Below are 72,089 nucleotides of genomic sequence, written 5' to 3'. Positions count from 1 at the left end.
TGGTTTCTGGCGAGTGATTTTTATTTTTGACGAGTGATTTTCCTTCACGCACGATGGCTTCTCCTCATAATGGGGGCCTTACAAATGTGCGTTTTTGCCACAAAAAATTACAAGGGGTAAATCAGGCTCCATACTTAGCAAATTTTACGAGTTTTAATTCAATTGTGGGAACCTCAGCTATCCTCTAAGTCTTGTGTCTTGGTGGGACCACTAGTGTTGGAGCTTGAATCTCCACCCAACCCTCTTGTTTTCTTTTCTATGGATCTAGCAAAGCCTGGGCTATTTGGATCATCTTTTGACACATCCCCAGCCTTTTCTTTTCCAACTCAGCACGTATGGGTATGTTATCCATCTTTGTTCCTGGGCCTGGTTATCTTTTAACAATGCCTCATAAGCTTTCAAAAGTGTGTCTAGAGGTTCATTCACTTTTTCAACTAGTACATATCCTCCCAAACTTGCACTTTTTGGTTTTTTCATCCTTCTTAGGCTCTGCCTCAGGGGTTTCCTTTTCATTGTTGGTTTCCCCTTGTAGTTTCCTCATTTTTTTCTTGGTTTTTTTTTAAAATCATCTTTCTCAATGAGGAAAGGACCAAGAAGTTAGGGTGTATGCCAATGAAGATGAGTATTTTCCTATCTTGGAACAAGTGCAAGTAAGTCTTCTAGGATGCAATTTCTCTCATGAAACCACAACTAAGGCTATATTGATGGTAGGCATCTGGTGGCCAACATTGTTTGCTAATGCAAAAGAATTTGTTCATTGATGTGATTCATGTTAGTGACCAAAGATGTCGACAAGAATTGATAGTATGCGATTGCGCCCTATGATGGGAGCACGCACATTTGCTAAGTGAGGTATAGACTTTGTGCGCCCAATACAACCTTTGGCATACAAAATTAAGGCGCAATATATTATTGTGGTCACATATTACGTAACAAATGGGATGAGGCAAGATCCACTAGGAAGAGCGATGTTAAAACCACCACTGCATTCTTGTAGAATGCATAGTCACTAGGTATGGACTTCCTATTGAGCTTGTAAGTGATAGAGGTTTGCATTTCCTCAATGAAGTGATAGAACATTTGTTGAGTGAGTTTATGGTAATACATAACAAATCATCACCCTATCATCCTCAAGCAAACGGTCAAGCAGAACATAGAAACAAGATTCATAGCTCTATGCTTACCAAGATTTTTAGTTTGGGTAGAAGGGATTGGGAGATGCATCTTCATTCCACTTTATGACCGTATTGAGTTTTATTCAGAACAACCTTGAACACAACTCCTTTTAACTTGGTCTATGGATTAGACACAAGTCTACCCATGGAATTTTTATTATCCACTCTCAGAGTTGCACACGAGTTGAAATGGAGAAGGCACAAGTTGTGAGAATGACTCAAGGACTTAGAAAGTCTAGATTAACAAGGATTGGTAGCCATTGATCTTATATATGCACAAAAACAAAAACAATTTTTTGACTCACATTTGCTGACAAAAATTTTTTGAACAAGGGAATTTGGTTCTAGTTTACTCCTTGAAACAACATATACCCAAATTCAAGAAAAAGGGACACGGTCCTTTTGTCATTGAGGAAGTTTCACCGAGTGGTGCTATCAAACTAGCGACATTAGATAGAGAGATCATGGAAAACTCGATTAGTGCAAATATCATCTACCTTTGATTAATGACCTTTTGCAAAGAATCCATGCAGTGAAGGAATGAAATCTTAAATGGAATTAGATGATTGAAGAAGCCCAAGAGGAAGTACGCATTTGAGTTTTGAAGCGGAAAGCAACAATAAAACCAGTCCCTCAAGATCTACCCTTCAAATTCAACCCCTAGTAGATGATGAGGTAGAGACCAATGGAGAATGGCAAGTCAAAGCACTAGCTAATATAGGTGCATGGCTTAATGCGATCAATTACACAACTTACAAAAAAGCAACAATCCAGCCGCTCGAGCACAAGTCAAAGGCTGCCATAAAGAGCTCACACCAACATTGGATCTGATCAATTTTAACATTTTTGTCTATGGATTTGTATGCTCGCATACCTTCATCTGTATTCCAAATGTGCACATAAATGAAGATATTGTGCTGGGAGTTCCTTGGATACGCACCTACAAAGCTGTCCAAGACTAGGATGACAAGGTTCTCAAATTAACCCTCAAGGGTGGCAAACTAAGAGTACCATTTTCTTATAGTAGAGAAAGAGTGGAAAGCCACTCTCAAATCTTTGATAACCAGGGAAAACTCATACCAGTGCCCATTGCGCATTACATAATTCATCCACACAAAACAAGCATGCAAGGAACAAAGAAATTTTGGGTACCCAAAACCCAACTTGCTACCAATCCTAAACAAATTTGGGTGCCTAAAAAAGTGATGTACACTAAGAACAAGCCTACCATTGCACCATCCTACCAATTGCAACAAAGGAAACACCAATCACAAACAACAAGATGGGTCCAAAAAATGAGGAATCTCAAAGCTCGAGTGAGATTTTCCAAGCAATCCCTAAAATGAGCGAGATAGGGCAAGGCACATATACAAAAAAAAAACCAAACATGATCTCTTAGGTGACTTCAAGCACAACGTCAACAAAAAATTAATTCAAGATTGCACCTATTTTTAATGGTAAATCAACCACAATTTTTTGACCGACAAAACCCTTTAAGAGAAATTTAGTGGAAAGACCTTCTCTTAAATTTTCCATGTTTATATGAGCACTGCTCGAAGTTCGTAGACTGCTTGGGATTCCTAGTATGCTGAATTTTCCATCATGCCTCAACCCAGATTACTAACCCAATGTGCGATGCCCTTATGGTAAAAGAATTTCTTGGCAACTTCTAACTCTAACTATAACAATGGAGAGAGGCACCTCTTGAAACTGCCACATGGAAAAACAACAAGTGGGTCCGTGTCTACGATTCTCTCTATTTTCTTCACGAGCATTTAGAGATACCAAACATCGACTTTGAACTGAGCCTGCCCTTGATGAGAATGGCACCCTCCTCATCTGTGCTACACAAGAATGGACAGGCATCATTTTCTCTCTCTCTCTCTCTCTCTCTCTCTCTCTCTCTCTCTCTCTCTCTCTCTCTCTCTCTCTCTCTCTCTCTCTCTCCCCCTCCTTTCTTTTGGAGGGATGCCCCCATGGGAAAATGGGGTATGCCCATTCTCTGTGGCCCAAGAGAAAAGGGAGTCATGGAGAAGGTGAAGCATGGCATGTTGCAGCCATTGCAAATGTAGCTCCAGGTGAGCCAACGTGGCCATGTCCACCAAGTGACCGAGTCAATTAATGGCCCTCAGCAAGAGCCCATCATTGACACCGGCCAATCAAGGCGCAAACAACAGGGTGATGCCCAGGTTGAAGGTTGAAAAGATATCTTGAAGAAGCTGAAGCCGACCACCTAGGGGCTCAGAGTCTTACTCCTAACTATTAATAACATGCAAGGCCAATATTGACCGCCTCATGAGCACAATTTGCATTGCCAGATGGCAATAACATCAACACGGGTAAGAAAAAGCTGGAGAGCTACTCCAAGGTCGTGTCCTGGAGGTTAGTAACTTTTACCTACTAGAATGTATTGGGTTGCCAACACCATCTCCATAGGCTGTTTGATAGAGTAGCCCTCCATGTTCTCTCTCTCTCTCTCTCTCTCTCTCTCTCTCTCTCTCTTCGAAGGGCAGGTGGATAGACTAGTACACCTTAACAAAAAGGAGGATACATCACAAACGAACCTTACTCGCATGGATCGAGGCACATCATTGCGATCAAAAAGCGATAGGTTGAGGAGGTTGGGCCAAAGGGAGGGTAGTACTTGAATGAAAAGCATTGGGAGGTAGCACAACAGGTGGCAAATGGAGTATCAACAACATCACCATCTTCATTACTAACAAGCATGAAGAATTGGGAACATGTTGGACCAAGCAAGGCAGGGGAGGGAGAGCAAGCGTTCCTGGGAGTCGAAAGTCCATAGTTGCTGGTGGGGACTGGCAGAGGGCAGTGATGGAGACTGGCTTAGATCTCTCTGTGTGTGTGTGTGTGTGTGTGTGTGTGTGTGTGTGTGTGTGTGTGTGTGTAAAAGTCAGCATTTTGGCATAGTTACCGAAAGAGTTGCGTAGCTGCATGTAAGACAAATAACTAGTATACATGCAACCATGCATGAGGCACAATTGTTTTAAAAAGTAACTGATAAATATGACCCATGTCTGTCTCAAAAAACAACTCTACAAAGATACAAAGAATACATAGGTGTGTTATTTCCATGGCAATAGATACCACCTACTCATGCAAACTAATCAAGAGCACCCAACACTCCTGATGCAGTAAAGCTTGTAGGAAGACCACAAAGGGGTGACTCATCTATGATAGGCTTAGACAAGACACAGATTGGCAATCGATACATAACTTATTTTTCCTTTTTTCTGACAAAGCAAGATGCACATTGACGGCCACTATACCATTTCCTTTTTACATTTTTTCTGATGAAGCAAGCAACAACAACAACTAGCACATTAAATAAGGAGCTAGGTTTGTTAGAGCTTGCTTATAACAGGCACATTTCTGGTGGAGGATTTCACTTGGTGTCTCTTAGGGATAGTGATGGTTAGCACACCAGCTTCAATTATAGCTTTCACATCATCCAATTTGACATTATCAAGCAGTTGAAATTGTCGAACAAAACGGCCAAGCGATATCTCTGCAACATACCATGTCACGGGTCCTTTCTCTTCCACATTCTTGAACACCTCAATGATTTCCAAGGTACCATATTCATGCACATGCACTTGCAGATCCAATTTGAAGATGTGGGCGCTCGAAGTCCTCTTTAAAATCGTAGGGACGTGCTGGCAATAAAATGCATTAGTTTGATAGATTCCTAGTACATTCAGAGAGCCCTCCAAGCCCACGATAGCGCTCTCATCTGCTTCTTTGCGTGCGTATGGCTGGTCCTTCCCCAAATCCCAACCCACACTCTCTCTCTCTCTCTCTCTCTCTCTCTCTCTCTCTCTCTCTCTCTCTGACGCCCGCCTTCCTCCTCCCCTTACTAGAAATCGCATCGCATTTGCAGGCCAACGTCTTGCAGGCTTTCCATACTTTCACGATAAGGCCAAAGATGAATCGGGAGAGGGAGCTTTCATGGATGAGATATCAACCAAACGAAGCACAAACTTTCATCCGCAAAGCGTACTAAAATGCTTGTAACGCCATGCAATCGGCCTATGCTTTATCTTCCATGACACAGGAACCACTGAGGGATGCTTATTTAGGACTTGTGCTACCATGTCGCAATTGCGTACTATTACTACTGCGTACTATTGCTACTGCGTACTCTTTCAATTTTAAAAAAAACTCTCTGAAAGAGCACGCGTCGGCGCGCGCTCTTTGAGAGGATTTTTTTAAAACTCTCTCTCTCTCTCTCTCTCTCTCCTGCTTCTGCTTCTGCTTGCACTGTTGCCTTTTGTTTCTTCTCTCGCTGCAGTTGACAGCTTCTGAGCACGCTGCCCTTGATCCCCTCTGTGTTTCGTGCTGCTGATGGGGTCTCTGCGCACGTGAGGGTACTCTTTTAGTTTTAAAAAAAACTCTCTGAAAGAGCGCACGCCGGTGCGCGCTCTTTTAGAGAGTTTTTTTTTTAACTCTCTCTCTCTCTCTCTCTCTCTCTCTCTCCTGCTTCTGCTTGCACTGCTGCTTTCTGTTTCGCTGCTGCCGACAACTTTTGAGCACGCTGCCCCTGATCCCCTCTGTATTTTGCGCTGCTGATGGGGTCTTTGCGCACGTGAGGGAGGATTGTTGTTGCCTGCGTCAGTGGTTTACAGCAGGTGCTTCTTCTTGTGTTTACAGAGCAGGTTCGTTCCAAGTGTTTCTTCTTGTGCGCGTGAGGCTGCGAGTGTGTATGGTCGCGTGAACTTCAGCCCGAGTGCTGCCTCTACGCACACTTAACCTTGCATGAATAGCAGCAGCTCAACGTCCTTAAGCCTACATGCCTTGCACACTCTCGGTAACGGTTGGCTCTGAGTTAAGTAGCTTCCTCTGAGACACACACACACACACACAGAGTTTTTAAAAAAACGTTCTTGCCGGCGCGCAAAGTTTTTTTTTTAGGAAAATTACCAAAATACCCCTCTAATTTGTGGAAATTCCCAATATACCCCTCAAATTTCAAAAATTCCCAATATACCCTTGTATCTATTTTTGTTGGATCTTCAAGATTTTCTAATCTTTATTCTTGTTTGACAATTGAGATCGGTTTTTGAGTGCTTAGCATGTAATTTTTTGCAAATCACCTCCCAAAAAAGGCAATTATGTCTAAAAATAATGAAGGAATTTATCTTCAAAGCCTACAAAACCAGCTCAAAATTTAGTTTTAGCATCCTATATGGTAGACAATCACTCTTCTTATGAAAAGCTACAAGTTTTTTTGTTTTTCAAGAAATTTACTCTCACAACCTTGGGTATTTTGGGAATTTTGGAAAATTGGAAGGGCATTTTGGGAATTTCTGAAATTTGAGGGGTATTTTGGGAATTTCCACAAATTAGAGGGGTATTTTGGTAATTTTCCCTTTTTTTTAAATTGAGAGAGAGAGAGAGAGAGAGAGAGAGAGAGAGAGAGAGAGCGAGCGCTAAGCTAGCCTCCGTCGTTCTTTTTTTGCCAAAGAGAAATTACACGGAAGCACGCACAGATGAGAGAGAGAGAGAGAGAGAGAGAGAGAGAGGTACTCGCCTCCTCTCTCCTACCAAGCCGACGGTGTGTGTGAGAGTCGACAGTGTGTGTGAGAGAGAGGGGGAAAGATGGGGGAAGAGAGGGGCAGTTGAGGCCTGCAAGAAGATATTATGTGTGTGTATTTAGGGCGTATCTTCTTGACGTAGGACTCCCTCTATATTTTGCGCACGGCCTGACGCACAATATCCGCCATGTTGATGCCTCCGCTCACGATCCGTATCCCCCTCACCTGACATTTGAGGCCTCCGCTAGAGGCGACGATGCTACACATAATAAAATTGAAGCTGCTCGCATCATTTGAGATTCTCTTTTTTTTTAAAAAGCTGGTACCCCCTACTCGGTTCAACTGTATAGGAAAAACCATTTTTTCAAACATACAAATTCCTTTCGTTGAAATTGCCTGGAGAAATTTTAAGAAGACTAAGCTTATTTTTTGGTGCTTTACACTATTTTTCTCTATATTGGGGTGGAATTTTTTCTTTTACGCTTAGCTTCAACTGGCCTACTACTCGGTTCAACATACTAATAGGTTCATTATTATATTTGTTGCAATCTTGCCGTGATTCCAACGGGTGCAACATTAGCCCTTTGCAAGTTGTCCGAAACCAAAAACTTAGTAAGCTGGACTCGAACTCTCGCTGCTTCACACGCACATCTTCAAGTCAATTGCGCTAACAATGTAGGAGGATGCATATGCTGCGCGGCATAGTGCAACGTATTACTAAAAAAATATAACCAAGCCCCCCCAAAACCTGCCTGGCCACGATATCGTCAATGACTATGTGTCATTGACCCCACGCTATTGCTCGTGCCAACGTGCTATAGTAGATGACTCCATGCCCTTCCTTTGTTAGCTCCATCCTTTGTCTTTGCAACAGGAATCTCTTAAAATTCGTGTCGTACTTTTTATTCCCAAAAATTATTGGGACATACTGGCATTTTTGAAATTGAAAAGGACACGATATTAAGCTGAGACACATTTTTTCCAAATACCTAGGAATCAATGGAAAAAAGGAGAGCATTGAAAATCACCACATAAAATTTTGGATTTTTTGAGGGTTAACACTTTAATCTGCCAAAATCTAACCGGTTTCCTTCAAGACGACCCCTCAAAACTAACCGAGAATTTTTAAATTTCTTGCTTTAAAAATACACTAAATACCGGTTTAATATGACGTTTTTGTTGAAAATAAATTGCTAATTAATGTGCACTTGATAGTGATAATATTTCTCATTTTTGAGAGAGAGAGAGAGAGAGAGAGAGAGAGAGAGAGATCTAAGCATCTTCTCTCACTTAGCGTCATTCTTTCTGGTGGACAGACATGATCAATCGCAAAACAATGCGTTGTCAATACAATGCAGCTCTTTCCCTCATCCAGCTAGTAAGATTTCCACACAACCTTATCTTGAGCAGATACAAGCTTAAAAAAGATTGCATTTTTTCGCAAAAAAAATAGTATGCAAAGTCAGTAGAGCGGCTTCTCCTCTTGTTGAAACTATCATTCTAGATGTGAAGAAGGCTTCAATACTACCTTTTAGAGTAGGGCATGGCTTTTATCTTCATAGATTGAAGCAAAATTTACCTCTTATAATTGGTGGTGACATTAATATTTCACATGAGCAAGGATGTAAATCATATTCCAATTATAATGTGCTTGTACATTGAGTCATGGATGTTATGGCCTTCCTAATATCTGACATCTATCTGCCATACTTTTTCAAAAAATGATTCAAAATAGAAAGGAGTAGCATCTTCAATATTTTGTGAAAGAAGCTCTAACTCGCGCCCCTAAGTTTTGAGGTTGCCACATTGTATGGTAAAAAGATCCTAATTATTTTATCTATTTACAACTACCTTTTTTCAATTATGACGAGGCTTTCTAGCAAATTTTAGGCATATAACTCTATAAATTTTGGTTGTTGTTTTTGTAAATTGATTTAAAAATTCCTTGATTGGTCAATTAAGGAAAAACATGATTTTCTTGTAACAAAAGAAGTCTTTCATAATTAATGGTGTTTGTCGGTGATGTGTCATGTAAGAAGGGTGTCTTTGTATCAAGATCACAACCTAGTAGTATAGATAGGGCAAGACAACATGGAAAAGGCGATTGGTGTATAAATGAACTAATGAGGTGCATTAAATTGCTATCAAATTGATGCGTCTAAGATGCGGGAGGATGCACATGCTCTCAAGTATAAATGACAATCAAGAACCAAAGTACTAGACAGAAGAGCACTACAAATGACCTTACAAAAATAAATTTACGATGACTTTAGCATTAAGTAAAGGGCTAGTCTAGAGCTCTTATTAGTCTATTAATCTTACTTTATGCTCAAAACATGTAAAGCCCATGCGAGCCTAAGAGATAAGATAATAATTTCAAATATTGTGTTTATTTTCTTAAAAGTAAACTTTGATCTTTTGGAATTTAGGAGCTAGTCTATCCATTGATAACCATTTTTGTTGTGGTGCATGAATATATAACAAACGATAAATATTATGTTGACAATAAAATTTACTATATTGTGTACAAACACTTGCTTGGGTTTGTCCTTTCTCGGAAAAAGTCACTCGATGCATGGTAACACTCCCAAAAACCTAAGCAAGAATCTCAAGCTAAACCCAGGACACCAACTATTCACAAATGACAAATCAAGGCCCAGCCATCGAAAGCTATATATTGGTGGGTACCAAGGACTTCACCAGTACCATCAATACTACCCACAACAAGGTCAACCGTTGTAATGACACGTGCACATGGCACCATCACAAAGAACGGGTGCAACTACTGTAGGATTTTCTCTTCAATAGAGTTAATCAATAGGATGCTTCACCATTGGAAAACCTTGAGTACACTACTTAAGACCCACCTCTTGCATCACAAAGTGTTTTCAAATGCATTGACATCAATAGCATGATAGGGCCAATCTCGGCCATGCATAGATGCAATTGTTTCACCTATGTACTGCACAACCCAAGCTATACTCTATCATCACAGAGGACTTAGGCGGGGAGGGGGGAGGCATTCTCAATGCAGACTTGAAAACTTAAAACAAATATGAATAAGGGCAACGATCTGAAGTGTTTAAAATGTTAACGTGCAAACTCTTGTTACTGTAGAGTAAAATGAACTTAAAATCAATTGAAATAGGGATATGTAATATGATAACCCCTAGGTGTGCATGTAAATAGTGTAAATACTGCCAAAAAACCAAAAAATATTGCAATGTTTGCATGTTTTATGGCCAAAAAGTGATTAAAAACGGAGCAATCCACAAAAAATATGGCCAAGTATTATATACTTGGTGTGATTTTTTATTTTTGAGCGTGGAATGAAATTTTTTTAGTGGTTTAGATCATTTTGTTCGATTTTTGTTAATAAAAGCTAATAAAATTTCAAAATAAATAAATCAATAAGCACAAATGTTAGAATTGGAATCCAAATTCAAATGCCAAATCTTGAAGCTCAATAGAATGGCCAAAAAAATTATTGGGCAACTTTGATCAAATTGTTCAACAGCCACTCTGCTTCACTAACCACATGGGACAAACTTTGGCAGAAAGATCCTCAGGTATCTATTTTCAAAAAAAAAATCAAGGGTACATTGTGAGGGCTACTGGCTCAATGGGTAGATACAGGATGGGGGGGTGTCAAAAAATTCCAGGTATGCATACGTCTTTAGGACATTTCTACTCTCATTTGCATTCTAGTCCTTTGAGGGAGAGATCCAGCTAGTGGTTTTTGGCACTCTTTTGCGAGCTTCTACGCACGGTCTGTCGATCCTTCATTTCTCCAGCCCCATGAGGGGTAAATTCCTAACTATAACAAGAAGCATTTTGATACCACTTTGTCCATCACCAAGGTCGTGGCAACACAGGGAAATTGGAGCATTTTCAGGAACAATAATGTGTGCATCGGCCGCATCAGGCATCTAAATGAGACCAAACTTGGACCATAGGCTCATCTCAAGTAAGAGAACAGTGGGCTTCAGAGTGTAAAATTTGACCAAAAAACTAACCTAGTATCGCTGGCATGCCGAAGATAAAAGGCTCAATTGGAGACTAGTTTTGACCTACTTGTAGATGCCATCAAGAAAAAGACATGTAGAGGTTTGAGGGTGCATTAGAGTCCATCTCATCAAGTTAGAGAAAAATGACCATATCTCGACTGCAAAGTGATATTTTGCACTTCCGTGTAAAGTATTGATCCGTTTAACCTCAAACTAGATAGGTGCTCCATAAACTATACCTAACTTCTATTAACCTCTCGAGGGGGCACAATCACAATCTGGTAGCCTCAAATCAAACTATACTCAGGAGGAGACAACCAACTTCATTGGGATCACCACCAAGTGCAAGATACAAAACCAGGGCCACAACTTACCTTAACTAATCCCTATGTTTCACATTACCTCCAAGAAAACACTAAAGGGTGCACACAAAAGACTTATGGCCTACCACTTGAGTTCAAACTTCACCAAGAACCTAGTTGGTACCGCATAGAAGTACCGAAGAGGTAAAAAGCCGAAAAAGACCCAATTCTACACAAATTTATCTTTGGTGTGCCAAAGATAGATCTGTGGCCAATGGACCCTATCTCATCAAATTTTGTCATAGATATGTTTATAAGGCTCAAATGAAGCACCATGCCAAGTCTCATCAAGATTGAGAAATCCCAACCCCTTCAAGCACAACAAGCTATAGTAGTAAAAAAGCGGACATGGAATTGTCCATAACTCCCTCCATAGCGGTCAGAAAGCCATCATACTTTATGTACATCACCTACATCACATGCAAGCATTGTACATCCATTTTGGCACCAAGTTGCATTCCCAGGCACACTTGCATCTTAGATGCACCAAAGATAAATTTTGCCAAAATTTGTGTTTTTTGCACCTCAGTTGCTGTATAAGCCTTTCTACTTGTTAGTAAGAGAAACAAGTCTGACAACATATTCTGATGCTTTTTTATCAGAATCTCTCTCATCTACCTCAGGAGCTCCGAAGAAGAAAACCATGAAGGCTAAGCTGGCAAAGCTTCCCCCTTACCAGTAAGAACAAGAATCTCTCAAGGAAGCAAATTTTACCTGGTTGGCCAAAGAACAGCTAGAATGTTAGCATGTCACAGGGTGTATTCAAAAGTGCACAAGGATTAAGAGTAGAAGTGTAGATGTTGCCCAAAGAAGCTCAAGACCTAGCAAGGGAAGATGTTGTTAGACCACTGTGGGAGAATATAGGACTTATAGACTATATTCAGTTAGCATTTCCATTTTGTCTAGAAGAGGCCATCTCATTACACATGCCCTAATCATGTAGTGGCATCTACCTTCACACAAGCATCAAAGAAAGAAGGGGCTAGAGAGGTCACCCATGCCCAATATATCCATACTACCCTAACAAATGTAAAGAAACCAAAGCACATATCTTTCTTGGAGGTCCCAAAAGTTCTCACTATGAAGCATATCATGATATCAGCCAAGCAGAACACCTATTGCTAGCCCCTGAGAAAATTTATGGCTAGCAGGAAATTGAATGGAGAAGAAGAGGTAGAGACCAAAGCACCTCCAATGAACACAAGGCTAATAAGAAGACTTTCCAAGTCTCTGAAGCGGAGACAAAATTAGAAGTGATCATCCCATTGGTGGCACCTGAAAGCGACAAGGATCAAGATGACAAGGAAGAAACACCCCTAGAAAGAAAAGCAAGAGAGTTAGAAAAGGCTAAAGTGGATGAGGTGCTTCCTAGGAAACGACCATGCCCCACCACCCAAGTCAAAGAGACAACCCAAAGAGAGGCAAGAATAGAAAGAGAAACGGCCGCATTCAAGCTTGAAAGAGGGCTAAATTGTGATTTTGAAGGACAGTGGCAACCTAGTCTTCAAAGATTCAAGATCCGCACCAAGAACCCACTATACCAACACAACTTCAACAGCTTGGAAAGCTTGAAATCCCTTTACGATGAAGAAGAAAATAAGAGAGAGCAAGCCAAGACATAGGAAGCTAAAATGACACCGCCAAGAGAAGACAAGCTCGAACAAGAGCTAGAGAAAAAAGAGGAAGTTCTGTACACTACTCCCCAACCAAGTAGCCTCGACAAGATATTGATGCTCACAATGTGGAAAGTTTTGAAGAACAAATAGATATTTGAGAGATGTTTGAACAACAACTACCTGAAAGGCCAAGTGGAGAGATCCCAATAGAAATTAAAATGTAGCATCACATCAACATCAAGCAGGATTGGAAACTTCAAGGACAAGAAATCAGCAACAAGAGCACCTGCTGAAGGAGGTAACCATTGCAACGCCACCTCAATTTTCTCAATGGTTGTAAGTCTCATTTGATATGCAAATGCTTAGCTAGCACAACCAGAGTCCCATTTCCAAGAACAACATCAGTTACTCAATTAGCTTAGACTCAGCACGGATGAGGCTTACAAATCTCTCGAGCAACGGATCAAAGAGCTTGAGCTGGAGGTAAAACTAGACCAATTGAAGCACAGAGAACTCTCAATTGGATTCATGCAAAAAGAAGGCTACAAAAAGGATATTTCACACCTTCAAGAGGATCTTAGCAACGCTCAAGATGCTGCTAAATCTCAAGCCTCCAGATTAGGGGAAGATCAACCTATATTGCCAATGGGAGATACTGCCCTACAATTTATGAGTTTTGAAGAAACAATCACTACAGAAGAAAATATCCTTGAGCTTGTGATCCCTTAAGAGGAGTCGGCCCCTCTGCACCAACAAAAAGCTTGACTTCAAACGAAGAAGCCTTACTTAAGAAGTAGGTAGAAGATGAAACATAGCAATACTGGAAAGAGGCCATGTAGTGGGAGGAAAGTATTCTACACTGTAATATTGAGATGATTTTTACTCTTTTCTTGAAATTCCTTGTCAGAAAGGTGTGAATTTGTGCAAGTTTGACTTCCAAAATTTGTTGTGCTCACAGGTGCAATGTGTATACATCAAAGGGCACCTGGGGTAGAAACAGAATTTCAATATGATCAAATAGACATCATCCTAGAGGCCAGATTTGGATCCAAAGGACACATTTGTGTGCACCCTTGGGATCTAGATGTAACTATACAAAATTCCATTGAAATTGAAGCATTTTTGGGCTTGTAAAGGCCAAGAGACAGATCTAGGCAAAGTGAATGCTTGAATTGATCATATCTAGCTCAAAAAGTGTTGAAATTGCGTTTTGAAAGCTTCTTTAAATTTCTTGTGAGGTGGGAGACCTCAGGAGTGAGTTTCACTTCAATTTGACCAGCTAGACATCATACGTATATGATGTTTGAAGGGCATTTTTAGAGACCACAACTGACATCATAGCAAACCAAGGTGTTTAGCACCACAAAATAAGCTTAGAGACCAAGTTGTTACCATATACATGTGGTAGTGGTGTGTGTGAACACACTAGGACCGTCGGGGCATTTTTCCCTCTTTAGGAGGTTTTTTCCCCGTGATTGTATATACGCCCATCACTCTAGGGCTATCTATCTTTCCATTGCACACTAAGTACAAATTCTCTATTGTGTGTCTTGAGATTCCTTCATCTTCTCCAAGCTGTGTGTGTTTCTCTGCAGCCCTAATTCCAACAATTGGTACAAGAGCAGGTTGTGTCCTCTCGGGCTTAGCCGCCAATAGCTCCAGCACACGCCTGCTCATTTTCTTCGATTTCAGTGAGCTTTGGTGAGCGTTCTCAGGTTGACCAAAATTTTGAGATACCTCGTAGAGCTTGGTCTACTCAGATTTCTGATTTGGGCTCATTTCGGCCTCCTTTTCCACTACAGCAGTATTGCACAGGCTATTTTGTCATTTTGTGCAAAATTTTGTCAGTGCCATTTTTTGCATAACAAGTGCCTTACAGTCTTCTACGGTTTGTGCTATATAGCACATGTTGTTCCCGCTTTGTTTCTCCTCTTTTGGGTAGTTTTCACATCAGGTGCAGCATTTAGCATGGCTGACAACAACACAGATGTGTTCAAGATGTTTGCTGTCGAGGAGAGATTGGATGGGGACAATTACCCTATGTGGGCTTACATGATGCAACATGTCCTTATGTCAAAGGGCGTCTAGAATATTGTGAAGGGCATTGATGTACGTCCTGGTTTCGTGCTGGTGTCAAGGATATCAATGAGCAACTTATTTCTGCAAGTGAAGTCATTTCAGATAGTTCCCTTGTGCAGACTGTTCTTGATGCCTTAACAGATTCTTACCAGACTTTTGCTAGTACTTGGAGACTTATGACCTAAGGAAATCTTGAAGTTTTCAAGTTTGATTTATTATGCACATTGTTGTTGCAAGAGTCACTTTCCTGAAAAAAAAAGACTAGATAGTTGCAGTTGAACAGGCTTTTATTGCTTCTCAAAGAAAGGGTGGTAACAAAAATGTAGTCACTTCTTATGGTTCTGCTGTGGGTGGAAAAAATTCTGTTCCTAATGCTTCTACTGGCAGCAATTCGTCTGGAAAATTTTGGTGATAAGGTAAAAAAGAAGATGCATTGCCATTATTGTAAAGCTAATGATCACTTGATCAGGCAGTGTCCTAAGTTGAAGGCCAAAGAGGCTAAGAAGAAAGAGGGTGGTTCCACTGCAAATGCTGGTTTTCCTACAAATGTAGCCATTGTTGAGTCTTCTGTGAAAGGAGACTATGATGATGATGTGGATGCAGAATGGGCTTTTAGTGCAGAGTGCACTTACAATCCTTCTGTCCATGATGCATGGATGTCAGTTGTTGCAGATTCACATGTGTGGTATTTCGACAGTGGTGCTACAAAGCACATTACCTCACATCGTGAATTGTTCACCTCTCTTGAGTCTGTCCCTCATGGGAATTCAGTCACTTGTGCCAACAATGCCTCTTATCCGGTTCAGGGAGTTGGAAAGATTGTGCTTACTATTGCAAATGGTAGTTCTTTTACACTTGATGATGCACTTTATTACCTGGGATCAAGAAGAATCTTTTATCTGTATCTGCACTTGCTCGACTTGGACTTGTAGACAAATTTGTGGATGATAGATGTACAGTTCATGATCTCAGCTTTGGTGATAAAACTGTTGCATCTGGCCTTTTGTGTCGTGGGCTGTATAAGCTCACTTTGTATGATAAGTGAGGACAAAATTTTGCAAATGCAGTTGCAGATTCAAGGGCTATTTCAGATGCAAAACTCTGGTATGCACATTTTGATCATTTGCATTTTGCCAGTTTGTTGTGTTTGTAAAAATCTGATATGATTGCTTCTTTGCCGCCTCTTGAAGCACCTGTCAAACATGTTTGTGAAGGCTGTATTTTGGGTAAAATGCATCGTTCTAAGTTTCCAAAGGATGGTTCAATTAGTTCTAAGTTTCCAAAGGATGGTTCAATTAGGGCCACATGCAGGTTGCAGCTTGTGCATAGTGATGTTTGTGGGCCCATGCAAACTCCGTCCTTGGGCAATTACCTGTACTTCATGACTTTCATTAATGATTACTCCAAGCATGCATGGGTATAGCGAAGTCCAAAGTTTTTATGTGCTTCAAACAATTTCTAGCTATGGCTGAAAATGTCTCAAAACGTATTATGGGCACCCTCCATTCCGATCGAGGGGGGGAGTATATGTCTCATGAATTTTATGTATTTCTGGCTAGTCGTGGGATAAAACACCAATGTACAGTGCCTTATACACCTCAGAAAAATGGTGTTGCTGAGAGGAAAAACATGTCACTTACGAAAATGGCACAGTGTATGGTCAAAAGGAAAGCTTTGCCACATTCCTTTTGGCTTGAGGCCATCATGTGTGCCACTTATGTACTAAACAGGTGTCCTACAAAAGCTTTACAGTCTATTACTCCATATGAAGCATGGCATGATAGAAAGCCTTCTATTGGGCACATGCATGTTTTTGGCTGTTTAGCATATGCTTTGGCGCCACAAATACAGTGAAGAAAATTGAATGATAAGGCTGTCAAATGTATTTTTGTTGGTTATAGTGCTGAAAGCAAAGGTTACAGGTTGTATCATCCGCACACAAAACGTATTCCGGTTTCACGGGATGTAGTGTTTGTTGAAGATTTTGTTCAGCCCTTGCTGTCATGTACTAGAGACAATAATGTAAGCTCACAGGACATTTATGACACTTTGTTGCCTCTTTTCAGTGGTGGAAGTTTGAATGTAAATTCCAATGAGAAAAATATACGGCCTATGGGGGTTTTTGAAAATGTTACTGATCAGCCTATTACTGATGCAGATGTACAGGATGTACTTGATGAGGAAAGAGCTGAAAATGAGCAGGCAAGAGGTATGCCAAAATGGCTAGTGCATACATTGCATGACAATAAATTGGAAGCACCTTTCTCTAGTCATACTCCTTCAAGCTCTCGCCATGCATCTTATGCATCAGATTGTTATGCTTTGGCTGTGTCTAGCTTACATGATGTTGAGGAACCTCTGTCTTTTGATGAAGCACATAATTCAAAAAATTGGATGGCTGCCATGCAATCAGAATATGGTGCACTTATAGAAAATGACACATGAACTTTATGTGATTTGCCTCCTGGCAAAAAGTCCATTGGTACAAAGTGGGTTTATAAGTTGAAACGCAAGCCGGATGGTGAGATCCATTGCCATAAGGCTCGACTTGTTGCAAAGGGTTATGCACAGCAAAAAGGCATAGATTATGAAGAGACTTTTGCTCCCACCTATCGTATGACTACTGTGCATTTTCTATGTGTATTGGCAGCTCATTTTGGTTGGGATGTACACCAATCAGACATTGTTACTGCTTTCTTGAATGGTGACATATTTGAGGAAGTTTATGTAACGTAGCCTCGCGATTTTGTCAAGAAAGGACAAGAGGACAAAATGTGCAGATGTAAGAAGGATTTGTATGGGTTGAAGCAATCTCCTCGTGCTTGATATGAGAAAGTTGACACGTTCAAACAAGGCTTTCATAACAATCCAATAGAAAGCACATTGTATGTAAAGCGTGAGGGTGATGTACTTCTCATTGTGGTTCTTTATGTGGATGATTTGCTGATCACTGGACCAAATGAGAGACATATTGCTGATGAATTCAAGGCTGATTTGAATGCTACTTTCAAGATGAAAGATTTGGGATTGTTGCATCATTACTTGGGTATACAATTTAAGCAGTGTGATGGTGGTATTGCCTTGTGTTAGAAAAGTTACATAGAGACATTGCTATGTAAGTTTAGACTTGAGGATTGCAAACGGATTGCCACTCCCATGGAAACAGGTATGAAATTGAGTCTTCATGATACTGGTGATCCTGCAGGTGTCACTCTTTACCAAACTGTTGTTGGATGCCTCATTCATGTATGCAACACGAGGCCTGATATTCAGTTTGCAGTCTCACATGTCAGCAATTTTATGCATAGTCCAGGGTCTAAGCATTGGCAGGCTATCAAGAGGATTTTCCACTACCTTAGTGGCACTTTACATCTTGGCTTGTTTTATCCCAAGCGGGGATCATTGTCGCCAGACTTACATGCTTTTTTGGGCTCAAGTTGGGCTGGTTGTTTTGACACGCGAGTGTCCACAAGTAGTTTTTGTTTCATGCTAGGCAGTTCATGTATATCATTGTTGAGCAAGAAGCGACCTACTCTGGCCACTTCGAGTTGTGAGGCTGAGTACGGGGCAATCTTCATAGCTACAGTTGAGTGTGTATGGCTCAGACGCGTTATGGCTGATTTGGGTGTTGGACAAGACACTGCCAACACTATCTACACTAACAGTCAGAGTGCATTGGCACCTGCAAGCAACCCAGTTTTTCATGCTCGCACAAAGCACATTGAGGTGCATTACCACTATGTCAGGGAGAGGCTCTCAGTAGGAGAGATCAACTTGGCTTATGTGCTAATACAGGACAACCTTGCAGATCTTTTCACAAAGGCATTGTCTCGTGAGAAGCTCGAAGCTTACTGCAAAGCTTTGGGCTTACTCCCCTTTGTGGACTGATCATGTCCTCAGGGCATGGCACTTAGGCTTTACTCATGTGCCATCTCTCGTTCACCACATCACTCCAGCAGGGAATTTGTTACCATATACATGTGGTAGTGATGTGTGTGAACACACTAGGACCGTCGGGGCATTTTTTCCCTCTTTAGGAGGTTTTTCCCCCATGCACTGTATATACGCCCATCTCTCTAGGGCTATCTATATTTCCATTGCACACTAAGTAAAACACTCTCTATTGTGTTTCTTGAGCTTCCTTCATCTTCTCCAAGTTGTGTGCGTTTCTCTGCAACCCTAATTCCAACACAAGTTTCATCCAATTTGGATCATCCTTGACTCAGAATACCTAAGATAGAATTAGGGGAGATTGACATGCCTACAAGTGTCTGAATCATAAAGCAAAACTTGGGGTCAATAGAACACATCAAAGAGAGTCTAAATTTCAAGTTTGGACCCCGGTTTGGACTAATTTTGAGCACTTAGACATCATACATGTATGAAGTTTGGAAGCTCATTTTAGGGCTCAAGTAGTGATTTTGACTAACCAAGAACCTTCCTTGTGACCCTAGGATCCTGTCTGTCTCCTTAGATCAGTGTATAGAGCGCTCATAGGTAATCAAGTTCTTATATACAATTGTTTGGTTGGGATTAACCCTCTACTTATACCGATCAACATGGTAGGGTACTTAAGTGAGAATCACTATTTTGACCAAGAATTGCAGAGCTAAAAGTTTTGTGCAAATAGCTAGAACCAAGGATCTCGCAAGTTGGTGATCATTTTGGAGTGCAAATTACTTTACAAGTTGAGAAAGCTGAAAGCCAAGTAAGAGGAAGGAGTATCCGCAATCATACTTCTAAGATAAGAGGTTTGGGTTGACAGTTGTTCGTGTGAAAGATTTCATGAATTTGAGATCTAGTAGGTGTCTTTATAGAGACCGAAGGGTGGGGGGAGATCAAGTTAGCTTAGTGTCGACAGAAGAGAGTGTAAACCAAGCAAGGATATATCCACTAGCACCAATCATAGAAGAGGGCAATGATACTGACACCTCTTTTGACAAATCATATCAGTGGATGGATAACCAACAACTTGGAGGTTTCCAAAAGCAAGGGACTATGGGGGGTAGCACGTCCCAAAAACCCTTAAACATACCAAAATCCATGGCAATCTTACTAAAGGGAAGAAACGCCCACGGAGCCCTAGTGTATGATGTTGTTTGAGGATGTCAACGATTCTGTATTGAAGAATGGCCGGTGAGAGGATTGGCAATAATCATGGTAAACAACGATGGTGATAGGTTTCATGATGAGGAGGGAAACCACTACCTCATTGTCAAAGACCCTGAAAATTACAATTGGTATGGATACAATGTAGAAAAATGAAATATGTTTGTGGAGACCCAAGAATTGCTTCCTAAACTCATTCTTCCTAGAGCATTCTACATTCATGACAAAAGAGTAGTGAGAGTAGCTACAATTCATGAGGATATTGGGATTTAAAAGCACGGGGAGGGGCGAGTCACCTCTTACTACCGGTGCATGGAACCCCATGTAAATGAATTGAGTAAAGACAAAGTCCTGTACTTATTTTTGTATGATTTTGTAACTAGGATCCATACCATTTTTGTCAAAAAGTACAGGCGAGAATACAAGATAATTCATCCAAAAGATGTAGGGAGAGTAATAATTCCAGAACTATTGGCACGGGCTTCTAAAAATGAAGAAAAATCTCATAGAAATCCCTAGCAAATTTACAAATCCCTTCTTAGATGATTATGACACCACATCACCCAATCAAATAAACAGCCATTGCCCGGCAACCCTCAGAACTCACAAACATCAACGCTATCATTTCAAGCATGGCTCTAGCAGTTTGCAACACCAGACTTGAACACAAAAGGAGGTAGATATCAGACCATGTTAGGGATGGAAGCACCACCAAAACCACCACTCCATCACCAATACCAAGATAAGAGTAGGTCAAAAATGACAAATCGGACCGCACCACATCAAGAACGAGATGAGAAGAAAGGGTCTGAGAAGAAGAACGACCGCTTGCTAGACCAATCACGAATAATGGATTAGGAGCACTCTTAGGCAAGGAACATGTACCATATCCTAGGCCAGAAAGAGCTCATAGAGGAGGAATTGGGGGATCATATGCTCAAATTGATGGATCACCGCAGGATCAGACCATCTCAAGTCCAAAAATGGGTTAACAAGAAACATTCTGGAAACAAGGACCCAAGGGATCATACGACAGTATTTGTGCGCGTCATCAGAGCTGAGGAATTCCTAGACTTTTCCACGTAGTTCATAGGATTTGGGTTAACTCTGGAGAAGGATGCCGCCACCTGATTTGATTCAGTTGAACGTAGAGGTTTTGAGTCAGTGGAGGAGGTATTTGACGAGTATATTGAGGAAGTCTCTCAAAGAGGGATGGATCACATCACAGTCTCACAAATCCATAAGTTCAGAGAAAAGAGAAAAAGAATCAGTACGAAAAGCAGCTTTAAGGTTGAAACACTGTCAAATTCTGCCATGTGGAAGAGTTACCAACATATTCCAGACTCATGTTGATATTTATCCAAGGACTAAGGAATGCAAACCTTCAGAAGGATCTTCTTATGAAGAAGAGCACAACTCTAAATGAGTTGACCAAAGAAGCCTCTTTTGTGTTGATTAAAGACTTAGAAGATTATTCTTCATCACAGCATAGTGGATCTAAGTCCACAAAATCAACACAAAAGAGCGAGATAGTTGTAAGTCCATCTCATTGAAGAAGTGCTCAAAAGGATAAGCCCATTTGCTAAGCCAGTGGCCACAGGCTAAGCAACCCAAGTGGTGTGCCATTGAGTGAAAATGGAGTAATCATGTGACGGAAGAGTGTTACTACAACAAGGCATATGTGAGAGAGCAACAATATGCCCCACTAGTCAAGTAGCACCTCCTCAAGTATCACTAGTGCCTAGGTACACAGCAGGGAATTTTCCAGGACCAGTAGGGATTGAATGTCCACAGTCAATTTTGGGGCAACAGCCACCTCTCCCAGGAGAAATACTAGTAGGCATTAGGTATGCACCCACTGTAGAAGAATCGGAGTAACAAGCCCTAGTGCATGTGCTCGCACATTATGAAGAGCCAAGTGGATACATTGGCGAGTTCAAGATACTATCCACCCAAAGAGCCGAAAGCGCCAGAACCTTGGAGCATGATTGTGAATGTTGGACCACCAACGGTAGCTCATGCTGTAGAAGAAGGCAGATACAACTTAGAGAGAGAACATTATTGTTCATAGCCAATGGTGGCTTAGTAGGGCAAAGGCCCACCTCTCAATAGAGAGTAGCTCCAAGAACGCCTCAACAAACATTAGGACCGTGCTACAAGTGTGGTGGTGACAACCTTATGAAATACTTTCTTTATACATAGATCATTATAGTGAATGTATATTGTCCATATTGTGGTATCACTCATTTGATTAGTGATTGCCCAGAAAACCCAAATAAAATGGTGAAAACAACATTGAACATGCTAGAGGAAATCCCACCTAGTAGTGGTTCACAAAATGGAACTGTGATACCTATATAGGTTTCCACAAGAGCGCAAACTCAAAAAGAAATGGAAGAGCCAATAGTTGAGGAACTTAAAGCAGATGCACCTAGTCTTGAATGGAGAATTCATCGCAATGCTTGGAAGTCTAGGAAAGCACGCATGAAAGCTAGGAAGGAACAAGAATAAACTTCCCTAGCAGAAGGCTTCTTTAGTCTCTATTGCTCTTCGTCATCGTTTACACATGTCTTCGTGGAATGTTCTATTTGTCAGATATTCCACCAAGTATATACTCAATTGCGGTGCCTTTGAGATTTGAATAATGTTCTGTTTGTCAGATATTCCACCAAGTATATACTCAATTGCAGTGCCTTTGAGATTTGAATAATGTGGTATGGGATATGGCGGCTTGTTACTTACATTGAGAGCAATTATTCACGTAATTATGAACACCTTTCTTCATGGGTAGGCCAATAAATTAAACCCCTAGCCAAGTCAATCATCGTATGGTTTAATCTTTTGAAAAATGGACTCCTACCATCGTAGTATGATCTTGACTAAAGTAGGTTTCTTGTTCCTCTGGGTTAATGCATAAAAGAAAAATTTCATCCTTGTCTTTTTGATACAATTTTCGAACCGGCAATTGATATAGGGCAGATTGCTCTATCAATTCTGGTGTGATAGGAAGTGGTATTTGGGAATCTACTTGCACTATGGTCATTAGGGATACAAGATCTTCCAACCATCTAGGAATCATTTCCACAAAGAATAGATAATCATCTGATAAATCATCATCTACCCCTTTTGGTGCTTCTTCTAAGGTGATTCGTGACAGATGATCTACTCTTTGGTGTGTGGTGACCTTTTTAACTACCACTGTGAAATCAAACTCAAGTAGGATGATAAACCACCTTAAAATTCTACGTGGAATGCATGGCTTGTTACCAAATAGAGCAAAGCTTGATGGTCTATGGAAAAAAAACTTGTTAGTGGTGTCTAAATTTATTGATCGCATACACCATTCCAAGACCTTCCCTTTTAGTGTTAGTGTAATTCTTTTCTACTAGGTTTAGCTATCTGTTGCTAGCATATGATATCAAAAAATCCATAGTCCCCTCTCCTGGCTGAGCTAATATAACCAATAGCAAAACTTGAAGCATCCACATGCACATGGAAAACTTTGTTCGAGTCTGGAGTCTTCAATATTGGTGCTGTGGTCAAAGCTTGTTTAAACTTCTGGAATAACACCTCATAATGTGCGGATGGCCAATTATTTTCATTGGCTTCTGCTCTCTCTCTCTCTCTCTCTCTCTCTCTCTCTCTCTCTCTCTCTCAATCTCGCTTAAATCCCTCTCGACCTACACCATCTCTATCAACCTCCTTCTCTCTCCTGTATCTTGTCCAACAACCCTATTTCTGTGTGTGTGTGTGTGTGTGTGTGTGTGTGTGTGTGTGTGTGTTAACACCAAGAGAGTGAGGGAGAGATGGGGAGTACCTTGAGTATTTTGCTCCCTGTACAGTTGGAATAACACCTCATAATGTGCGGATGGCCAATTATTTTCATTGGCTTCTGCTCTCTCTCTCTCTCTCTCTCTCTCTCTCTCTCAATCTCGCTTAAATCCCTCCCGACCTACACCATCTCTATCAACCTCCTTCTCTCTCTCCTCTATCTTGTCCAACAACCCTCTCTCTCTCTCTCTCTCTCTCTCAACCTCAACGCCAAGAGAGTGAGGGAGAGATGGGGAGTACCTTGAGTATTTTGCTCCTTGTACAGTTAATGTAGGCAATAAGTTAATGTAGGCTCCATGAGTAAGTTATTCAATAAAAAAAAGTCACCCAAAACCTCTTTATATAGGCTCCATGTACAGTTAATGTAGGCGTACTTGTTAAGCCAACAATAAAGTAACGTGTGTTGTTTTTTGTGTGTGCATAGGTGCACACACACTCCCTTGCAACCAATAGTGTTAAAGATACACCCTATGTAACATATCAATATTAATCCTGAGGATGGGGTGTAGGAGGGCTTCTTTATTTGCCATGAGCTTATGGAGGTTATTAACATTTTGATGAATAGGTGTACGCCATGCAAGAATGGTGAGTGTGTAAGAGACATGTAAGACTGGTCAAAGGATGCACTTTTTTCCCCAAAAAAGAGGTGGACAATTTTATGATTTTCGGCTTTCCATGACTCCCACATATGATATCTGATTTGAGCGGAGATCATAAATCTACAATGTACGCGTCGATCTCTTTCCATAGATATGCTATATGATATGATTTTACGCGCTAGATTTTAAATTTCATTTTGGAAAAAAACTTTGAACACAAATAAACTAGCCGTTTTGCCTGTTTCAATTCAAAAGTTGTCTTTACCCTTTTGAGTGTAAAGATGCTTGCAAAGCATACTGGAAAGAGAGAGCAACCACTTGGCAGATCCCTATAGGTTGAAAGAGATACGCAAAGAAGAGCTTTTTTGAAACCAAAAATTGGATGCACTAAAGATGGCGCCCCAAAATCTGCAATCAAATATTCCGTCGCTGCTGGATGCTTAATTTGTGCAGAGGCCTATAGCACGGAGAAGAATTTTTCCCCGCTTGGTTGTGTGCGTGTGTTGCTGCTATTTTCAACCCAGCCGTATCACTTTCCTCCCCAGCCGTTTGTGGACAGCGCTCGGCATGCTTCTCCTCTTAACACCATCGCCAGCAGGTCATTAGAATCGTGGCAAGCAAGAGGTGCTGAAAAGAGTCAATCATGCCATAGAGCAACACCCAACATCACATGTGCAGGCGTTAGAGGTCATGCACGACACCCTCAATAGCTTGCCTATGTTGGGCGCGCATAGACCGACAACAGTGAGGGTAGGGGTTGTGGGTGACAACGAGGATGGGCCGGGCTCGTACCAGCACCCACAACTGTTGCTACCGTAAAAGCGGGGCTCCAAAGATCCAACTTTCAAACTGTCCAAAATAAAAGCTAAAGCACGCAGAGGTTGCAAGTACAACATCAAACCTGACCATGATTAGCAACCTGATTATGGGCAAATCCACCACCAGCAGCTTGCGTTAGGCGATAGGTCTTCAAGATCTAACCATGGGTGATAGCGTATGGAGAAGGACATTTACTTCACATTTGATGAAAACAGCACAGAGCTTCTTAACGTTGTCCTTGTTCAGCACATGCCGCAGTACAAAAGGAGTCATCTCAGACAAAACAGTCGCCAAGAACTGCTTGTGCTTTTGTAAAGTTGTTGTAGAGACGACATGTATGGTAACAATAAACTAAATTGATGGACGTCGAGCTCCTGCAGCAGCCCCATGCCTGCCAAACTTTTTGTGGTCGTTCAGGCCAAGCACGCATGGCACGCCCACCAATAGCATCACGTTTGTCACATGCATGGCCTTGACTTCACAATACTACTCTCTTGAAGGACAGCAATCTCAGCTAGTCCTAATTACAGTCTGACTCAGCAACAAGGGCAAGGTGTCAAGTGTTGTGCCGGTCTTGGTTATTCTACATGCGCTCATGCTTAGCGGGCTACTGCCACTGAAGCCTTCATCTGGAAAGGCATGCGGCGAGCAACGATTTGATTCCGTGCCTTTGGTGAGAGGAAAGTCACGGTAGCAAGAAGTGATGATCATCCTTCTCCCCATTTTGCCATGTATCAACACATGGTGGCCTTGAGGAATCGTACGTACTTCCTAGCCGTGCAAAGAGTACGTGCTTCCAAGCTGAGCCAAAGGATAAGAGGCACGAAGCAGATTTGAGGCTGATCTGGTACAATTGTGACACGGAGACATGGAGCCACCCTTGTACATTCCTGTCGTCATCAAAGGGCGCTTGTTTGTTGAGGCACTTCTCCATGCGCTTCCATCAACGACTGGCAAATGTGAATGGAAGGTTAGGGCTCATCAGGTTCAAAACAGTGCTGCAAGAAAACCACAAGAACGTGTTGAATGCTACGCCCTTAAGAACTTGTGATGCAATAGAAAAGTCTCAAGCTATCCAGTCGCTCCTCCTGTGTTTAGGTCAATTCAAGCGCCAAGCTTTCTTCTGACTTATTCAGCATGTGAAGAAGGTGGACACAGATGGCATCTACAAAGATACGTTGGCAAGCGTGGATGCAGCTGTTGAGATAGTGGGGAGAACGTATTGATATGAGAGCCAATTTGTGGTGTCTGGATTATTGACAAGCTGGAAAGTGTGGTTTTCTCTCCGGTTGAGTGATTATACAAAAGGCAGTGAGGTATCGGTTGTTGATTTAGACAAAACTGCTTAATGGGAGAGTTTCCTTGATCACATATTTTGAAGGGGCAGTAGCTTGTACAATCAGATGCTTAAACTAGTCAAGCCCATAAGCACACGTACACTATTGAAAACTTGTGGATTTGGGGCAGATTCAAGAGTGTAAGGCTTCCAGATAATGCTATATACTAGAGATGGTGTGGGTGTAGTTCAATGGTTGACGATGGTTCAATCAACATCTATGTGGTATGTGGTACACTTACGAAAGCAAAAGTGGTTCATGATGAGGACCCTATTGCAATGTCATGTCTTGGAATGTACTAATTACAAGATATGCTCAACATGCCCATGATAAGGAAGCTAGCTATTGCCTATTTTCAGTAGATGTGAAGTGAAGGCTCTTCATTAGATGTCATCACATATGCTTGCACCCTCAAGACCTATATTGACATTTCGCAAGATGTCGCCATGGACGAATCCATGATGATATTGGTAGTCAAGGGCCATTGTTGAAGCGTGTCTTGCCTTGCAATGATTGCATTGATATGTATGCCAAATTCAATGTCCTCACAAAAGCACAAACTTTCCTTGATGAGCTTCTTCTCTGGGATGTCGTCTCTTGGAGCCCGTTAATTGCAAGATATGCCTAATGGCTGTGGCAAATAGGAAGCCTTGGACTGTTTTCAGCAAGTACCAAGAAAACACAAAAATTTCTTGATAACCTTCTTGTGTGGGATGTCATTATTGATTGCAGAATATATCCAACATAGCTGTTGCCAAGATATCCTGCGCTATTTTCAACCATCACGAAGTGAAGGCCTCTTTCAGGATGCAATTACCTATGCTTGTACCTTGAAGGCTTGTGTCATTGCACAAGACATTGACATCGACGAGAGAATTTACAAGCTAGCGGCTGTTTGCTGAAACGTATATATCTTACTTGGCGTCGCTTTGGTCGACACAAATGCAAATGGGAAGAAATCATGGCAAGGCAACCATAGTATCAACGATGTCCTCCAGTCTTTGTAAACTCAAAGGCAATGTTCTCTTCTTATATATCTGCAGTCTTTAGAGAAACTTTTGTCTCTCCAACACTAGAGGTAAAGCATAAGTGTCCCTCCAACATTGGAGGTGAAAAAAGGTGACCGGGGAAGGGCACGTTCCCTATGGTTTATAAAAATTGGGTGAGGACGGTGCCACCTTCCTACCATACATACGTATGGTTTTTGCTTTTTTTGGGGGCACAACATCCCGTGCACGTATTGCATCTCTGCATTGTAGACAACATTAATCTTGAAAGGTTTTTGCTTTATACCTCACCTAACTCCGAATTCTCAATTGTGTGGTGAGGTTGTGGAGGTCTTGGAATAACTTCTAGACGAGATGCTACGAAGCCTACGAATCAAGCGAAGACTAAATATAGCAGGTACATCGATACTCCAGCTTTCATATTTCTTTTAGTGATCTCAAGTCTCGTTGGATCGATTCAAACAATCTTGCCATCAAACCCAAAAAGGCACACTAGTTTGATTACTTTCTTAATACTAAAGGTTTGACTTCCTTAAAGTGCAATAAAGAGTCCCTCCTAGACCTCATTCTCTTCCTAATGTCACCCTCTCTCCTAAAACCGCTAGCAGATAGCACAAAAGCCGCTTGCTTAATAAGCTAAGCATAACCATTGTAAGCTTTGGTGTGATCGATCTTGAAAAGCGAGCGTACTTGCGAGGATGATTGGATCTCTCTTTCTCTCTCTCTCTCTCTCTCTCTCTCTCTCTCTCTCTCTTCTCCTATAAACTATAATCTCTTCTCAATGAGCTTGCTCCAAAATTGGAAAATGTGGCACAAAATTTCACCTTGCTATGTCTTTATTTAGCGTGAAACTCATCCATGAAAGTAATGCATAGTGTGTAGAAAGATGCATTTCTCTCATCCCCATGCTTTGTAAGTTTGCAATGTGCGGCATGTTCCATTAGAAAGGATGCATTAAGGACTCTATTACTACACTTTTCTTCTAGCCACCATAGTGCCAATCATGCATTGACAAAGATCTTCTTTGAGGGACCACACTATTGAAACCTACCCATTTCCACAAAAAATATATACTTCAAGTGCTATTTGAAACATTGGTCCCCATCATAATTTCTCCATGACTTGGCTTTCACACTATCTGTAATCATGTAAAATTTGATCTTCTTCTGCGTAGGATAGGACAGTGCTATCATGAATCTTCTCCAAATGGCTACGCAACAAGGGCGATTCACAGATGGTGCACTACCTCTCATATGCACCCTGGCTGCTCAACTAGTAGAACCTATGTGTTCTGGCAGATAGCTGCGCAGGGCCCTCCCCTGAAGGCGTAGTTAGGAGAGCGCTAGCGCTCAGCAATTGGATGCACGTCTGCAAGCATCAAAAACAATCTCCAGCTAATTGATGATCTGCAAAATATAACCAGGGCCAAGCATCCGAAATACACTCCAGATGGCTGCGCAGCTGCTACCCTGCAGGCGTAGGATGGGAGAGCGCTAGCGCTGAGCTATGGGATGAAGGGGTTGATCAAACAAAATATCTAACCTTTGAGAGTGCTCATCACATTGGCAAGCATCCAAAATACTCTACAGCTTAATGATCTGTGCAATATAACCAGGGTTTTGAGAGGTCTCCGGCACTCCTTTTCAGTTCTTCCAGGCTTGCTGTTGCCAAGGGGAGATAGGGTTGCCAAGGGCAGAGGGTTGTTGAATCTGCATGAGCTATTCTCTCTCTCTCTCTCTCTCTCTCTCTCTCTCTCAATGACTGGCTAGAGACAAACTTGGAGACGAAGCTCTGGGCTGCTTGTAGGGAACCTGCGAATTGCTTGTGAGCAATTCATCAGCGCAGTCTTTTTTAATTTTATGGGCTTTGTAGCTATTCACGACGGAGTTTTATTAGTTTTTTTTATAGTTTTTTTCGAGTTTTTCATAGTACCCCTCTAAATTTGTGGAAATTCCAAAAATACCCCCCACATTTCCAAATTTTCTAATCTTTACTCCTTTTTGACAATTGACATCTATTTTTGAGTGCTTAGCATCTAATTTGTCACAAAATACCTTGCAAAAGAAGAAAAATATGTCTAAAAATAATGAAGCTATTCGTCTCAAATTCAAGTTTTAATTACCATTTTATATAATAGACAATCGGTCTTCTTATGAAAAGCTTCAAAAAAAATTATTTTTGTGAAATTTATGACAAAATATTGGGGCTATCTTGAGAATTTTTGTTGAAATTTGAGAGATATTTTGGGAATTTTTGGGAAATTCCACTAATTAGAGGGGTATTTTGGTAATTTTCCCTTAAATCTAATGCTCACAAGGTAAAAAGATAAAGATTAAAAACAACTTGAACAATCCAACCAAAATAGTTACAATGTTTTTTTTTTGGAATTTGTAAAATTTGAGAGGATTTGGGGAATTTCCTCACAAGGGGTATTTAAGTTATTTTCCCTTGTGTCAATTAAGAAGTTCAAGCACATCTCTAAGCTTCAATAATTGTAGCGTAACGATTGACCTTTGGGTCGAACAATCTAACCAAAGTAGTTACAAAGGTATTTTGGAAATTTGTAAAATTTTAGCGGTATTTTGAGAATTTCCTCAAATGAGGGATATTTTAGTAATTTTTCTTTGTGTTAATTAAAAATTTTAAGCACATTTTTAAGACTCAATAATTGTAGCGCAAGGATTGACCTCTGGGTCCAACTCCACATAGATATTGGAGATGGAGACATATTTTCCAGCATGCTCCTCACTTAGGCTACTAGAGAATAAGGGTAGCTTCTAGCTGAGAAAAATAATGCAGAGTTGGAGTTGTCAGATAGCTCCATTTAGGAACAGGAAGGGATTACGGTTAAAAACTTGACCAGCAAGAAAAAAGATTCTTTTTTCTTTTTTCATCAAGCAAAGCCAGATGGTTTAGCAACGAAAGAAAAAGAACACATAAATAAGTCTACGTGTTTGGACCAAATGGAAAAAAATCAGAGTACACTCGCGTACATTGATTTCAATAGCCACACAAGTATCCCAAGTTGAGGCGGATGGTTTCTAGATGTTCAATTAAGAAGCACGTTGATAAAGTTCCGCAAGTATATAATTCAAATTGCATCTATGAGCTAGAGGCCGTGCCAAATGGTGTCCAAAAAATGTTAGGAATGACACAAAAGTATGATGGTTTGCTGGATAAAGCTTATTCATTCTAGAATGAGGGTATCTAGCATTGATCAAAAGAAGTAAATGTGGTGAACACCTCATCTGGCAAAATAGCTCATGTTCAATCAATGCAATGAACGGGCAGCCAAATGAGACTTCTTGGACAGGGAAGTTGCTAACATCAATAGCATTGGTTGGTATGTTGAGCTCTAGAAACGAAACCCTTCGTTGCTTCCACTGTGGTAATAGTCCAGTTTTGTTGCGAGAGTGTCCCTGCACACTGTGTACTATGTGCTCAGTGAATTCCACTGGACCCGTTTGTTTATCCACATCGAAAGGCATAATCACCCTGTCGCAAAGGGAGTTCTACGCTCGACAATACATAGGACGAGAGAGCTTGTGTCTCGTGTGGTGTTTGAAACACTAGTCACTGGACCTAGGCATTTGCAGTTGAATCTGGCAAAGTAGATGGTAATGGGGACAGTGGTTCAAGGAAATGGGGAGGAGCTAAATAGCTCTGTGCTGGAGGAGATGCAACTATTGATTCATACACAAAGGTATTGATATATGTTTGCGTCTGCTAGACAATAAACGTCCTCCTAGAGATTGATATTTTAATATGTTTCAGATTCAAACACTGGATGAGAGAAGCAACTACCACAAGGATTGGTATTGGTGCCGAGTCTCAATTGCTGCGGCTAAAAAATAGTTGTGGCTACAGGTTCTTCCATAGTATGTTTTTTGGGTCAATCCATAGATCATAACAAAAGATGTCATGTATTCAAAATGTCGATCAATGGCCCAACTTCTAGCCCTGGAGCTTGTGAATAGGATGCGACAAGATGGAAGACTTGGAGACTTGCGAAAAATTTGGGTTTGTTTTTATCACGTTCGTAGAGTTGTGGGATGGACAACAATAACAACACATGTCTAAGACCATATGTAAGTCCTGCTTACATGGTGTGTTTGTTTTGCGTCTTTACATTATGATATACAAATCTTCAAACTTCGCAAGATTCAAGAAATGCAAAAAATTGCAATTTGTGAGATGAAGGAAGAGGACACACAGGCACAAGTCATGTTTTGGGAAATGTTGAACTTGGTGCTATAGGAAAGCGAGCACTGACCAACTGATTTTAGAGTATTCATGGCAGATGAAGCTGGTGCAAATTGGAAAGCTATCCGAACTGTGTTCAATGGAGGACCTAATAATGTTATGGAAGGGAGAGAACGGTCATACTTGTTTCATTGGGAGAAAATCCTGCACATTCATACCATGCAATACGTGAAAAAAAACTTTCGAGACGGGCACAAGCGTATGTGTGAATTGTGGTGTTGTGCAAGAAGCGAGGAGAAGGCAACCAAATTGTACAAGACTATTCGAGCAATGGTGGGCTTCTGGAAAAGTGTCAGACTGTAACTTGTCACAAATGGATTGCTGGCTAAATTGGTGGCATGTGCGCTACCCATGCTGGAGAAAGGACTTCGTTGGGGTAAAACAATGTATTTTAATGGAGATTAGTCTAATGTTGCTTCTGTATGATCGATACCTTGATAACAATATGACGCAGGAGGTGGATGATCTGTCATACATTCCTACTACAAACCTTGCCAAAACAAAGCATGCAAGTTGGCTAGCTGGTGAGGGAAACAAAGAAATGTTGAGCTTGTACGATGCCTACATTTTTTATCTTTCAAACGCTCTGCTGCAAAGTGTGAAGATGCTTGCTTTTATGGAAGGTAGATATCATGGAGCTAGACCTTCTACTGAAAAACTTGATCATACGGCTCAACAGGGCCGGGCACCGGGTCCAGCTATTGTAGCTAGAGATATTGAGGATGAGCTAGCAGGTACACAACTCTATTGTGCACCGACAATGGAGGGAGATAATTTTATAACTTCCAAGAATCAAAAACATACTGCAACAGTGAGCTGTGAGGAAGAGAATGCATTGCATAGACCATAATATCTCACACATGACATCCCGCGAAGTCATGGGGGACCCCTAAAAACATAGGTTTCAACAAATAATATGGTTGAAGAACAAGGTGGGATGATGGTTGAGGAGATAGATATTCACTAAACAATGTGGGTAATCCGTCGTATTTTAAAGGGGAGCAGGGTACAATGCCAGGGGTAGTTAGGTTCTAGATTTGGCAAATGCAAAAAAAAATATAAAGAACACGGGTGCGGGTGCGGTTCAGTTGCACCATCCTTTTGGGGGATTCTCACTTGGGAGAGAGGAGATGGCACTGGTCAAGGGACACATACAAAGGCACATTTCATGTGGTTCTGCAATAATACTGTGGATCACACATGGAGGATTTGTAACACAATCACCCAATGCCATGTAAGAGTCCCCAACACTTGGCCAGTGGAAAGGGAAACAAACTTGAAAGCTTCAGAGCTATTGGAATTGGAGACGAGAGGCTTCACATTCAAGAAAAATGCGGCAAAGAAAAAAATCAACGTGCGTTTTCGGACCAGAGTGTCAATTCAAGCCTCAAAAAGAATTGAATCCGCCGCAACCATGGGGGCCAAAATTGTTTAGCACACTATAGTGAAGGCAGACATGCATGAAAAATGCATGGTGGAGACATCTTCTTCCCAAGTTTAGGGAGAAAGGTATGAAGTTCATGTTACCAGTAGCCCGATGTGTACATGTGGAGACTTTGCCAAACGAGTGGCACAAAGTAAACCATATATGACCTGCAAGCATATTTACTACATCTTCCTTCGCTATTTTGGCCTGGATTTGAACCACAATATGTTTATCCATCAGAGCAAGCAGACTACTACTGAGGATCTGCTACATGTATTCAACTATCGGCGAACAACATAGAAGATAATGTTGATTGGGAAGATAATTTTTATTGATTGATTTTTTTTGGATTTCATAATTTGCATACGAATCTGTATGGCACGAGCTGTACTAATGACTTATAATTGTATTTCTTATTGTGAAAATTCATGGTTCGAGGAGATGACTCCTGTCTTGCTCTTGGTCCAATTTTTGAATGGTGTGCTCTATGGATTGCGGATGATGTAATCTGCCACCCAATTGTTATGTTTGATAAATATCATGGTTTGATAGACGGCTTGAAGCTAATAAATTGATGTTTGTTGAATGACATGGTTTGATAGACGAGCTTGAAGCCATGGAAGTGTGTTCTTTTGTTGTTAGAATGTCATAGTTCATTCTGGTGGGATGTAACTTCTTATCATCCCACTCTGTAGGGATCTAAATTTATTTCGAAGAACAAGCTGTTCAAAATTCTTAATAACAAAAAACCACTCTTGAAGGCAAGAACTCCAACCCCGTAGAGAGATATTACAGTAGAGAACTTTTGCAGTGCATACACAACCCTAGTAGATATATTAAAAAAAGCTTCCTTAAAAGCTTCCTCCAAAATCTCTCTCCATTCCCACCCCCCATATAGAGATTTGTATTTTCTCATCATCCATATTGTGTCATCCATCGTTAAAAAAACTTCAATTCCAACCAACCACATAGCCCCCCTTATAGGCTTTTACAAATGCCATTTTCTACAAAATTCTTTAAACAACCAAAAGACTACTCATACTTACCTATTTTCTTATTCAGCACACAAAAACTAGCTTTATAAGTTAAGCTACTAAGAATCCTGCTTTTTTGTTGCATTGTGTTTTCCATAGTAGAAGGTAAATAACAAGGAGACCTTTCATATTTATCTTCTTTTTCACCCATACATCAACAAAAACTTTCAAGCTAAGTTACCCAAGATCATTCTTTTCTTGCAGCCCTGCCTTAATCCATAACAAAAGTACTATATAGCTTAGAATATGTATAAGGGTCAAAGCCTTGTATACTAACATGATCAAGTATATTATACTTAGTTCTTAGCCATATTCTCCAAATCTCTTTAAGGTTATAAAAAACCAGCACATGCTTGAAGTAGCATGTTTGCCATCCAATGTTTAAGGCTATACCAACCTCAAGGTCATTTCCATTGTTGATGTCGGGGTTTACCTGCCTGGGATTACTTATTGATGTCCAGGTATACCTATTGATGCCTGATGTTCCCCTTGACTCTGTGTGTGTAGTTGTTTTACTTTTAAAATGTTCAAAAGACAACTGGCTAAAGATGTTTAGGCAAAGATTAGTACAGAAACAACTCACTCTTTCATTCATAATTGTACAACATAATAAGAATGAAGTATTATTCCAAATGAGTTTATACAAAGGTATCAGAAATATCCTAGTTGAATCATAAAGTGTTTTCAAAGTCGGACTGCAGCAAGCTAAACCTTTTTAAGCCAAGATAGAGTTCTCACCAGCATCCATATAGTCAAGACAACAAATTTGTTAGACTTAGCTACATATGGCAGGCTTCAAAGAACCTATCAGTTGTTATCCATGTCAAACTTAAAAATCATTAGACTAGCTACTATCCTATACATAAAAGTAGATAATATCTCAAGTTTTTACTGCAAACGAATTAAATCTACCAGAATTGCTTTATATGTTTATAACAATTCTTCTTTATAACAACAATTACTGTGAGAGGAAGTCGTCTACTCCATATCATTCAAAGTATCATTTTATTTAGTCCGCAGAATCCCAACCTATTTAGTGCCGAGGCCAAGATTCAATATTTTATTTTTGCTAAACCAAGTGAGCAGATCTCCCTAGAAGATATTTTCTCAAATATTTCAAGTAAAACTTCAACTACTCAGTGTACCAAAACTAGGTAGTAAAGTACCACCAAAAAAAGTGAGCTAGTTGTAAAAAGTTTTGGATTAAAGCCAGATATCCAAGACCTAAAAAGGACAACCAGTAATCAACAGTCAAGGTGTAGGTAAATCAGAGAAAACCAGTAATCCCACCTCAGTAAAGAGATACCAAAACGGCCAACCAGTAGTTAGCATTCAAGGTGTAGGTAAATCAAAGCAAACCAGTACCCCCACCTCAGTATAGAGATTGTTGTATTTTTAGATTTTCAAACCTGGACCAGATAAAAGGCATTAATCCAGTAATCAGTGGCATGTTGTAAGTTATCGTTTTTACCTTAAGGCAAGCAAGACAAAGTCCAACAAGGTCATCAAAAAAGAAGTGAAAGGATCTTGCAAAGAAACAGCTCAAAGAAGTATTATCCAGAGCCAGAGAAGTGCCAGCCAGAGCCAAATCAGGCCAAAACATTTTATCGTAGTAACCTCAAGAGCTAGCTCAGTAGAGAGATAGCGCCAAATGCCAATAGATAGTCATGGTATTTATTGGTAACAAAGCCAGAATTTTTTTTAAAAGGCAGCAAGAACTAGCTGTAGTGGAATGTCTATGGTTACAAAAGCCAGATCTAAGCCAGCCATCCAAGCAACAGGCAGTAGGTCATATTTGACTTGAGGTTTTTAAGGTCACTAGGCTCCCTCCTTATACCATCATAACCTCATCAAGTAATAGTACTCAAAAATAGGCTAAAGGTTAGTTATTTTGAAGATAAACAGACTTTCCATATCATAACAAAATAAACCAGATAAACATATGAAGCAGTTTATGTATAAAGCCAAAGCAAAAAGCCAACCCTTAATCCTTGTAATTAGCAACATGTTGTATGTAAGATTTTATGCAAGTCTGTTACCATATACATGTGGTAGTGATGTGTGTGAACACACTAGGACCGCCGGGGCATTTTTTCCCTCTTTAGGATGTTTTTTCCCCCGTGCATTGTATATACGCCCATCACTCTAGGGCTATCTATCTTTCCATTGCACACTAAGTAACACACTCTCTATTGTGTGCCTTGAGCTTCCTTCGTCTTCTCCAAGCTCTGTGTGTTTCTCTGCAACCCTAATTCCAACAATTGGTATCAGAGCAGGTCACGTCCTCCCGGGCTTAGTCGCCAGCTGCTCCAGCACACGCCTGCTCACTTTCTCCGATTTCAGTGAGCTTCGGCGAGCGTTCACAGGTCGACAAATATTTTGGGAGCGCTCGAAGAGCTTGGTCTGCTCAGAATTTTGATTTGGGCTCATTTCGGCATCCGTTTCCACTACAGGCAGTACTGCATAGGCTATTTCGTCATTTTGTGCAGATTTTCTGTCAGTGCCGTTTTTTGCATAACAGGTGCCTTATAGTCTTCTACGGTTTGTGTTATATAGCACAAGTTGTTCCCGCTCCATTTCTCCTATTTTCGGGCAGTTTTCACATCAGGTGCAGCATTTACCATGGCTGACAACAACAACACAGATGTGTTCAAGATGTTTGCTGCTAAGGACAGGTTGGATGGGGACAACTACCCTATGTGGGCTTATATGATGCAACATGTTCTTGTGTCAAAAGGTGTCTGGAACATTGTGCAGGGCATTGATGTACGTCCTGGTTCTGAAGATGTAGGCGATGTTGAGGATGTTGCAGGTCTTGCTGCAAGGATTGCAGCTGTTAGAGTTGTTTTGCCTACGGCAGAACAAGCTCGTTGGGATGTTAAGGATACGCAGGCTCATGCATTGATTGCGTTGTCTGTGAAGCGCACCATTATTCCTCACATCTGTTCAGCAAAATCTGCAAAACAGGCTTGGGATATTCTAGCAGGTCTTTATGCAAGCCGCAATGAGGCTAAAATTGCTTGCTGCGTAAAGAGCTAGAGTCGAAGATTATGCATGAGGAAGATGATATGGACACTTTCCTTGCTAGTGTTAAGGATATCAATGAGCAACTCATTTCTGCAGGTGAAGTCATTTTGGACAGTTCCCTTGTGCAGACTGTTCTTGATGCCTTACCAGATTCCTACCAGACTTTTGCTAGTACTTGGAGACTCATGACCCAAGGAAATCCTGAAGTTGTCAAGTTTGATGCATTATGCACATTGCTGTTGCAAGAGTCACTTTCTAGAAAAAACAGGACTAGGCAGCGTGCAGTTGAACAGGCTTTTATTGCTTCTCAAAGAAAGGGTGGTAACAGTAATGCAGCCACTTCTTATGGTTCTGCTGCGAGTGGCAAAAATTCTGTTCCTAATGCTTCTGGTGGCAGCACTTCGTCTGGCAATTCTGGTGATAAGGGCAAAAAGAAGATGCGTTGCCATTATTGTAAAGCCAATGATCACTTGATCAAGTCGTGTCCTAAGTTGAAGGCCAAAGAGGCTAAGAAGAAAGAGGGTGGTTCCACTGCAAATGCTGGTTCCACTACAAATGCAGCCATTGTTGAGTCTTCTGTGAAAGGAGATTGTGATGCTGATGTTGATGCAGAATGGGCTTTTAGCGCAGAGTGCACTTACAATCCTGCTGTCCATGATGCATGCTTGTCAGTTGCTGCAGATTCACATGTGTGGTATTTCGACAGTGGTGCTACAAAGCACATTACCTCACATCGTGAATTGTTTACCTCTCTCGAGTCTGTCCCTCATGGGAATTCAGTCACTTGTGCCAACAACGCCTCTTATCCAGTTCAGGGAGTTGGAAAGATTGTGCTCACTGCTGCTAATGGCAGTTCCTTCACACTTGTTGATGCACTTTATGTACCTGGGATCAAGAAGAATCTCGTGTCTGTATCCGCACTTGCTAGACTTGGACTTGTAGTCAAATTTGTGGATGACAGATGTACACTTCATGATCTCAGTTTTGGTGATGAAATTGTTGCATCTAGGCTTTTGTGCCGTGGGCTGTATAAGCTCACTTTGTATGACAAGTGTCGACAAAATTTTGCAAATGCTGTTGCAGATTCAAGGGCTATTTCAGATGCAAAACTTTGGCATGCACGTTTTGGTCATCTGAATTTTGCCAGTTTGCTGCGTTTGCAGAAATCTGATATGGTTGCTTCTTTGCCGCCTCTTAAAGCACCTGTCAAACATGTTTGTGAAGGCTGTATTCTGGGTAAAATGCAGCGTTCTAAGTTTCCAAAGGATGGTTCAGTTAGGGCCACATGCAGGTTGCAGCTTGTGCATAGTGATGTTTGTGGGCCCATGCAAACTCCGTCCTTGGGCAATTACCTGTACTTCGTGACTTTCATTGATGATTACTCCAGGCATGCATGGGTATTTCCGCTTAAAGCGAAGTCCGAAGTTTTTATGTGCTTCAAACAATTTTTGGCTATGGCTGAAAATGTCTCAAAATGTACTATGGGCACCCTCTGTTCTGATCGAGGGGGGGAGTATATGTCTCATGAATTTAATGCATTTCTGGCTAGTCGTGGGATAAAACACCAATGTACAGTGCCTTATACACCTCAGCAAAATGGTGTTGCTGAGAGGAAAAACAGGTCACTAACGGAAATGGCACGATGTATGGTCAAAAGTCAAGCTTTGCCGCATTATTTTTGGCTTGAGGCCATCATGTGTGCCACTTATGTACTTAACAGGTGTCCTACGAAAGCTTTGCAGTCTATTACTCCATATGAAGCATGGCATGATAGAAAACCTTCTATTGAGCACATGCGTGTTTTTGGCTGTTTGGCATATGCTTTGGTGCCACAAGTGCAGCGCAGAAAATTGGATGATAAGGCTGTCAAATGTATTTTTGTTGGTTATAGTGCTGAAAGCAAAGGTTACAGGTTGTATCATCCGCAAACAAAACGTATTCTGGTTTCACGGGATGTAGTGTTTGTGGAAGACTCTATTCAGCCCTTGCTGTCATGTACTAGAGACAGTAATGTAAGCTCACAGGACATTTATGACACTTTGTTGCCTCTTTTCAGTGGTGGAAATACGAATGTAAGTTCCAATGAGGCAAATGTACAGCCTATGGGGGTTTCTGAAAATGTTTTAGAACAGCCTATTACTGATGCAGATGTACATGATGTACTTGATGAGGAAAGGGCTGAAAATGAGCAGGCTAGAGGTATGCCAAAATGGCTGGTGCACACTTTGCGTGACAGTAAATTGGATGCACCTTTATCTAGTCGTACTCGTTCAGGCTCTCGCCATGCATCTTATGCATCAGATTGTTATGCTTTGGATGTGTCTAGTTTACATGATGTTGAGGAGCCTCTGTCTTTTGATGAAGCACAGAATTCAGAAAATTGGATTGCTGCCATGAAATCAGAATATGATGCACTTATAGAGAATGACACATGGACTTTATTTGATTTGCCTCCTGGCAAAAAGGCCATTGGTACGAAGTGGGTTTACAAGTTGAAACGCAAGCCGGATGGTGAGATCGATCTCCATAAGGCTCGCCTTGTTGCAAAGGGTTATGCACAACAAAAAGGCATAGATTATGAAGAGACTTTTGCTCCCACTTGTCGTATGACTACTGTACGTTTTCTATGTGCATTGGCAGCTCATTTTGGTTGGGATGTACATCAATAAGACATTGTTACTGCTTTCTTGAATGGTGACATATTTGAGGAAGTTTATGTAACGCAGCCTCGCGGTTTTGTCATAAAAGGACAAGAGGACAAAGTGTGCAAATGTAAGAAGGCTTTGTATGGGTTGAAGCAATCTCCTCGTGCTTGGTATGAGAAAGCTGACACTCATTTGGTTAAACGAGGCTTTCGTAATAGTCCAACAGAAAGCACATTGTATGTAAAGCGTGAGGATGATGTATTTCTCATTGTGGTTCTTTATGTTGATGATTTGTTGATCACTGGACCAAATGAGAGACATATTGCTGAATTTAAGGCTGATTTGAATGCTACTTTCAAGATGAAAGATTTGGGGCTGTTGCATCATTACTTGGGTATACAGTTTAAGCAGTGTGATGGTGGTATTGCTTTGTGTCAGAAAAGTTACATAGAGACATTGCTATGTAAGTTTGGACTTGAGGATTGCAAACCTATTGCCACTCCCATGGAAACAGGTTTGAAGTTGAGTCTACATGATGCTGGCGATCCTGCTGATGTCACTCTTTACCAAACTGCTGTTGGCTGCCTCATTTATGTATGCAACACGAGGCCAGATATTCAGTTTGCAGTCTCGCAGGTCAGCAGATTTATGCATAGCCCAGGGTCTAAGCATTGGCAGGCTGTCAAGAGGGTTTTCCGCTACCTTAGTGGCACTTTACATCTTGGCTTGTTTTATCCCAAGGGGGGATCATTGCCGCCAGACTTACATGCTTTTTCGGACTCAGATTGGGCTGGTTGTTTTGACACGCGAGTGTCCACAAGTGGTTTTTGTTTCATGCTTGGCAGTTCATGTATATCATGGTTGAGCAAGAAGCAACCTACTGTGGCCACTTCGAGTTGTGAGGCTGAGTACAGGGCAGTCTTCACAGCTACGGTTGAGTGTGTATGGCTCAGACGCCTTATGGCTGACTTGGGTGTTGGACAGGAAACTGCCAACACTATCTACACTGACAGTCAGAGCGCATTGGCAGTTGCGAGGAACCCAGTTTTTCATGCTCGCACAAAGCACATTGAGGTGCATTACCACTATGTCAGGGAGAGGCTCTCAGCATGAGAGATCAGCTTGGCTTATGTGCCAACACAGGACAACCTTGCAGATCTTTTCACAAAGGCATTGTCTCGTGAGAAGCTTGAAGCTTTCCGCAAAGCTTTGGGCTTACTCCCTTTTGTGGACTGATCCTGTCCTCAGGGCATGACACTTCCCTTTACTCATGTGCCAGCTCTCGTTCACCGCATCACTCCAGGGGGGATTTGTTACCATATACATGTGGTAGTGATGTGTGTGAACACACTAGGACCGCCGGGGCATTTTTTCCCTCTTTAGGAGGTTTTTTCCCCCGTGCATTGTATATACGCCCATCACTCTAGGGCTATCTATCTTTCCATTGCACACTAAGTAACACACTCTCTATTGTGTGCCTTGAGCTTCCTTCATCTTCTCCAAGCTGTGTGTGTTTCTCTGCAACCCTAATTCCAACAAAGTCAAGATCAACATGACAAAGTCCAGCAGGGTCAGTAAAGAAGGAAGGAATTTGCTAAAAAACGGCCCAAAGCAGTATTAGCCAGAGCCAAAGATGTACTAGTCAGACCTAGAGCCAGATCGAGCCATTTCCAACCAAACCCAAATATAGCCAGTTTTATGATAGTAAGAACTAACCCAGAGCTTAGGAAAAATTTTGGCAGTAAAGCACCAAAAATCATATTAGTATCCATAGATTTTAAGCCAAGCAATAAACCTAGACTATGCATGTATGTATAAGTTTACATACAATTGATGGCAGTACCCCTCAACAGCTAGGTGTAGTTGAAAAAACCAATTTTCAGGTCTAAGCGAGATCCCCAACCAAAAACGCTAACCAGTAATCAGCAGGATGTAAGTAAGTCAAAGCTAACCAGCATCTCCTCCTTAGTAGAAAGATTAAGCCAATCAACAAAAAATAATTGTGGTTTTATCTGCAAAGTGTATTTATCAAACCTAGTTTAGAACCTGCAATTCCCAAGCATAGATTCCAAATTCTTATGGTTTTGTGAAAACTAGTAAGCCGAAATCCTTTCTCAACAAAATCCCAATGTAGTTCACTGTTGGATTAAGAACCACCACATATCCCACCGGAATACTTACTGAAGGAATATGAACCATCACATAATATTTTAGAATATCCACGAGTGTTCAATATAGTCAGAACAGTTTTCCCCTTATTACACATTTGGGTGGTAAAACCCCCATCAATAACTTACCTCGGAAGAAAAAACAAGTCAAGTAACCATTATGGTAATATCTGTGTAAGTATTAATAACCAGATAAAATTTGCAAATTTACCATTTGAGTGAGTTACTCCTTTAACCAGCTTCATCAAAATATCAACCATTCAACCATCATTTATACATCATAAGCACGAGGTTCTATCAAACCTTGATTAGTGGTAAAAAACCACTGAGGTAAACAAGCAAGGTACACATTAGGGATAGTGAAAAAACCTTTGAAGTGAAAGCCATCCTAATCATCAACATAGTGGTAGCGGACTGCAGAGCCAAGCCCCCCTCGATAATAATCAGACAAACCCAAGTCTAAGTGAAGGGAAGAACCCCTCACCTTTATATAGGGTTAGTGGTTGTGTATATGTCGGTGATCGTCACCCAATCTTCATGCCAGGTATGGCCGCCCTCTGCAAGTCCTCCGCTGTGTGCAATCCCCTTCGGAATCATGAGCGGGCACTAGAGATAATGTGAAAGGTTTGAGCTACAAGCCTCACCTAGCCGCCATCATCATCAAAAGGGGAAGGGGATCGGTGGCGACATAGATTTCCCCGCAGTGGTTTAAGCCAGGATACAGGAAAAGATTTTTACAGTTAGACCCACAAGGGGTTTTACATTCCAAGGGTTATTTCCACAAGGGACTATTCCCATGGGGTTAGGTTATTAGAGGTACCATGCTAAAAAAACATCAAAGTGGAAAGCTTTACTTAGCCATAGTGTTTCACCATAGCAAGAGATAGCAGTAGTTATGTTGTAAAGCATGAGGTAGACTCCTATGGGCACCAACTTAAATCAAGTTTGAGTGTTAAAGGTTGGATGTCATATTTTGTAGTCAAATACAGTGGTCCAGGGCACAATCAGAAGCCCCCCAATGCCATCAAGGTCAGATGCTATGACTCTGTGTGTGCGTGCGTGCGTGTGTGCGTGCGTGTGCGTGTGTGCACGCGCACGCGTGTGTGTGTTCATGCTCGGGTTTATCTATGGATGCTCCGATTTAAGTGTGGATGCTAGGTGTAAGCCCAGTTATATGTGCAAGCAAAGAAAAAAGGTGTTGTGAAGGTTATGGATAAGCCACACTTGGAGCTTAGGAAGGCTTGTAATGAAGAGATGCTCCCTCTCATCCAAGGCATGAGGGTTGTATGAATGGCAATATAGCACCTTGTTTTGCTCTTTCAATCTCACAGCCTCTCTACACATGGATGATCAATTTATCACTTCTTAGTCTTCCTATGATATACAAAGACAAAACGCAGCATTCCAACATTTATAGATAAACCTAGGCAATAAGGTGTAATCCCAGTCATAGAGATAAACCTAATAAACCCAGTCATACAGATAAATACAAGCAATGAATAGTAAACCCAGTCATACAAGGTGGTGCACCCATGAAAATAAGCATGAGGACATCAAGGGCAATGGAAGGACGTTTCACTAAATTATAGCAATTTTGAGACATCATTACCCAGTCATACAAGGTGGTGCACCCATGCAAATAAGCATGAGGACATCAAGGGCAATGGAAGGACGTTTCACTAAATTATAGAAATTTTGAGACATCATTACCCTCGATCCGTAGTTTGTACAAAATCATTTGAATTTCATTATGGTCCATGAAGAATTTGTAGGTCACTTGATTCACCACTCATGCCATATTTATGTGGACACATCCTTGCAACACAACGACACGTGCAACCATCAAACAAAATCTTCCATGCACCGAGTTTTGACAATTGGATGCCTTGGGAGGTGGTACATATCATCTTGAGACCTTGGAACATAACCTTTGTGACATCCAACGACTCGTAATGTCACCTTCATTGTGGATCTTGAAGGATAAACAATTGAAACCATAAATGTACATCCACACTTCTTGGAAATGTGAAGCCTTTGAGACTCATAGCCCTTTCTTCGCGATCCACCCCATCGATGAGAAATAAGGAATATAGAGGTATTCGAGTACACCTTCTTTTTGACCACCCTGTTTTGTGTTTGACAAAAACACTATGCAATGCTTGCTAAACAACATCCTTGCCCACTACATTCTCTTCAATACACTCTTCATTGTGACCGTATGTTGTAAGCTTAGGCACTGAAGTTGCCCAGTATGAAAACCTAAACCTTCGGTTTGCAACCCTTTGTCCAAAGGTGGCACCATAGCACATGAGCATAATTCAAGAAGCTCCTTGGCAAAGGAGAGGGGCATACCATGTGTCCTAATGTTGGTACGCCTCTGTGATGCAATCACTGTTTTGGTTGTAGGCCAATCAAGGTATGAACTAGAGTGGCACGCTAGAACAATGCTTTCCCAATCCTCAATTCTCTTGTCATGGCTATTTGTAGGATATGTGAAGCCATCCTCGTCAACTATGGTGTGCAAGGAGGTTTGGATCCTTCCCCATCTCGCGAAGTGCAATAGAGCTCGCTAGTCCATGCTAAGGACCTCTTCAATCACATAAAAGACGCCAATGTATTCATTGTTTACATATTCCAAACCGTTTAGCCCAAGCATCTCCGTCCCCGTGTCCATACTATCTAGTGGCAGGTCTTGAGGGATCCCAATGGAAGGAAGTGGATGTCATAGCCCTTGTGATGCTCACGTTTATCTGCACAAGGCTAGGGATTGAGGGAGGAATGTAGTGCGAGGGAGACTAGGAAGGGAGGCGGTTATGGCTAGGGAGGAAGGCTGACAGGGGAGGAGAGATGGAGGGAGAGAGAACCCTGTCCCACAGCCAGAGCCATGGCGCATGCACCCCTATAGAGCGAAGTGGAGACCCTACGATTGAGAACTTGCATGCATGAGCGCCACCCCTCACGTTCAATTGCACGCATGCCCCAATGATGGGTTTTTCAAATTCCCTTTGCCACATGAGCAACCCCCACGAAGGCTCCCAACAGTGAACTGATGTGGCGTGCCACCTTATTGCCCACGTGTTGGGCAATAAATTTTTTCAATTCCCCTTGTGGTATGGTAAAATGGTAAAGGTGTGTGTAGAAGTGCACGTGTGTGTGTTTTGTTGGGTATGCTATGTCCCAACAGCTCAGTATCAGAACGAATACAATGCGCCAACTTTGGCCACAAGCTGGACGATTTTGAATCCATCAATTGCGCGCTCTTATTAACCATTGCCTGCCCCCACTTTCTACATCTCTAAGTTGGAACCACCACCATCATAGTTCTGGGGAGGTCACCTAAAATGCATGTACCTATCATATGCATTCAACAGAAGGAGCTTTTTACAGAGGGGTATCATTTAAGGCTTCAAAAACAACTGCAAATTAAATAGGACAAGGGTAGGTTGGATTCCCATAATGCCCGGTAGTTTTACATGGCTCGGACCACCATTCTCTACTTTTGCTGCTATACCATCCATAGTGTCTGTCCCTTGATTGCGGCAACTGTCACAAAAAGAGAAAAACAGTGCCTCTGGAAGCCGATAACATGTATGTTGCGATTCCAGTTGAACATTGTACGTAGGTCAATGTAGCGTGTTGATCTGCATGTAAGTTCTCACTCCAACATTGAAGAATTCTCTCCACATACTACTGGCAACTCTCCTATTTTTATTCATTTCCTTCCAAGATTCCACCTGATTCCCTCCCAACCCCACTTCTTGCCATTATAAAAGCGAAGCGATTGTCCTCGAACCCACAACGTAGCAACACAATGGTTTTCAAGCGGCCTTCCCTAACCAAGGAAGCGGGGACCCTGAGTTGACCTATACGGCCAACCCATACAATAAAAAATATCCTCAATCCGTGCTCATCTCCTGCGCGCATGCCCACCGCCCTCAGTCCGTGCTCGTCTCCTGCACGTCCATCTGCTGCCTACCTGCACGCACATCCTCTCATCTCTGACTGCTGCGTTGCCCAATTACCTGGCACTGTATCCTGGTTTGACTGTCACATCGCTGACAAAAAGAGATACTCAATTCCATCTTAAGGCAATAGCCATTGTCGTTTAGTCTTGTCCATTTTTCACACCGGGATACAAGCCAACCAAACAACACTCCACAAGACCTCTACATAGGGTGGTTCAAGGCTTCCATGGCAAGAGGACAGAGCATGAGGATGGTGAGGATTTTACCTATGTGGATGAAGACAGGGAGAGGGAATGGGAGGCATCTATCCTGAGATGCCCCATGCTTAAGGAGCCAGACTATGCATTGAAGGACAACAGCCCCAAGAGTTGATCAAACACTAGCTTCACGCCCTCTCGAAGTGCGGGCATGCAATACATTACGCAACACTAAAACACTTGAATGCTGCTCTGATATGCCTAGGCTGAATTGTGCAATGAATGCACAACACAAACAACTGCAATAAGGCTCTGTTTCACAGCCTACAACTGACATTTAAACTCCAACAGAGCCTCAAGCACAAGTTCTCAAAGTATCTTGTGCGGGCACAAAGGTTGTACTTGCTGCCACACTTAGCAAAGCCATGATTCTCACCTGAACATTCAGGTTTTCTTATCAACGCACAAGAATCCATGTCACTGTAAGACTTTGTCCACGTGATGGCACTTTTCATGATACTTGAACTACTTTGGCAAGGCTAACCGCGGAGACACTCAAAACATCCAGTTGATAATGCAAACTCTGCTTGAGCACATGTAACAGCCTTAGTTTGGCCCTAAATCATGCCCTGTGGCAGTTGCAAGAAAACAAAAAGACAGATACGAGGTGGTAAAGCTATTGTGATTTATTTCGACAGATGGATCTGCAAGCTACAGCTCAAATAGACAAAGATACATGTGCAACCTACATAATCGTCGGTGCCTATGTAGATTCTCAGCTGTATGTACATTGTACAATATTTACCATACAATTGAGAGCACCGAGCAGAACGACTCCGACACCTGGGCCTGCTCTTACTGAAAAGTACGTACCCTACCAACCGATTGCTAGAGTCGATATTATGCTGGCATTGGCTGAGTAGTAAGCTCACAAGGGCACCACAAATAGTCATGCTATTGTCGCAACTGGAGGGATATGATCCAACGGCAGCATGGGCTGCTGATGTGAGGATGTTTCACTCACTAGTGAGCCTTCCTTAGGGCTTAGGAGAGACAGCCGACAAAGCGGGCATGTTGTGTGTGAAAAGAGCCACATGTCGATGCAATCTTTATGAAAAAGATGATCACAGGCAGGCAGAAGCCTCAACATCTCCCCACTTTCAAACTCGCTCAAGCACACCGCACATTCCTTCATCATCTGCTTACCTTCTTCATCATGCACTCCGTACTTCACCACTGGTAGACTCTTCACAAGTGCCTCATTTCTATGCTCCCCATTCCTTTCCATGCTGTGATAGCTTGCATATGAATTGCCCTCCCGTATGCAAAACTTGCGTGCATACACCGACACAAAGGCCATTAATATGCATGCGGCGAATATGGCCACCACTGCAATTGTCAATGTCCGACTGTGTGGCAGAATGCGCGAATTGCAAGCCGCAATAGTGTTGCAGGCATCTGTCGATGCGAGGATGGAGGAGGATGGGGGGGGCGATGTGAGGGTGGTATTGCTTGAAAGAAGAAACCGTCGCGACAGGGGAGGAGGAAGTGCGGTGGCATCTACCAAGGTCCAAGGCAAGTGAAGGGAGAGGAAACAAGTGAGGATCCAAAAGCTAGAGCTCATTACTGATGGAAGCCCAGGTTAAGGCTTCATCAACAGATTCAGATCCCCATATTCTTGAGTCACCAATCCTCTTTGCACCCAATTGTACATAAAAGGGGGAGAAAAAGGGGCAAAAGTATCCCTTTCAAAGATTAATCCTCACACAGGCCCCCAATTCTGCATGTATTCCACATCAAATGAGTCACCTTCACAAACCCACCACAGCCTGCATCTTGGCTTTTCCTTTTTCACCAAAATTATCACCATCACCCTTTCCATTCAAAAGCCAAAAGTTTCATGCGTCCCTTCAATGCACCTGCAGCTCATGAACTCTAAAATACTTACCCACACAATCTTGCAGCTGAAAATTTCGCATACATGTGATCAGATGGGGGGCCAACGCCGGGAGTATCACTGCCTCTGGGAAACGCTGAATCTGCAAGGGTATTTCTGTGTGTGAATTGCCCGCTTATCTACCGCATCTGTGAACCAAAGGGTGCCGGAACGAATTCAGCAGGTACTCTAGTACAAGCTTCCAAGCCAGTCTTTGGCGCACGCGCGTTTGTGTGGATGGGTGGGCGGGGTGGGTGGCTGTGTGTGTGTGTGTTGTGGGGGGGGGGGGGGGGGGGGGGGGGGGGGGGGGGCGCATGGGCCTGCGAAGACTCTTCAGACAGAAGAGTCACTTGAAGAAGTAGGCTTGAAATAGAGAGGGAGAAACAGGAACCGGAACATCCGGCAAGGCTACTATTCATGCATGCATCTGGTCGACCTGTTTCGAGTTTTTACTGTGCATACGTCGAGTCTGATGAGAGAGGAGCGTGCCTGCGAAGTAGGAGAGTGAGGGTGCGTGCATGTGGTATGGTAGCCACACGTTTGTACGCTGCTACTCGAGTAGTTTCTCGTGTGGAGTCGCGCCTCTCACTGATCTGGACATTTGTTTACATAAGGCCCCTGTCACACATGACCGCCGGTCATGTCTGGTGTGGCACATGCTGTCCACAACGGCCGGGAGAACTGCAGAATGCATGTCCGCTGAAGCTGCCACATGAGGCGGTACAGAAGCAAGACTGCGCTCCAAACAGCGTGCACAAAACATCGCTAGGGCAAGAGAGGGCGGAGGTGACCCCTCGGACAAAAGTGTAGAAGAGCTGGCCTTGAGCTGGATCTCCACGTCCGCTATTTCTCTTCGTGACTGATAGCAGCAAGCTCGAAACATGCTGCATGATTGGATCAGCTGAGAATGCAACTCATCCGTCCGGCCCAACATGAGCCAAAGGAGCATGGACAGGATGTGGCAAAACTAGATTGGCTCATAAAAGTACAATACATTTTCGGACCCACCATCACTACGGGCAGCCTCAACCCTCGGACACAACAACATTCAATGTACTTTTCAACATGCAACACGAGGAAGCGTTACGATGTCAGAAGCTTGCAGCCATCTAATCTAGGATAAAGGGGCCAAGTTAAGGCCACCTAAGGCCCCTGTCAGACTGGGGCACCAGCCCCGCTCTCTTCATGCTCGTGGCCACGCAAATGCAGTCACATGAAGATTTTCAGAAAAAGACCGTGCACAGAAGGCAGCCAGTCAGTGCTAGCCAGGTGGTTGGGTATGTGCTTCCTGTGCTGACTGCCAGAGGTCGAGTCGTCTTGATTCCGCCTTTTGCCTAAGTAGGTGCATGGTAGCTACCTACGCTTTCATTTTCTAGTGTTTTTTTCCTTAATCTGCAAGGCATACCTTCACCCAAGCCTCTTTGGTATTCTTATGTGTTGATCTGTGAATTCTGCAGCAATGTCGACCTGTCTTGGCTGCTCCGTGAAGGTTTTGGTCCAAGTTTGCTTCTCGTTTGGCTACTTGTAAAAATTCCGGTCATTTCTAGCGTCATCTGCCTCCCCCTGGCTTTCGCGCATGCTTTGCTGGTTTGCTCAACTGGTTGTATCAGGATCCATTCTTTTGTGTTGTCTAGACTCCGAGCAAGGAAATACCACCCATGACATGATTTTGAGATCGAAGACCTAAACAAAAGGGTGCTTGATGCTCACAGTTCTGATTCGGTTGTTGTTGCGGTTTCTACATAGTCATCGAGGATTGTGCGCTTGTGGGGAAATTGATTAGGTGAGGCTTGTACACTCAACAATGGTATTTTCTTGATGTGCTAAGTTAGACTTTACTGTATGGTTGAATTTGTTCTGAAATTCTTGGAATAGATGTAGTGTTTAGCCTCAAATGAATGGCAGAAGAAACATTGCATCTGTTCCAAGATATGTTCATGCCATTCATTCACTCTTGTCAAAGCTAACCAAAGCCGGGCTTTCAACATCTAGTAAGAAAGGCCTAAGCAAATTGATTTGCTGGCACTGTTGGATCTTAGCATAATCACAAATCATGTCTATGGAATAAGTTGAAAGCATTCCTTTTTCACTAATGTTTTGTGTGAATAAATCAAGTTGAAATCTTAGTGGTAGTAAAATTTTGCATAAATTAAGTGCGCTAGTAGGCCCTGCCAATTTTCAGAAGCAGGTGAATTAAATAGAATCTGGAAAGATGCTCCCGAACGTTCAAGGGGAAAAGGAGAGGAGTTGGGACGTGGTTGTACCCAGATAGAGACGTAGAGAGAGAGAGAGAGAGAGCGTTGCCATGTGTCAGTAGGAGTAGGAGCGCACAGAGGGGTCAAGGAGAAGGGGAGAGAGAGAGAGAGAGAGAGAGAGAGAGAGAGAGAGAGAGAGATTTTGCGCAATCTTTGGCAAACTCTGGCCATTGTGCGTGCGCGGGGAGCTGAGGGGTGCTCACATGCGTAGTGTTGGGGTATAAAGCCCAATGTGGTCGCCCAGGTAAGTGGACAGGCCGCCAGGTATGTACACATATTTTTTTGTATAAACCTAATAAGAACTCACTATGCTCTATACATTACAGAGAGCGAGTTCACCATATTGTCGTGCTCTTCTTCTCGCACTCTCTCTCGCGTCACACTTCTGCTCGTACTCCTTCACCAACTGGTATCAGAGCTCAGATCGAGGCTCGGGGCATCATTATGCAGGTAGCTAGAGTCACCTGCTCAGATTGGAGTGAGATTCGACAGGTGAGACGCGGACCCAAATCCTGCGGGTAAGCCCAAAGGGCTTGGCGTTCTCAGAATTTCATTCTGAGGTCATCTCAACCACCGTTCGGCTTCGACAAAGTTCTGCGCAGGCCATTTTTTGACTACGTGGTCTCGGCGGGTGCAGATCCGACTCTGCAAATTTGGGGTTTTGGCCTACGACTACAAGTGCTGAGGATATCTGCACTTCCACAGTGCTGATTTGTGGCTATCTACACAACAAAGGACGGCTTACAGTTCTTGGAGGCGTGTCACATACGACACGGGCGCACCTACACACAGACTGCAGGCGACATCCACCAGTTCATCAGGTAGCTTGTGTTTGCTGCTTGATATTCCAGATTTCATCCTGACATTGCAGGTACTTCCACATGGGATGTATTGTCAGAGATGATGTATGTTTGTTGAGGGTTTGCTGGCTGTGAGTCACGCAGCAAACAACCGCCGCAGCGGTTACAACATTTAGTGGGAAATTTGTGGATGTATGACTTTGAGCCGGGGGATTCTCGAATGTTGAGATCCTTTCGGTGATACACGTCTTGGAGCGATCCCTCGAGCACCCTTAGATAGGCAGCTAGGATGTATTGACTGTGAGTTAGACAGTTGGGATTGCATCTTTGCTTTACTGCCGTTGAGGCATTGTCGCAGTCTATGCTTACAGCACAGTGACAGGACAGTGAGAGACAGTACAGGTGCAAGACAGATTTACCCACAGCTTACAGTGTTAGAGAGACAATGGTTTTTTGAGCTGTTTTTGGTCTGTTTTTGAGTACACCATAGCCATTTTACAAAGGAGACTCTGCCTAAATTTCTGCAGAATTTGAAGCTTTATTGGTTCATTTGACAGGTTGATATTGGTTCAGAGGACAGTTTACAGGGGAAACTTTGCCGAATTTTTCCCAGGAAAGTAAACTACTGTGAAGCGTAGTTATGGTTGGATCACAGGACACTGCTCTTTACAATATCAAGAAGCTGGATGGAACTAATTTCCCATTGTGGAAGAAGCAGATTTGGCACGTGTTGGTACAAAAGAAGCAGATAAAACCTATAAAGCTCAAGGGGATAAAACCAGAAGATATGGACGAAGATGAATGGAGCGAAATGGATGAATTGGCACTTTCTATGTAACATTTAATGGCCTAATAACTTATGAGTAGCAGAAATTAGCATGAACATAGTGGGCATTTCATTAGAATAGATTCCTAATGAGAACTACAAGAGTGCTTGGGTGGAGAGAGCAACAAAAAGCATAACACCTAGTTAGATAGCATCGACAATACTTTCAAAAGAGAGAGAAATTAAGCTATTGACAACAGTTGAGGACCGGATTTTCATGGAGCCGGTCCCCCCTCCAAAAGGCTTTGTATTATGGTTTCTCCCATCAAGAGAGACATTGTACAATACAATTCTTTGTGTTCCTTCAAGACTAGCTAGTGCAATGAAGATGGAAACTTCATGCACTAAGCAAAACACTTAACAAACACAACTTGAATTATCCCCGTTCTTAGACCCAAGACCTCACACACCTTCGAAGATGGTGAGAGCTAGCAAGGTATGAGAGTAGATTGAGAGGAAGAAGGAGTATCTTACGAGAAAGATGTACATCTCCTCACATAATCACTCATATGTAGCATAGCTTAGCTTAGTAATTAGCTTGGTAGAGGAGATGAGCATGCATTGAAGCTTGGCTCTTGGTTGGATTTGCATCCACATGCCAAGAGAGTGTTGATGTAAGCTTCTATCTCACAAGCTTGGAGTAGGTGATGAGTTCTCCATTAAAGCTTGGGAAGAGATAGTCTTCTCTTTCTTCACACATGAGCTTGTGTGAGTGTGTGTGTGATAATGCCTTGCAAAAATCAGCCCCCTCTCTCTCTTGGGCGAGCCCTCTTGCTAATTGCTCTTGTTGAAGCCTCATTGGCCCTCCCCAAGTCAAGCCAATTACAATTAAGCAGCATAAGTGATAGCCTTCTGACATGTGTCCCTCTTTCCCCTTTTGTGAGAGCTTTAGGTAATTAAATAATTAAACTAAGATCTCATTGGACCCCTTTGCCTCCTGGCCAATAAGAATCAGACAAGCCATGGGGCTCCTGAATGCTCATTGGACCCCTTGGGAGACTGCCCAATAGTCTTCTAGGAGACTTAATTCTCATTGGTTTCTTTTATTAAATGTTTTTAAATTAATTAAACTAGATTTACTCTAGCTTAATTCTCATTGGTCCACTTCAAGGGTCATCCAATAGAAATTGGGCACACCTTGTGGGCATCTGGCCTAGGGAGTTGACATGTGTCCCTCATTCCCTTTGTGTAAAGGGAGCCTGTGTGTGTGTGTGTGTGTGGCTTTCTCTCTCATCCCCTACCTTTAGGGCTCGCCCCCTCCCATGTAGGGATGTGCAAAGACTTTTAGGGCACACACAAAGCATCCAATTTTCCCTAGGGTTGACCTTTGGACACAACCTTTGAATTTTGGAACCTTAGCATTTTGGAAGTCTTAATGGGCTGAACCTTAGGGTCTTTTTAGCCCATTGTTTCACATGGCTCTTTTGCAGATGGCCCCCCCTTTGGATCCCTATTTTCCCTCCTTTGGATCCCTACTGTGGTCAGTCTGCTAGCTTAACCAATATTCTAGCTTTTTCTCCCCTGGCCTTCCCCACATTAAATGATCAGTTTAATATGAGAAAATCATTTAGGAGAATTAGATATTGATTATTATGACATTCTACCATTATGCTGACTTTGGTAGAAAGCATTTACTTCAATGTAGCAGACAAGATGTCGGCTTATGAAGCATGGACAAAGCTGAGTGATCTTTATGAGAAGCAGAGTGTAGCTTCACAGGTATACTGGCTTAAGAAGCTTGTTGACTTGAAGATGAAAGAAGGGACACCTATGTCCAATCATCTGAATGAATTCAACACCATCTACAGTCAGTTGTCAGCTCAAGGTGTCAAGTTTGATGAACCTGTTAGAGCTATGTTCCTGTTGATCACATTGCCGGAAAGTTGGGACACTTTTCGCACAACTTTGAGTAATTCTGCACCTCCAGATGGTTTGACCATAGCAGGTGTAGAAGGCAGTCTGCTTACTGAAGAAACCAACAGAAAGACAATGGACAAAGGCAAAGGAAGAGCCTTAGTTGTCAGGGGAAGGACCAAAGAAAAGTACAAAGGTGGAAAGAGGAATCAGTCTCGTAGCAAGTCCCGCAGTGCTAAAGGCAAGAGTGACATAGAATGCTACCATTGTGGCAAGAAGGGTCACATGAAAAGAGACTGCAAGGAATGGAAAGCAGAAAAAGGCAAAGAGAAAGCTGAAGACCTCGGTGAGAAGAACAAGTCCTCAGTGAAGATTCAAGAAATAAATGTGACAAACATTGTTGCAGAGGATGACAGTCTAGTGTCAGGAGACATCTACTTCTTGAAGAATACAATGGACTCAGCTCTTCTTACAACATCTGATGGAAATGCACTGAGTGACTGGATTATAGACTCAGGGGCATCACTTCATGTGTCTCCAAACAAGGAGTGGTTTACTTCTTATGTGACCACTAAAGATCATGTTCGACTAGGCAATGGGTAGACATGTGAGATCTTAGGTGTTGGAGATGTTCAATTGAAGTTTCAGAATGGCTCTTCTTTCACGCTGAAGAATGTGAGACATGTTCCCGCAATTACAAAGAGCTTGATCACCACAGGTTTACTTGATGATGCTGTCTACGTCACCACTTTTGGACAAAACATGTGGAAGATATCCAAGGGTTCTATGACAGTAGCACACGGAGTAAGGTTTGGCGGACTTTACATGATTTATGTATCAAATGTCTTTAAAAATGTAATCAATGTAACCGAGTAGCCGAACGTTTCTTTGTGGCATAGCCGGTTAGGACATATGTCCAAGAAGGGAATGGAAATCTTGTCTCGTTCTGGTTATTTGCGTGGCTTGTCATTTAATGATTTTGAATTCTGTGAACATTGTCTGTATGGTAAGCAAACACAGCAGCCACATAAGCATAGAAGCAGTAGATGAGATACAAAGTTGGCACTTGTTCATAGTGATTTGTGTGGACCTATGCCTAACCTATCTCTAGGGGGAGCTTCTTACTTTTTGACATTTATAGATGATTACTCGAGGAAAGTATGGGTTTACTTTCTCAAGCACAAGGATGAAGCGTTTAGTGTTTTCAAAACGTTTGTGACACTTGTGGAGAATCAGAGTGGCAAGAAGCTTAAATGCTTACGCACTGACAATGGTGGAGAGTATGTTTCAAAGTCCTTTCAGGACTTTTGTGAGTCAAAAGGTATAAAACGTGAACTTACTGCTCCTTACAATCCTCCTCAAAATGGTGTTGCTAAGAGGGTGAATAGGACCATACAAGAGAAGGTAAGAAGTATGTTGTCTAATGCACAGCTGCCAAATGGGTTTTGGGCTGAAGCTGTATCAACAGCTGTTCATCTTATAAATAGATCTCCTAGCAAGGTTTTGCAGAAGGATTTAGTGGCAGAGATGGTATGGTCAGGCAAGGTGCCCTCATACAAGCATCTCAGAGTCTTTGGCTGTGAGGCATATACTCACGTTGCAAAGGAATTTAGGAACAAACTTGAGCCAAAGAGTAGAAAGTGCATCTTTCTAGGCTATGGTAATTCTGGTGAGATGGGGTACACACTTTGGGATCCCGAATCCAGAAAGGTTATCCGCAGCAATGATGTTTACTTTAATGAAGTCAAATATCATTCTAAACCAGAGAGGGTTGAGGAGATTAGAAGAGTTGTCTTCCAAGAAGATGGACCTGCACGTGCAAGACAAAATGTCAGGGCTCAAGAGGAGCAAGGACATGATAGAGTGGAACCACAGGTTGTGGCTGAGCCTGAGCCACCTATTTTGCGTAGATCTGGACGTATCACGCAACCTCCTGATAGGTTTGTTCCATCTATGAACTATGTCATGTTGACTGATTGCAATGAGCCTTCATGTTACAAGGAAGTAGTGCAAATGAAGGACTCCGGGAATTGGGTATTGGCCATGCATTCAGAGATGACAGCTCTGCATAAAAACCAGACATGGAAGCTAGTTAACTTACCACAGGGCAAAAAGGCTCTACCTTGTAAATGGGTTTACAGGTATGATAGTCAGCCAAAGTACAAAGCAAGGCTTGTTGCCAAGGGCTTTAAGCAAGAACAAGGCATTGACTTTGATGAAGTCTTCTCTCCGGTGGTCAAGATGACTACATTGAGATGCTTTCTTGCATTGGTTGCCATATTAGATTTGGTGTTGCACCAAATGGATGTCAAGAAAGCGTTCTTGCATGGTGATTTAGATGTGGAAATTTACATGCAGCAGCCAGAAGGGTTTGTTGAGAAAGGCAAGGAAGATTTGGTATGCCAGTTGTTAAAGAGTCTTTATGGCTTAAAACAATCACCGAGGGCATGGTATCATAAGTTCCACAAGTTTATGCTTTCTCAAGGCTACAAACGTAGTGAGTTCGATCACTGTCTATATACAAAGAAGGCTAAGGATGGCAGTTGGCTGATCCTTATTTTGTATGTGGATGACATGTTGATTGCTGGCAAGCACTTGGAAGAAATTTCAGCTTTGAAGTCAAAGATGGCAAAATCGTTTGATATGAAAGACATGGGTGAGGCAAGTCATATACTTGGTATGCGCAATTGAGAGAGACAGATCAAAGAAGTTGATTTGGTTATCTCAAACAGAGTATATTGACAAGGTTTTGCAACGTTTCAATATGGAGAAGGGAAAGGCATTGAGTGTTCCATTGCCACCATATGTGAAAATTAGCAAACAAGATTGTCCTGTGTCCGAGGAAGAACAAGCTGAAATGGATAAGATTCCATATGCGTCTGCAGTGGGTAGTTTGATGTATGCAACGATTGCTACTCGCCCAGACATTGCATTTGCAGTGGGAGTAGTAAGTCGATACATGTCAAACCCAGGCAAGAAACATTGGGAGGCAATGAAAGGAATATTGAGATACCTGAAAGCTACAAAGAGTATGCGCATATGCTATGGGAGTCAGGAGCTAAGTGTAAAGGGTTTTATAGACTCAGATTATGCAGGTGACTTAGACAACCGAAGGTCTATGTCAGGGTATGTCTTTACATTGGCTGGTGGAGCAGTATCATGGCGTTCTAGATTACAAGATTGTGTTACTTAGTGTACTACAGAGGCTAAATATGTTGCAGCATCAGAGGCATGCAAAGAATCAATTTGGCTTAATCGACTAGTAACAGATTTGGGAATCAAAGAAGAGATACCTGTGTTATATTGTGATAGTCAAAGTGCTATACCATTGGCTCGCAATCCAGTTTATCACTCAAAGACAAAGCATGTGGATGCACTACAACACTACATGAAGATATCGACGCGTATATATCGACGGCCATGCTTTTCCACGTGTATATCGACATAATTAGCGTGCGTTGCTATACGCGTCGCAGTGTGCGTCGATATACGCGTGGAAAGGCTTTATTTGCCACGCGTATATCGACGCGTATATCCACGCGTATAGCGACGCAAAAAAATTTGGGGAAAAAAAGCGAAACCCACGCGCAGGGGCCATTTTCGCCTACTCAGATCTTGGCCGAAACCTGCTACGCAGGTATTATGTCCATCTCCGCCCCCCCCAACCCCTCCCTCTCTCTCTCTCTCTCTACATCGTGTGTGTGTGTGTGTAGGAAAGGGAGAGAGAGAGAGAGAGAGCGGTGTGTGTGTGTGTAGGAAAGAGAGAGAGAGAGGTGTGTGTGTGTGTGTAGGAAATAGAGAGAGAGAGAGAGAGAGAGAGAGAGAGAGAGAGAGAGAGAGAGAGAGAGAGAGAGAGAGAGAGAGAATTAATGTATGCTTAGGAAATTAAAATTAAAGAAAAAAAACTAAAGAGAGAAATGAAATGAAATGTTATATTAACGTCTTCGAAAGGCCAAAGTGACCTATGAGACATGAGACAAGAAAGTTACAATGTGATGGATCTGATCCAAAGTCAGAGTAAGAAGATGACAAAATAAAATATTATGGAAGGTGTGGCCTAAATGGCTAAACCAGCTAGTTGGGATAGGTAGATCATAGGAGATCCAGCATCTGTCACTGGCGGATCTCATCAATGTCCTCCATGGTCAGTAGTCTGACCGGGCGTTGTGCATGTCGAGCCAAAGTGACCTAGCTAGATCTTCTGATGCATCCTTTGTCGATGTTGTGTAGTCCTTCGCAGCCGTGGGCGTCTAGATCTCCCTAGCTCAGTCGCTCGTTCGATCAGTAGAGAGATAGGGAAGTAGAGAGAGAGAGAGAGAGAGAGAGAGAGAGAGAGAGAGAGAGAGAGAGAGAGAGAGAGAGAGAGAGAGAGAGAGAGAGAAAGAGAGTTATATATATATATATATATATATATATATATATATATAGAGAGAGAGAGAGAGAGAGAGAGAGAGAGAGAGAGATAGGGAAGTGGAGAGCGAGACAGAGAGAGAGATAGGAAAATAGGGAAATAGAGAGAGAAAGAGAGATAGCGAGAGCGAGATCGAGAGAGAAAGAATGAGAGATAGGGTACGTAGACAGAGAAGAAACTATGGAACTAAAAGAGGCAAAGGGGTTTTGCCTACTACATGCATTGCCATGTACACCTGGGAGTGCACGTATGTGTCTACCCATACAGGATTTGACCAATAAAGACGAGATTTTGACCCGGTGGTCCTGATCTTCGTACACCTCTGGACCGAGGTGTACGGAGATTGGGCAAGACTAGAGAATGCGAGGTAGTTTACATTGTGAGGAGTATATATATGTATATATTAAAACAACATTCATAATCATTGTAGATGGCAACGTCATCAAATAACATGGAAGAAAAGATTGCATGCTCGTGCACGCTCTGCAAGTATCAAATCCTGCGCAAGCGTAGGATATGTAATGAGCATGTGCACAAGTACGGAGAGTTTGCTAGAGAAACCGTACAGAATCTGCGATACGACTCCTACGGAACGGGCATTGATTTTTGCGACATAGCACCTACATCTAAGAGAGAGAGAGAGAGAGAAAAAAGATTATGCGTGAAGGTCCGACCAATATAGAGCCACGGATGGAAGCAGAAAAGGGCTTACAGACAGAAGACAACGTCGGCATGGAAGAGATGCTGGATGCCTTCTTCCAGACAAGCGAGGAGAACGCGAACGAAGCAGCACCAGAAGTCGTGCGCCTATCTCCTGAAGACACGTTGAGGAAGTTGGCACGTCAACCAATCTATGAAGGTGTCAAAATATATGTGCTTCGTACTTGTCTAGCGTTTTTGAATCTTCAGTCAGTGTACGGGTGGTCAGATGCAAGCGTCACTGCTTTGTTTAGGTACGTAATTTACAAAAGAGATTTTCCGATTGCAACGGTGATGTGCTCAGAGAGCTTTTTAATTTAATGTGACTTAAATAGGTTATTGCAGGAGCAACTTCTCCTGGCTGGCAATGAAATGCCCCCCTCCAGGCCAGACGCAAAGCAACTTCTGACCTCAGTTGGCTTGGACTACAACAAGATTCATGCATGTCCAAATGATTGCATTCTTTTTCGCAATGAATTCGCAGATTGTCTATCGTGTCCCAAGTGCGGAGCAATGCGCTACAAACAAGATGCAGTTGGTGAGACAGTGCCAGCTAAAGTGTTGTGGCATTTCCCTATTATTCCTAGGATAAAAAGCATGTTTCGTTGTGGTTCCATTGCAAAGTTGATGCGGTGGCATTCTATGAATAGATCCACTGACGCAACATTTAGGGTGCCCGCTGATTCAAAGGCTTGGAGGCACATTGAAGATACCTGGCCACATTTTAAGAGTAAACCACGCAATTTGCGTTTGGGCATGGCAATGGATGGAGTCAATCCATTTGTCTTGAGAAGCTCGTCATGGAGCACTTGGCCTGTGTGCCTTATCAATTACAACCTCCCGCCGTGGCTTGCCATCAAGAAGGGTCATTTGATATTAAGCTTGATTGTACCTGGTCCAATTTGCGGGCAGTCTTTGGATGTGCGCTATTTTGCCTCTCTTCAAAAGACAATTTATCAAAGCCACCACCGTTATCTTCCAGATGGCCATCACTTGCGCGAAGGTCAGCTTGGTCGCATCGAATGTCGTCCTATGCTTCGTTACACTGATGACACCTGCTCAGATGGTAGAGGCTTCTCAGTACTGGGTAGCTAGAGGCACGGATACTACGCCTCCGGGCTTCACACCGGAGGGTCCGACGCCTAGGGGGGGGACGCCTACGGGGGGAGGACGCCTATGGGTACGACGCCTGCTTCTCCTATCACGGCCGCTTCGACACCTAGGGGTGGGACAGAGGCGGGTACGTCCTCATCTCCGTAGCACAGGCGCACTTGCCGATCTCGGTAATCGTCAGGTGGAGGTGGTGGTTGTTGTGGACGAGGGTCCACAGATGCTTCGACCCCTCCTTGCTCACGACCCTCGTCCTACCCAGGCACACCTCTTGGCACACCTCGGACACCTTGGGGGGCACACGATCCTAGTGCCTCCAAGCTCTATAGTGTACAGACAGATGGTTCTATTGACATGGATAGAGTCGGGACTAAGATGCGACAGCGGATTCACCAGCTCGCGGAGCTGCAGTTTTCGACCAGCCTTCTGACGTCTTGGGGTGATCAGGATGGAGACAAAGTCAATTACATAGTGGAGACCATCCTGAGAGAGTACCAGCCTGCTTCGGGTTCTTCCGTAGTTCCGAGGAGGTGGATCAAGGGTGTTGCACGGGACACCGTGAAACATCGACGAGATGCAGCTCGGAAGGTTTTCAGGACCGGCTTGCCGAAGCCTTCGGGCATCCCACACGAGACGTGGCTGCAGATCAGGGAGGATGAGCGGACAGCGGACACGCGGTTCAGACAGCAGCGTGAGGCCGCGCAGGTACGACAGATGACCAGGGGGACATCTCATCTTGGCAGCGGAGGCTTCGACACCTTTCGCTATGAGTTTGTGAGTTTCTAATCCAATCTTAACTATAGCGTTTTTTAAAACGCGATGAATCATGTATTCTTATTACTTTGATTTTTGTATATACACAGAATCTTGCGATGCATCGAGCTCCGACACGCTAGGAAAAGTCAGATGGATATCGCAGAGGTATCTATGAAGTACTGAATGATCTTGAAGCTTCAGGAGAGCTTGTAGACTGGGAGGCCTTACAGTCTCGCTGATCGCTTGAGGTGAGACGTTAATATGTGTGAGTTGATTTAATTAAGTAAGTATATGTGACGTAATATCAATACTAATTTTGTGAGTTGTCCTATGTGTAGGTTGCGACGCCTAGTCATTAGTGGACCGGATTTCATATATATGCTTTGTGAGACACAGACACGCTTCTGTGTCTCTTTTTTGTACAGACAGTTATTGTTTCCCTTATGGTTATGATTATTGTCATTGTCATTGTATAGACATGGTTATTTCTCCTATTCTTGTATAGACATAGTTATGGTTCAGGTTTTGTTAATGGTTATGTTTAACTTTCTGGTTATGCTTATGGTTATTGTTAATTTTTTTTATGGTTATGGTTATCTGCATTATGGTTATGCTTTTAAGTTATGGTTATGGTTCGTTATGGTTATGCTTTTTAGTTGGTACGGTACTTGTCTTTCATTGGCCTTAAATCTCATGTGAGATCCTACATGGATAGCATGTAGGAGGCGTATACATGATATGGTTTTTTTTATAAAAGTTTATGTAAAAACAAAGGGAACTCTGTCGAAATTTCTGCGCGCGGGAGCATGGTTGATTTTGGTGTTGCTCGCTTTCTTGGGCAGAGGGCAGGAAGTCTGGCTGTGGCTGTGTCCATCTTTTAACTGAGCACAAGCCAAGCTACCTGCCCTCTGCCCAAGATTTTTTTTTTTTGTTATGGTCGTCGCTATCTACGTCGCTATGCGCGTTGCTCTCTGTGTCACTATCTGCGTCTATATCTGCGTCGCAAATAGCGACAGGTTCACAGGGACGCGGATATCGACGCACGTAGCGACGCAGTGCGTCGATATCTGCGTCGATGACACCTTTTTTTGTTGTAGTGATGTGAAGTATCATTTCATCAGGGAAATGCTCGAGGATAAGCAACTTCAGCTTGTCAAAGTTCACACCACAGAAAATCCTGCCGATCTACTTACAAAAGGACTTCCCTCAGAGAGCTTTGCGCATTTTCGTAAGCAGTTAGGTGTAGGGTAGTATATCACTTCTCTACATCTCTTGTGTATTAGCTTGTATAGTAGCTTCTCTCACACTTAAAGTACCACATTGGACTTTAAGTGGGAGGTTGTTGGGGTATAAAGCCCATGTGGTCGCCCAGGTAAGTGGGCGGGCCGCCAGGTATGTACACATATTTTTTTGTATAAACCTAATAAGAACTCACTATGCTCTATACATTACAGAGAGAGAGTTCACCATATTTTCGTGCTCTTCTTCTCGCACTCTCTCTCGCGTCGCACTTTCGCTCGTACTCCTTCACGTAGGGCAACAGATGAATCTCAGAATGGCTTGTTTGCAGGGTAGGCTGCGGCGGTTGCACCCAGAATGCCTCTCTCTCCCTCTTGCTTGTGTGCACGCGAGGGCTTGGGTGGAGCAAAACAGGCATTGCAAGGGGAATGGTGAAGGGAGAGAAAGAGACAAGACAGACCTGCTGCGCAACGAAGCCGAGAGAGAGACAGAGTTGTGTAGAGCGAGAGAGAGCCAACTGCATGCACAAGGAGGCACATCTACATGTGAGCATGGCGAGGGGGGTGCTCAGAGGCGGCCATGGTGAGGGACGAGGGCTATGCAGGCGGATGATGGCGACATCTCTTTTTTGTTTGCTTTAGGAGTCACACATTCCATGCGAATCTGGAAGACTAATTAATAGCGTTTTTGAAGTGTAGACCCAGTAGTACACAGATTACGCTAATGTGTTACTGTTAGTCAAACCCAATGTGAATAAGTGGTCATGTTTTATACTTGCTCTCAACACTTGAAATAAAAAGTTTCTTTACCTATTGAATTTAAAAGGCTTTGTAAAATGCAAAATAAAAACAAAATCTATGACAAGGTGGTAATGAGCAATACAAGTTGATGACAATTGAAAATTTTGGATAATACGTAAATTGGGATGGCCGCACGGGATCTATATTGAATAAATATAAGAGTGGTAAATACATTGAGGTGCCAAAATGAAAGATGCGTAGAGGCAGATATATTGGCGTTCGAGTACATTGGGATTTTACCAACCAAAAAGACAGAAATACTTGTCAAATTGAAAAGAAAGTCAACAAGATGTTCGTCGTTGTTGATGCATTTTATCGAAATATTATGTGCCTGTGTGTGGGGTAGAGAGAAGGGGGCTCGATCAAGGGAGAAAGAGAGTTTGTTGAAAAAAGGGGGCGGCAAGGGGAGTGCGGGGGGTGCTAGACGCAGAGATGAAGTCGAAAGGGGGCAAGCAAAATATTTTGTCAGGTAATAACAACACTTGATTGATGGCAAAAATGCTCACTGGTTTTCTCTTGTAAGCTATCTTGGCTCGGGTTTCAATATAATTTATGGAGGCAAACTCCCGTCTGTTCACATCGTTCTATAAGGACCTTATTCTTTGCTTACTAATCTTGCTTGTTGTCCACACACTCGCTATTTCGGGTCTTCCACCACCAAATAAGTACTTGATATGTGCTTTTATATTCTCAACTCATACCAATTAACCCTCATGAAATTGTCATCAACAACAAAAAAAGGTTCATAGAAAAGTGTCTATCAACAGCAAAAGAAAGGCGTATGATGCATGCATTTATTTCATTGTATAATTATTTCAGGGGATGTTTTATATTATGTAGCAACACTTAATTTGTTGTTGGTTGAAAATGGACTTTTTCTTGTATTCTAAAAAGAAAAAGTGTAAGGCTGGGTGCCTTTTTGGCCAAGTGTGTCTACTTCTGAATCTTGATAAAAGAGATGGGGTTGCACTATAATATTTGGAGTGACCAAAGCTGAAGTTTTGGTGCTAACAAGGTGTTGAAAATAGGATCTTGAGCCTACTTTGAATGTGTTGAAGAGAAGATAGTGTGCAGTGTGCACAAGGGACTACTTAAACGAATGAGAGTGTTGACAAGGCCAACTTATCAAGCCAATGCGAATGGCCATACAAAAATTGTTTTAAAATATGCAATTAGAAAGGGTCTCCAGATAGGGGGTCATGCTATGAGAAAATTGCATTCCTAGAATTCTCAGCTATGATTGGGAGAAAAACGGCTACGTTTGATAGTGTGTGGGGTGTGTTGGATATCCGACCACAACCATGACTATAAGGGAAGTATGTGCCACTTCTCCCAACTTGCGAGCCCCGTTTTCCTGTGATTCTTCACGTCCCTTGTATTCGGCACCTTCTTGCAATATTGATCATTCGTTCGCGTCCTTCAATCTCGTATGTGCCACTTCCCCCAACTTGCGAGCCCCGTTTTTCTGTGATTCTTCACGTCCCTTGTATTAGGCACCTTCTTGCAATATTGATCATTCGTTCGCGTCCCTCAATCTCGTGTCCCTCTTGCGTTCAGTTTTCAAGTTACGTTTCTTATGTGCGCGTTTGCTTGCCTGCAGGTCCCGTTTGCAACGCAGGTGAGCTGGCGCGGTCCCGTTTCAGCGACATCCTGAACGAGGGCGTCACAATGACCATCCAAGAACCGGATTGGATCGTAATGCATGTACTATGTAGGTAGGTAACGAGTCTAACCTTTTCGTCTCCTTCCCAATTGTTGGAATTGGGGCGCCCAAACCCACCCACACCAAAGTCGAGACAACTTCTATACTAAGGATAATGAGGGAGGGAATTCCGGTTCCCTCCCACTGCCACGTGTCGGAAGCTCCTTCCAATGGCGGGTGTGGCCTGCAGCTCCGAGAGCATAGCGACGCAAAGAGAGAGAGAGAGAGAGAGAGAGAGAGAGAGAAATAGAATGGGGGGAGAAATTTCGGATCACCCTTCACACGTGGCGCTAAAGAGCATTTAGGGGGAGAGAGGGAGGAGTTATTCGTAGGCACTTTAACTATGGAAAGCAACCTCATTTATTTCGCACGCGAGAGAGAGAGAGAGAGAGAGAGAGAGAGAGAGAGAGAGAGAGAGATCCTACTGCACTAGGGTAAAACCCCCAACTTAAGGCCACCTAAGAGAGGGAGCTTAGATCTCCGATCTCCGAGCCCAATTATAACCAGTCAGTAGCTCATTTGATTCGCTTCGTCGAGAGCTTTACGAAAAAATTGATCTCAACTTTTTTGATGATCGGAGCCGAAAGTTATAAATCCATTTATACATTCTTCTGTAACAAAAATGGGTGTGAAAAAGAAGACACACCAACCCCAAAAGAAAGACATGGGTGCCAACAAGGGTTAAAGTCATCCATTGCCCAATAACAAGAGTTAAAGTCATCCATTGCCAAATGAAAAGATTGCATTTCAAATAAAATGAACGTTGATCATTCTTTTGAATTGCACAAAATTGGTTCAGCTTTGTCTTATTATTGGGGGTGTCATTGTTCTTTCTTTTGGGGGGGGGGGGGGGGGGGGGGGTTTTTTAATTGGCCCCTTTACCCTACAGTCTGCAGAGATTGAGGCTCACTAATCAACACCAAGCTTCATAGAGATTAGGTTCTCCTGAAAGAATGGCATAGCTGCTGTCATGCCAAGCTGTTGACGTGCTGCTTGCACCTAGGCCTACATTTTTTGAACATGTGCCCACAAGCGTTGGCACGGCAGACATCATGTAGCGCCACGGGTGGTTACAGTGGGGCATCCGCAAGTGCATGGAGCAGCATGCAATACTGCTGCTCAAGCTCGCCTCGACGACAAGCTGTCTCACAGTTGAGCAGCCAAGAGCCACAAGTGTAGAGAGAGAGAGAGAGAGAGAGAGAGAGAGAGAGAGAGAGAGAGAGAGAGAGAGAGAGAGTGAGAGGCGGCCTCTACGTGCAACATGGAGTCAATAGTGGGTAGTGTGGATGACGATGGGCAGTAGAGTGAGGCAAGCTATGGTGTACAACACTATGGGCAGTCACAGCGGGGCAGCCAAGCAACAAGGGCTGGGAGAGAGGTAGCCAATGCACAGGGACGAATGCTCAAAAAATGATGTGTGTTGACTGCATGTGTGTGTGTGTGTGTGTGTGTGTGAGAGAGAGAGAGAGAGAGAGAGAGAGAGAGAGAGAGAGCGAGAGAGCTATCGTGCTTACGACCGTGCTCTTGCTCCAAAAGCCAGAGGCTCTGCTACTCAGCTACAACTCGAGGGCGCTTCTCTGCCGTTGCCTAGGACAATGCCAACCACCAGGTGTTCATCTCTCTCTCTCTCTCTCTCTCTCTCTCAAATGCCTTCTTGATCTGGTTTGACCATGCCTCCCGTTATGAGCTGTGCAACGTGCACCTAATATAAGTCCATGCAAAGTTCTGGAAGGCAAGGAGACATGAGCTCGATGGTACACTATGCCCTCCAGGCTATGATGCGGCTGTGTGTGTGTGTGTGTGTGTGTGTGTCTTCATCATGGGCACCTCTACCATACCCTATTGTTGAGCTCAAATCTGCTCCACCCCTCAAGCCCCCATGCTCTATGATGCAAGTATGAAGCGTTCTCTCTCTCTCTCTCTCTCTCTCTCTCACACACACACACACACACACACACACACACACACACGCGCGCGCGTGTGTGTGTTGCCTTCCAATCCGTCCCAATTTTGAAGACGTTTTTGCCAGGCTGCGCCAAACAAGAGAGAGATTAGAGAGAGGCCATCGGTGCACATCAAAGCAGGCCCAACAAATGGAGCATTTCAACTGCATGTGAGAGAGAGAGAGAGAGAGAGAGAGAGAGAGAGAGCAAATCGGAGAGCTCTTCTCCCTCCATGTCATCACCCTTTCTGAGGCTTTGTTCATATCTTCTTACATTGGCTTAACACGTTCGATTTTTGTCCTTGCAGATTAAAACAAAAATTGTTGTTTCTAAGAGCAGTACCTGAAAGCATTGGGGAGGAAAATATTGTATCAATATGAAAGCTTTGTACCATATAGGAAAAATGGTTTTAGTTTCCACAGAGTTCTAGACATTCATGACCATTTTTAAAAAAAATTCTGTCTCTAAGGTTTTGGTTTAATGTTTAGAGATCGCCTCTCATAGCTTTGCTTTGTGTTGATTTTTAGTGAGTGTGTAGTGATGAGAGTTGTGTTTGTCTACATTTGACAGTGTCATGTTCTCTGTTTTGATTAGATAAAGCCTGCAATATGAACTTCCTATACCTCTTTGTTTCGCTTCCAATTCCATGTTTAATGGCACCTCACGACATTGGTTCCAGGTGATGCTCTAGCTCCTTATCCTACCTCTACTACTCACGAGTCGTGGATTTCATGAGTCCAATCTCCCAAGGGGAGAGAGAGAGAGAGAGAGAGAGAGAGAGAGAGAGAGATAGAGTAGGTGAGAGGTGCACTTTCCGTGGAAGGTTTGTGTGAGTTGGGCTTCCTCTAGCTGAGAGAGGAGAGAGAGAGAGAGAGAGGGGGGGGGGGGGGGGGGGGGGGGGGCATCCAGACAGAAGTCGATTATTTATATGTGCATGAGAGAGAGAGAGAGAGAGAGAGAGAGAGAGAGAGAGAGAGTAAAAATTAGGTTTAGTGGCTTTTATATGAGCTCACCCCATTCACACTTGGGCGCCCATACTTAGCCAACTAACTCCTTGAATATTCCAGTTAGAGTGCGCCTGTCATCGGCGATCACCCTTACCCTATTCTTATTGGTCCGACAAGCCCGGTACCTGACTCTAAATAATACAACGTTTATAGATCATAGGGTGTCCGTGTGCCGTGAGGGTTAACATGCCCCCCTTCTTGATGTAGATTCCGTCCTCGGAAGCTATCCAATTGAAGCTCGTTCGTCGAGATGGAAGAGTAGTCGACATGGATGTGCGTAGCCTTCTTCAATCACTGCAAAATCAAACAACATTGCCACAATAATTGCATTCTCATATACAATTAAAAATCATATACAATAGACAAACAAAGTGATTGGTAACAGAATTTTAGACAATTTGTCAGCAATAAACATTAAATTGCAATATAATCAAATGCATAAACAGATGTAAAGGTAAAAAATTAAACAAGTCCGGGGTCGCTAATTTAACGGTCAAAAGGCACTAGAGCTTGACTATTAATACCATGGGTAACTTCTCAAATTTTTCTGGTCAATTAAGTTGTTTAATCGCGAGAGCCAAGTATTTGATGTTCGAGGGCTGACTAGAGGCTATACTTAGAAGACCTTGTAGTTAAGCTACGATAAAAGGAATTTCTCATGAAATCATCGCCTGACTGATTACCTTTTCTTTGACCCCCCAAAGTCTTTTCACATTGATTCAATTTTGATGTGTGTGCTTATTTTGTATGCCTTGGGTTTTTTGCTTTTCAAGGAAAAGCGCCCACACTGGGAACCTCTAGGGCTCTAGTACCATAGGCGATACATGTGAGTGAAGTACCAATTTAAGCAGGGATTTCTCTTCCAGCTTAAAATTTTACATTGTGGCACTTTGATTTTTTGTTTGTTCATTTTCAGCATTTTAATTTTGTAACTTTGGGGGGTCATATAACACTGTTACCCTCCCCAGGCTCATCACATTAGTAAACTCCCTTTATAATACTTAAGCTAAAGGTCAATAGGGTTAAGCCCACTAGAAAGCCCTAGTATATTTTACACAATGCTGCCTAAATCGGATTAAGAACCTAAGTAACCATTGCTTATTAGGAAGGCATTCCCCATGGTATTAAGAGAAGATTTCTAATACCTAGCTTGGTCAAACTAGCTTAGTCGGACTGCTTGATTTTTAAACCTAGACAAGTGATTATAACAAAACATTACATTGAATTAAATGTTTGATACTAAGCAAATGCGCTGAATATTATGCTACTAATCACAATCAAAGCAGACAAACATGGATGCAAAAAGATAAGGGCAATGCTAATGGACATAAAACACCTGTTTGTGTTGATGGTCGCGCTTGATTTGAAGTGTGAACGAGAGAAAGGTTCCATGAAGGTCCAAATCCTATCAATAGCAACACGCTCCTGTACACACTAGGAAACAAAAGGAATACCTCCAGAAGGCACATTAGTGGGAAAAGGTACCAACACTTATTGAACACAACAAAAAACATAAGGAACCCTAACCTAATTATTTGCACTCCCCCTAAAGAGTCAAGGGAATAGGATATTCTAGAGGTTGGGGGGAAACCCTAAGGCTAAACCCCTATCCTCGTCGTCGAGATAAACAAAGTCATCATCCATGAGACCATATGTGCCATCCGTGTAGTCATGTAAATTTTCTTCTTCATCATAGGTGCCCATGTTTACTAAGAAGGTCACTAGACGCCTATAGTCATCTTGGTCAAAAGGGTAGGCTTGTGCAATGGGAGAAACGCTCTCTACTAAGTATGGATCAGGCGTGGTCAAGAGACGTATCAGCCATTCTAACTCCTCAAAATTCCTCTCACATGCTAGCGTACCTATCAAATCCCATTCACATGTAAGAACTGGAAAGACCATGTGAAATATTTGTGAAAAGTAACGAGGGTACATCTCACCCAAGGCAGGAGTGGATGACTCTAGCGTACTAGCCATATCTGTACACGCAAATAGATGATGGTTAGAGTGCAAATATTACAAGGATCGTGTTCTTGTGCATAATTTGTTTTTATGATTTGTGTGATGGCTTATGCTCTTTTACTTTTTTATCTTGTTTTTGTGAGTATAAGGCTTTATATATACATTCCCTAAGATCGGAGATTAAGAGGTCAGGGAGAAAGGTTGAGAGGGAAGCAAGTGAATGATGGATGTCCACAAACACTCCCCCTCTTCCTTGGGTAGATCATACCGTTTGAAATGAGCTTGTCACCCTTTGAAACCAATTGTTCCAGTTGGTAATAGGTGAGGATTTTTGCCCGTAGTTTTCTATTACCCTAGGTGCCTCGTCAAGTTGCAAGGGTGGTAAGGTACTCTCCCAGGATCGAACTTGAAGTGGTTTATCAGGTGATTCTTGAACACTGGGAGGTGTGGATTCTTTTGTAGCTTCATTGAGGTCCATTACTATAGATGGAGGCTGTGTAGAAGCTTTTACCTCTATGGATGTATTACATGAGGAGCTAGAAGCTTCATGGAACTCCCCCCTTCTTGAGCTAGGTGGAATAAATTGGTTTTGCCTTGGAGCCCAAACTAGCTCTGGAATAGGTGTGTAGCATTCTGTGATCTTTGCCTTACCAAGGTCTGCCATTGGCTTTAGCGTTACACTGTTTGACTCATATGGGTTTGTTGTCGATAGGGAAGGATACATTTTACGTTTAGGTACCCAAATTTTCTCATTTCCATCATAGTATCCTTGGGCTTTTAATAGTCGTTTAGGAATCCAGCGCCACGTTTTCTTACATTTCTTGGAGCGAGTGGGACGTTTCTTACGAGGCTTCCGTTTTTTAGCATCAGCCATGGTTACTAAAGAAGCTTTAGGGACCCACTTGTATGCTTTCTTTGTTATATTAGGATGGTTCTTGTGTGTCTCAAGCTTTCTTTCAACTACATCAGTTGAAGATCTAGAGAGTTGGGCTATGGGGACATATGGTTCAACCTCCTGGACATGCAATATCTTGGGTTTTATTTCCTTAGGCAATATCTCAGGGACTATGGCTTGAGTGGTAGGGATAAGAGTTGGTTTTTGCGTTGTGACACCCCCAGTCCCCCAATCAATAGTGCATTTGGTGGCTATCATCCACGTGCGTCCTAGGTTTATATTACCCTCCATAGTTCCAGTAGGCATGACCAAAAACTCTTGAGCTACAATTCCATTGTCATAACTGACAGAAGTGTGCCAGATTCCAAAAACCGTAGTTTTTTTCTTGTTGACACCTTTGACTTGGATAATACTCTTAGATAGAGGTGGCTTCCCTAATTGACACCACACCCCATAGGATAGCAGATTATATTTAGCACCCGTGTCCAATAAGGCGTTATATAGCACTTTTCCATAGGCACTATTTAACTCAATAGGGTATCGTAGAGGTGTGTCAGAGTCCAACCAATCCTCTTTGATTTCCACGTGGAATGCATTTGTGACTCCAAGGTTAGCCTCTCGTTTTTGTCTTATACGTTGTTGTCGCTCCTTAGCCTCAGCTTGAGCTTGTATCTTGTTTAACTTGGTTTGTGCTTTGGCGGCCTTCTTTTGATGAATGGCCCTAGTTCTTCTTGGCTTAAAGGATCATAATATCTTTTGCATTTACTCCCATTGAGGAATCCAATGGTTTCAACTCCATCAAGAGTTTCCACACGAAGGGTACCTTGTGGGGTAATTTCACATACTCTATATGGTTCTTTACCAGCATATTTCAAATTTTTCTTCTCTTTACGTACTCCATACATAAGGACTTTATCACCAACTTTGATGTCCTTGTCCTTCACATGGCGATCAAACCACTTCTTTCTCCTATCCTTTTCCACAAGAGCATTTTGCACAGCCAACTGTCTCTCTTCGTCTAGTTTTTCTAAGATATACAAACACTCGGTTAAGGGGTTACCATTCCATCCTTCTTGCGAAGCTACCCTAAGACTAGGAATGACAAACTCCCAAGGCATAACCGCTTCTTGGCCGTATACCATTTTGAATGGCGTACAATTAATAGCCACTTTATAAGCAGTACGATAAGCCCATAGAGCAGATGTCAACTTCAAATCCCAATCAGTGCGATGAGCTTCTACTGTCTTGGTTAAAATAGAGATTAGAGTCTTGTTGGTGCTCTCGACTTGTCCATTAGCTTGCGGGTAATAAGGTGTAGACTTATGGTGGGATATCATAAAGGTCGTGGTAAGCTCTCTTATTACCTCATTTATAAAATGGGTACCATTATCACTAACAATTTCAAAAGGGCAACCAAATCTTGTGATAATGTTCTCAAAAAGAAACTTAGCTGTTGTCCTCGCGTCAGCTTTTTGTGAAGCCTTAGCTTCAGCCCACTTTGTTACATAGTCCGTAGCAACTAGAATATATCGAGATTGAGTGTTGCGAGCTGCGGGACTAATTGGACCTACAAAGTCTAAGCCCCATTTTTCAAATGGTTGGGTTACTTTAATAGGATGTAAGGGCATTCTGTCTTTGCGCTGTGTGGTCTTGTAACGTTGGCACTCATCACACCC

General features: G+C 42.5%; 2 protein-coding genes across 2 annotated transcripts; one reads left to right on the top strand and one right to left on the bottom strand.

Moving 5' to 3' along the window:
- Positions 1–46,886: 46,886 nt before the first annotated feature.
- LOC147452703 (RING-H2 finger protein ATL66-like) lies at positions 46,887–48,330 on the bottom strand. Its single transcript, XM_086518312.1, has one exon. The coding sequence runs from the start codon at positions 47,840–47,842 to the stop codon at positions 47,168–47,170; it is 675 nt and encodes a 224-aa protein (XP_086374438.1). The 5' UTR covers positions 47,843–48,330; the 3' UTR covers positions 46,887–47,167.
- A 126-nt stretch (positions 48,331–48,456) lies between these two features.
- Positions 48,457–50,187, top strand: LOC147452702 (uncharacterized). Its single transcript, XM_086518313.1, has 3 exons — positions 48,457–49,244; positions 49,459–49,492; positions 49,612–50,187. Exons 1-3 carry the CDS (start codon positions 49,062–49,064, stop codon positions 49,680–49,682), a joined length of 288 nt encoding a protein of 95 aa, XP_086374439.1. The 5' UTR covers positions 48,457–49,061; the 3' UTR covers positions 49,683–50,187.
- Positions 50,188–72,089: the final 21,902 nt, after the last annotated feature.

The sequence above is a fragment of the Adiantum capillus-veneris genome, chromosome 8 (assembly GCF_014529385.1).
Source record: "Adiantum capillus-veneris isolate H3 chromosome 8, ASM1452938v2, whole genome shotgun sequence".
Classification (NCBI taxonomy): domain Eukaryota; kingdom Viridiplantae; phylum Streptophyta; class Polypodiopsida; order Polypodiales; family Pteridaceae; genus Adiantum; species Adiantum capillus-veneris.
Note: the sequence above shows the minus strand (reverse complement) of the source record. Positions and strands in the feature narration are given on the sequence as shown.

Bases quoted from the DNA above. Each gene is read 5' to 3' on its own strand.
- LOC147452703 (XM_086518312.1), bottom strand. From the start codon at position 47,842: ATGAGCTCTAGCTTTTGGATCCTCACTTGTTTCCTCTCCCTTCACTTG.
- LOC147452702 (XM_086518313.1), top strand. From the start codon at position 49,062: ATGCAACTCATCCGTCCGGCCCAACATGAGCCAAAGGAGCATGGACAG. The intron at 49,245-49,458 runs GTCAGAAGCTTG...GCTGACTGCCAG, and splicing joins ACACGAGGAAGCGTTACGAT to AGGTCGAGTCGTCTTGATTC. The intron at 49,493-49,611 runs GTAGGTGCATGG...TGAATTCTGCAG, and splicing joins TGATTCCGCCTTTTGCCTAA to CAATGTCGACCTGTCTTGGC.